Raw genomic sequence first — 72,089 nt, forward strand, 5'->3', positions numbered from 1 at the left:
CTTATTTTTATATCCTAACTCTGCTATTCTGTGACCTTGGGAAAATCATTTAACCTGTTTGGATCTCACTTTCCTCATTTGTGAAATAAAATTACAAATCCATTTGTCCCATATGTAGTTAAATATAGCAGTTTCCATCACTTAAAAATATCAGCATTATAAAATGGACATCCCCAAAAGTTGACAAAAGGCATCACCTTTCCCTAACTACTTGTGTTACTTTTTCCCTTAACTTTCTAGATAAAGAATAGACAGTTCCAACTGGAGGTAAGGGATAAACCAGTTGACCCACTTAGCATAAGTCAAGTAAGATATGAGTCTGAATAGAGAAAATCAAAGGATGTCTCATCCTGGCTAGCTAAATCCAGTAATGTGCTAACAGAGATTGGGAATCAGGGAATCAGTAAGGCTGGAATCATCAGGTAGGGGCAAGATCAGGAGTCCAAAGATTCAATAAGGGCTTGATGTTTCAGATAATGATAGATTTGGTCAGGAAACAAGAGAGAAGGAAGGAAAGAAACAATTATTTATTAAGTTCCCAATTTGTGCCAGGCACTGTGCTAAGTACTTAACAAATATCTCCTTTGATATTTAACAATAACCCTATTCCCATTATATAGTCAGGAAAACAATGCCAGACAGAAGTAAATATTTGAGATTACATTTGAATTGAGTTCATTGCTCCCCCTAGTCCTCTGAACCTCTATCTATCAGAAAAGACAATAGGTAGGAATCCAGGAAATCTAGTTGGTTTAGAAATTTCAATGAGCGATTACAACTTGAAGTGGGAAATAGATCAAATCCAGGAACTCAGAGGCAATGTATGATGAATTAAGCAAACCTTGATGATCAATCTAGGAGGGCCAACTAGGTTGCACAGTGGATAGAACACCAAATTTAGAAATGGAAGGTCTAGGGTTCAGATTTTAGTATTAATTCTAACATAGCAGCTAAGAACCTTTTTTAAATGTCAATTTAGACAAAGAAATGAACTCACAAATCTCAAAGAACAGGCTTAACAAACAGAGAGAAGTGAGTTTTTTTTAAACCCTCACCTCCCATCTTAGAATCAATACTGTGTATTGGTTCTAAGGCAGAAGAGTTGTAAGGGCTAGGCAATGGGGGCAAGTGACTTGCCCAGGGTCAAACATCTAGGTAGTGTCTGAGGCCAGACTTGAACCCAGGACCTCCCATCTCTGAGCCTGGCTCTCAATCCACTGAGCCACCCAGTTGTCCCCTGAAGTGAGTTTTAATCTTTTCTCTGCCCTCTCTTATACTAACAGGCAGGACTAGACTGGATTGGTTTCACTGGTGCTTAAGCATAGGTAAAGGATCAAAGGACTGTATTAGGTCACTATTGATTAAATTCACAGGTGATGGAGAGTTTCTTACAAAGAGAATCAAGGATATACATGCTGAGGATAAGAATTCTTAAGACTGACCTACAAAAAACATGACTTCCAACTTTCTAGTTTGTAAGTAGATATCAACAAAATTTGTGACCTTTTCCCCTTTGTGGAGCATCATTGTTGTAGCCATTGGGAAATCAGTCAGTTAGATTTGAGTCTTACAAGCTACAACTAGAAGAAAAGGGCTTATGTTTCTCTCTCTGTAGTCTCTCTCTCTCTCTGTCTCTCTCTCTGTCTCTCTCTCTGTCTCTCTCTCTGTCTCTGTCACTGTCTCTGTCTCTGTTTCTCTCTCTCTTTCTTTCTTTTTCTCTCTCTCCAAGAAGATAAAGAATAAAGCTTCTTTGGGTTAAAAAAGAAAAAAAAAATTTCCGAGACTGAACATAGGGTGGAGGTAGGATTATCATTTATAGGGTAGATAAGACAATTTAAATTACTTAAGAATACCATTCCTCACAGCCAGGTCTTTGTAAATCACCACTCATCAGTCAACTATTAGACCTTCTCTACTCATTCATAACCCATCTAATGATCCTTTAAATTCATTAAAAAATCAGAATGTCATGGAATGAAGAGTCACAAATCAGGAGATAGGATAATGAATAGAGAATTGACCTTGAGAGTCAAGAAGATCTGAGTTCAAGTTCCATCTTTAATCAGTTATGTAACTCTCAGCTAGTCACTTAACCCCTTATATAATGCTAATAATATATATTTCTGGTCAGTTTGTTGCTAGATAGAATGTTTTATACTAATGAAATTATAGTCTTGGGGCGGGCTCCTACTCCTCAAAAAAAAAGATAACCCAACACCCCTAAAACAAAACAATTACTCATAGTCAGGAAAGCTAGTGTCAATTAAGTATGATCATTTGTTAATCAGATGAATTGCATTATGACACTTGAATAAAACAGAAACACTTGAAAAAGGTCACAGATTAAATGCGTGCTGGGCTTGAAGATATACAGGCAGACCATAACTGCCACTACTGTCATACCTCTAATTTGTAATACTAGAAATGATTTTCCTACTCTTTGTCAAGCATTAGAGTAAGCGAGTCTATTCTTTCTATCAATCACACATAGCATGCATTATGTGTGCCTATTTCCTCTTGAAGTACTATTAAAAGAATATAACACTGGGCAGAAACTGTCAAAGATTTAATCTATCCATGTCCGCCCCTTTCTGCGTCCCAGATGAGTCATAGATGGATGAAAGATATTGGCATGTTGACAGTACTCAAGGCAAAGCGGTGGGAGTGGAAGGGAAAAAAAGGCAGAAAAAAGAAAACAGCAGACAGGTCTCATTCATGGACAGTATTTTCTTTCAATTTTGAAAGACTTCAATCACTTTGTTGAATTTCCTTATTTTGTCTTTGTACTGTATATGCAAATTAATTTAAGAAAGAGGATTTTAGAAGTCCATTGTATATAAATGATGCTTGGGTTGATGTGCTATTTAAAGGGAAAAAAAATGTCTGACTGATGTCATTCTTGCTCTATCTTGTTTCATTGGAAAATGTTAATTCTGTTGTTTATAATAGGAAGACAAAATGGCATGTGCTTAAACAGAAAGTGTCTCCAGTGTAGGTAGAATGAAAGCTTGATAGATCTTCAAAGAGTGGAATTCGTTTTGATGACAAGGAAAAATGGCGAATCAAGACTCACAGGTCAAATTGCCAATATGGTGGTTGTTTTTTTAAAAAAATTCTTCAGGGATTCAGCTGGCATTAGAATTAAGGTTTTCAACCCATCAGAGCTGAAGAGTAATATATAATAATATAGCACATAGCTTCAGGGAATCAGGGTTCATATTATGTAGAAACTCCAAATGTGAAACACTGACAACACAGAGGATCATTATTATTTGAATATTTTTAATCCTTTAACTTTTGAATTAATGAGATTTCTTTTTATAAGTCCACAACAAGATTGATAGGGAGTTTTTTATACATATTGGAAAACTTAAGTTAATGATTTTCAGAAATGTTACCAAATATTAAAGCAGGTCAACTGAAAAGGAATTTTGTCTTGATTGATGCATGGCCTATGTTCTTTCTATAATATTTAGTCATGTTCATTGTTGTTTCTTGGTTTCTCATGAAATTCTTAGTTTCCAGATGGTCAATTCTGATTTTTAAGACCTGATTTTCCTCAGTTTTTGGTTCTCCTTTTTTAAATTGGCCCATGTCTACTTGCATCATTTTCATTTCTCTTTACCACTTTTCCATTGCCTCTCTTAATTGTTTTTTGAGTTCTTCCAGAATCTGTGTTCAATCCATATTTTTCTTTTGGACTTTACATGTGTTTCCTTTGCTTTCACTGTCCCCTACTCTGTCTGTACCTTGCTCTTTAGTTTCATAAAATATTCTTTAGAAGTAGGAGCTTTTTCTGTTGTTTGCTCATTTTTCCTATCTAATTATAGGTAGGGTTGGGGGGGGAAAGGGTTTGAGGACTGAAAGCTCTGAGACACCCTTCTCTCTGCTGATTCAATTGACCCTTGAGATGCGGGTAGCTTAAAGAATTATCTCATACTTAGGTGTAAGCTTTTGATCTCACTCTGATCTAGATTAGGACAGGGGCTGATCAATTTCTAGCCCCAAACTTAGGCTCATATTTTTGGTCTCAGTGTGTACATGATCTAATCAGGCACATCCTTGCTTGTTATGTTTTAGAGCTCCTCCCTGAGCTTTAGGCAAAAAGATCAGTACTTAGTACTATCAGACACCTCAAAATGTGAACTATGTCCTTATGCAAAGTCCAGACTAGAATTCCCTGGGCTGAGACTCTGGACTTCTCCACAGGTTTGAAATTTCAAGGGGTTTGGGTTGCTTTGTACTACTATTTTCCCAGGTAGGATCTCAGGATGTAGATGTTTGGCTTGAGCTTAAGTTCTAAATCTAGGACAGCATAAGTGTGTGTGTTTGTGTGTTTGTGTGTGTGTGTGTGTGTGTGTGTGTGTGTGTGTGTGTGTGTGGCTTACTCTTGGCTTGCTCTTCCCTCCTTGTTACAGCTTCTTGCTGGCTCTGTTCTCCTCTCACCTCAGTTCCCCAGATGTTCTTTGTCTACCTTTTGGGATTTTCTTTCCTTTTTTTAAATTCATTTTTATTTTCTTTAATTTTTTTGGTTACAATACTCACTTTATTTCCCTCCCTCCCCTCTATCCACCCTTCCTGCAGCTGACATGCAAATTCATTGGGTATTACTTGTATCCTTGATCAGAACCTATTTCCATGTTGTTGTTTGCACTAGGATGTTCATTTAGAGTCTACATCCCCAATCATATGCCTTCGATCCATGTATTCAAGCAGTTGTTTTTTTTTCAGTGTTTTGACTCCCATGTTGTTCCCTCTGAATGTGGATAGTGGTTTTTCTCATAGATTCATCCAAGTTGTTCGGGATCACTGCATTGCCACTAATGATGAAGTCCATTACATTTGATTGTACCACAGGGTATCAGTCTCTGTGTACAATGTTTTCCTGGTTCTGCTCCTCTCACTCTGCATCAAGTCCTGGAGGTTGTTCCAGTCCCCATGGAATTCTTCCAGTTTATTATTCCTTTTAGCACAATAGTATTTCACCACCAACAGATACCACAACTTGTTCAGTCATTCCCCAATTGAAGGGCAGCCCCTCATTTTCCAATTTTTTGCCACCACAAAGAGCACAGCTATGAATATTCTTGTACAAGTCTTTTTCCTGATTATCTCTTTGGGGTACAAACCCAGCAGTGCTATGGCTGCATCAAAGGGCAGACAGTCTTTTATCACCCTTTGAGCATAGTTCCAAATTGCCCTCCAGAATGGTTGGATCATTTCACAACTCTACCAGCAATGCATTAATGTCCCAACTTTGCCACATCCTCTCCAGCATTCATTACTTTTCTTTGCTGTAATGTTAGCCAATTTGCTAGGTGTGAGGTGATACCTCAGAGTTGTTTTGATGTTCATTTCTCTGATTATTAGTGATTTAGAGCACTTTTTCATGTCCTTGTTAATAGTTTTGATTTATTTGAAAATTGTCTTTTCAAGTCCCCTGCCCATTTATCAATTGGAGAATGGCTTGATTTTTTGTACAATTGGTTCAGTTCTTTATAAATTTTAGTAATTAGACCTTTGTCAGAGGTTTTTTCCCAATTTGTTGCTTCCCTTCTAATTTTGGATGCATTAGCTTTGTTTGTACAAAAACTTTTTAATTTGATGTAATCAAAATTATTGATTTTACATTTTGTGATTTTTTCTAGCTCTTGCTTGGTTTTAAAGTCTTTCCTTTCCCAACGATCTGACAAGTATACTATTCTATATTCACCTAATTTGCTTATAGTCTCCTTCTTTATATTCAGGTCATTCACACATTCTGAGTTTATCTTGGTGTAGGGTATGAGATGTTGATCCAAAGCTAAAATCTCCCATACTGTCTTCCAATTTTCCCAGCAGTTTTTATCAAATAGTGGGTTTTGGTCCCAAAAGCTGGGATCTTTGGGCTTATCATAGACTGTCGTGCTGAGGTCATTTATCCTTAGTCTATTCCACTGATCCTCCTTTCTGTCTCTTAGCCAGTACCAAATTGTTTTGATGACCACTGCTTTATAGTATAGTTTGAAGTCTGGGACTGCAAGTGCACCTTCCTTTGCATTTTTTTCATGATTTCCCTGGATATCCTTGATCGTTTGTTCTTCCAAATGAACTTTGTTATGTTTTTTTCTCATTCAGTAAAAAAGTTTTTTGGTAGTTCAATGGGTATGTCACTAAATAAGTAAATTAATTTGGGCAGGATTGTCATTTTTATTATGTTAGCTCATGCTACCCATGAGCAATCAGTATTTCTCCTATTGTTTAGATCTAGTTTTAGTTGTGTGGAAAGTGTTTTGTAGTTGTTTTCATATAGTTCCTGTGTTTGTCTCGGGGGATTTTCTTTTTTTGAAAATTGTTTCACTCTGCCTTCTTATTGATTCTTTCACTCCTGTATTAGTTTTGTGGTGATATTTTAATCTTGGATTCTCATGGTGACACATAGCTGCTCTGGATTACTCCTCCAACTTGACTCCACCCACAAGGAGTCTCTCCATGATCATTATTATTTGGAAGTTCATCATGGGTTTTGAATTTGTCCACTCTGGAGTTTCCTCCAATTTCTCTTTTTTGGTAAATTATATCCATCCATTAATTCTTAGACTTTTCAATATTGCTAGTAAGAAGTATGTTTACAATTGGATCCTCACAGCATGTTAGGGATAGCTTCACATGCATATACACACACATATACACATATATAGGCATGTATATATATATATATATATATATATGTAAATGGATACAATAACCTACATTTATATACAAAACCAGAGGATTGGAGACAAGCAACAATTGTCTTAAATTTCAAATGGAAAAAAGGGGATATCTGCTAACTATTAATTAGTCAATTTGAGTATGATTCCTAGAAAAAAAGTAGATTTGCCTATAAAGTGAATGATTTTTAACTGCCCACAAAGGGAAACTATGATGATGCAATGGTTAAAGCACTGGTTTTGGAGTCAAGAAGATCTGAGTTCAAATCCAGCCTCAGACACTTACTATCTTTGTGACCCACTGCAAAAAATCATTTAACCTCTTTTTGGCTTAGTTTACTCATCTGTAAAATGGAAATAATAATAGCACATATATCCTATAGTTATTATGAGGATTAAATGACATGTTTCTAATGCATTTAGCATAGTGCCTGGCACATAGTAAGTGCTTTATAAATGTTAGCTATTATTACTATTGAATTAGCAAGAAGTCACTAAGAATAAACCAAAAGGAGGCTTACTTAATTTTATTTTCTGGCAATATTATTAGACCAATTTTTAAAACAAATACTAAAACATAACATACAAAAATTTCAACAAGGCATTTGACAAAGTATTTTATACTATTATTGCAGACAACATAAAACTGTTCATGGGATGATATCATAATTATGTGGAATGTGAACCAATTAAAGAATTGGACTCATGAAGTATCAAATTAATGAACTGATATATCTACCTAAAAGATATCTCTAGTGGAATGATTCAGAGTTCTGTCTTTGGCTACCATCTGTTCAACATGTTTGTCCATTATTTGGATGAAGGAAGATATGGTATGCATAGTAAATTTTTGAATTATCTTGATTTGGAAGAGATAATTGATATTTTGAATGCCAGAATCAAGATCCAGAATCATATCAGGCTTGAAAAATGTGCCAAATAAAATGAAATTGAATAAAAATAAAATAAAGTCCAAGCTGGTATATTTGGGTTCAAAAGTCAATTTTATGAGTATAGCCTAAAGTTAGTTGGCAATTTGTATAGTATAAGTTTTGTTGGAAAGCATGTCTACTATAAACAAAGCTTGTGGCATATTGTTAAGAAAAAAATTACTTCATCTTAGGAGGTATTAGTGGTTGTATATAGGCCAAGATTATGATAGTATCATTTTATTCTGCCCTGATCATACCATATTAATCGATTGTATTTTGTTTTGTTGCCATATTTAAGGAAAGATCAACTGTAGCACATGTAGAAGAGAATGTCCATTTCCTTTAAATGAAGGAAAAATTATAGCTTAAGAACTTTACTGGAGTTTGTGTGACAAGATCCTTCACTTCAAAAATTTGACATATCATTCTGTAAAAGAGGAACTGGACTTCTTGGTTCCAAAGAGTGAGCCTAAGAGTAATGAATGAAATATGAGAGAAAGAAGAAAAATGTCCTAATTATTGAAACAGTTAGAACATGAATTGTTTTCCCTTTGGAAGTTTGTAGTTCACAGAACATGAGGGTTTTCCAATTCTCCAGTTCTAAGATTCTAGGAACTAATGGGTAAGCTTTGGAGATGCAAGCCAAGCTCAACTTATTAACTGGATACTCCATTTCTATTAGCAGGACACTATGAAATAGGACTTACAAGTGCACCATGATCAATTTATAATACAAAATGCATTTAGAAGAATGCCATGGGAAGATCAGAAGCAAAACACTTGAGGATTGACAGAATGAAAAGAAAAATAATAGGATAAATAGGAAGGAAAAGATGGAGGATATTACACAGTAATATCATAATATAATTTTTTTATAAGTATCTCTAACAAATGTCTCATTTCTCAAATATATAAACAAGTCAAACATATATAAAAAGAGCATTCCACAATTGATAAATGGTCAAAGGATATGAACAAATATTTCTCAAAGTAATTAAAGCTATCTATAATTATGTGAAAAAAATGCTTTAAATCACTACTAGAAAAATGGAAATTAAAACAATCTTCAGATACCAACCACTTCACATCAATAAGATTGGTTATTCAGACAGAAAATGAAAGTGATAAAAATTGGAGATGAAGGGAATTTGAGATACTGATGCATTGTTAGGGGAATTTTGACCTGATTAAATTATATTGGAGAGAAGAGAGATTTGGTTCTATGCAAAAGGCTATAAAACAGTTGGCCCTTTGACCCAGCAATATAATTACTAGATTTTTATCCCAAAGAGATTTTATTAAAAAAAAAGGAAAAGGAACAATATGTATAAAAATATTTAAAGTCACTCTTTTTGTGTAGGCAAATACTTGGAAAGAGAGAGAGGATATCCATCAATTGGGGAATAGCTGAATAAGTTTTAGTTTATGATTGCTGTGGAATACTAGTGTGCTATATGAAATGAGAAGCAGAAGAATTTTAGAAAAACCTGGAAAGACTTAAGCGAACCAATGTAGAGTAAATTAAGTAGAACCAGGAGAACACTGGACACAGTGACAGCAATATAATTTCATGAACAGCTGTGAATAAATTAGGTATTCTTAGTATAACAATGGCCCAAAATAATCCAAAACAACTCATGGTGAAAATTTTTTAAAAATTTGTTTCTAGAGAAAGATCTGATGAAATCTGAAAGCACACTTTTTTCACTTTCTTAATTTTAGTTTGTTTCCTTCCACAAATGGATTAATATTGGGAAATATTTTACATAATTGCACATGTCAAATCCACATCAAAATGCTTAACATCTCTGTGAGGGAGTTGGGGAGAGAGAGAGAGAAAATTAGGGACTTAAAACTTTTGAAAAATATTAAAAATAGTTTTATAAGCAATTAGGAAAAATAAAATATTGTCAAATGTAAAAAGGAATAATAAATAAGAATGCCAGAATTAACTCATTTACATTGATTTAGCACCCCATAAAACTGCCAAATTCCCCTTTTTTCTTGTGTGCCCAAAACAGAACATTTGAATGCTGACAAATGCATTACTGAAAAGGAGGATTTCTAGACTAAAAGGATTTCATTCAGAAGCTTGAGAGGCATAGTCTTGGAGCAGATTCTGAAGTTGGACTTGAAGTCAGAAGAAATGGGTTAAAAAAGATTTAAATAACCATTAACCAAATCACAACATAGATATACATATATAGAGAGAAGGTCTGCAATTTTATTTTAATAGTGAATTCTTGGATAAGAAAAATCTCTACCAATTGTAGTCAGCATCTTCTCTGTAACTTAAAATTCTAGAATTGCTAAGAAGACTAAGTGGTTAAGTGTTTTGCCCAGAACCAAAAAGCAAATATCCAACAGAGATAGGATGTTAATCAGTCTTCTGAACCAAAATCCTAAATCTCAACATATCCCACTAGTTGTTTGATCATGGGCAAATCATTCAAGTTCTTTTATCCTCAATTTTACTAGTAAAATAGGGATAATGATATCTACAGCATTTAATAGTATGTATTTCAATGAATTGTTGTGAAGTTCAAATAAAATAGTGCATATTAATGACCAATATATGTTGAATTAGGATCATACCAACTGCTCATCTATAAATAAATTTTTTTACCAGTTTCATTATTCAACTAATTAAATCTATTAATACAGAGGTTGGCAAACTATGACCTGAAGGCTAAATTTCAGCTATTGCCTGTTTTTTTTTAGCTTTCAGCCTTAGCTCATTGGCCAAACAAAAGCAGGAAGTGTTACTTCAATGATCAATCATTTAATTTATTCAATTAATTTTGATTAAATTATAATTTCACTTAGGGACAAATTGCTTTCTGTCTTTCCTTACCAGTAATATAGAAATAAAAGCAACAGTGCTTGGTACCTTATAAGTTGTTTAATAAATGATTATTGAAGTAACACTAAGGCATAAATATCTTTTCCTTCCAGCACATGTAAGCCCTGTAAAAATATGATGCACTTGTGACTTCCCAAAGACCAAATATGATTTATTGAGGTTTGCCTTTAGTCACCTAACTGGAAACAGTTCTGCAGTAGGCAGTGGGGAATTCTTGCTATGATTAGCATCAACAAATACCTGGAACTAAACCCCTAAATTTGGAAAATGCAGTATGTTTACCTTTCTCTAAGTGAATCTGTTAATTACAATTTTTTTTCTTATTAACAGATGTGCTTATTTATAATCCAAACATCTTTCATATCTTCAATTTGTGGAAAGTCAATAAGCATATGACCATTTTAATTGAATTTCTCTCAACTTGGATGAAAATATATATTTCAATGATTTATCAGAATCCTTTTCAGAATTTATGTAGCTCTATTTTTCATTGTTAACAGTAACTGTCCTTTTGTGTAGATACCTAATATTTTTGGGAATATACTATATACAAAGGCATATATTCATTGGCCAAATCTCTCTGTTTCTAATTCTATTTGTACTTATATCTGTGTTTGTGTCTACGCATCTTTGTCTAGACCTATAAATGAGTAATTTTGTTATTCAGGCATTTCGGTTTTGCCCAACACTTCGTGACCCATTTGGGATTTTCTTGGCAAAGATGCTGGAGTGGTTTTCCATTTCCTTCTTCAGTTCATTTTACAGATGAGGAAACTGAGATAAACCGGATTAACTGACTTGCCTAGGGTCACAGAACTAGGAAGTGTCAGAGCTCAGATTTGAACTCAAGTAGATGACTCTTCCTGATTCCAAGCCCAGTACTCTACCCATTGAAACAACTACCTGCCCAATTAATGTTCTATAGGATGTAATTTAATATCCCACAAGAGGATAATTGACTTGACAAGTAGCTCTATGTGAAGCACCTAGGATAGTATCATGTCTAATCAATTGCTTAATAAAAATGCTCTTTTTGCTGTTTTCACCTGACATTTTTAATATAAATTTAAATGCTGACTACCATTGGACTTTCAGTGTTAGCATCAGAATAATGTTTGTTAAATGTGGAAAAATAAGAACCTGTATGTTCATTTTTTTTCCTTTCAAGGCTAATGTGATCTCAGTAGGTTCTGTGATGCTTGGTTCTGGAGTAGTTGATAGAAACAGGACCTACTTTAACAGTATGTTTTAAGGATTTCCAGGAGGATATCCCTACCTTAATATATCTCCTCCTCTGGGTTTCCTACCTATCCTGAATTTATTTCTATAAGAGTGACTAATAAGAAAATTAAGAACTATCATGGACCTGGTTCTGGAAAGTCAGCTTGTAACATACATGTAAACACTCATTATTAATCAATACACATTCATTAGTGATGCAGCATGAAAAAATAGCTACACAGACAGTCTCAGAATCAGAATGACTTAGGTTCAAATTCTGCCTTCAACACATACTATACATCGTGTGACCATAGGTAAGACACAGATCCCTATTTCAGCCAATAAAAACAGAGGTTACATATTATTGTGAGGTGCAGAGGTGAACCCTTGGGGTTCAGGAAGAATACCTTGTGCAAGAATGCAAGACTCCAAAACTTAGCTTAAAAATAAAAAGAGAAATTTATTAATTTGGAAGGTAATGTTGAATCTGGCCAGGAGGGTAGCATACGTGGAAGCCTGCCTCCTAGGTGGGCCAGCATGGGGGAAAGCTGCTCCTTGGGAGGACAGCATGGATGGCAAAGGTGTCCCCCAGAGGACATCAATTCTGGGGATTTTGTACTCTTTAGGACAGTGAAGACATGACCTAAGAGTGCTATGCATTGGAGCTAGGGGTTGGGGTGGAGGTTTTCCCAAAGGCATGGGGGTGGTTCTCTTGATTTGGAAGACAGATGGATAAGGTGTGTCTTTTTGACCATCTCAAATCAATGGGACAATAAAAGGAGGGTAATCCTCAGGGTCAGATGTTTTGGGTTGGGAGTCATGAGGGCCTAAGGGAGCAAAGGAATTTCCCTGATGATAGCTTGCCTGAGTTTCTGGGGTTACAATGCCCATGCTAATGAATGCTACCAGCCATTATGAGTTGATATGCAATATTCCAACACAGTGTTTGGGAACATATCTCTGGAACAAATGGAGAAAAAAATTAAATCAGAATACTGAATTGATATCTAGAAAGAGAGAGATACCCAATAAGCAGTTTTATTTTGGAGGAGATGAGAATGAGGGAATTGGAGACTTTAAGTGCACAGTGACACACTGGATGGCAGAAACAGCATAACAGCATGAAGCATTCAGGAAATGAAAGGCATGTATGGGATGATTGGGTGGCAACAGCAGGGAAGCAGCATTGATTTAAGAAGTCAACTTGCCAAAAAAATGATATGAGTGGGTTAAATTCTTTATCCTTCTCGATTTTTAATATATATATATATATATATATATATATATATTTATTTATTTTTATTTTTTTAATCCTTTCCTTCCATCTTGGAGTCACTACTGTGTATTGGCTCCAAGGCAGAAGAGTGGTAAGGGCTAGGCAATGGGGGTCAAGTGACTTGCCCATGGTCACACAGCTGGGAAGTGTCTGAGGTCAGATTTGAAACTAGGCCCTCCCATCTCTAGGCCTGGCTCTCAATCCACTGAGCTACCCAGCTGCCCCCTAGAGATATTTTTGACAACTATCAAGAGAGCAAAGTACTTTGGACTGTTGAACACATTTGGGAGAGTGGTGAGCCCAAGACCAATTGCCTAAATATCCAACTAAAACTTTAAAAAGAGAGAAAATCATAAATGTAAATGAAAACTTTCATTTAAATTGAAAATGAATTTGTCCTCACTGCCTTTCTCATAAGCATGGAGAATATATAGATAGAAGTTCCATAGTCCAGATTACTCATTGTAATATTAATATTATCATGCTCTCTTCTTTTCCTCTCTTTGCTTAAAAGCATTATTCTTTTAAGGAAAAAGGGATATAGAACAAGACCCATAAATACACCCATAAAGTATATAATTCTAACCCTACATTTTTAACTTATTAATTTTTTACTTAATAAATGCTCATTGACTGGTAAATTAAAAATAATAAACAGGATATGTATAATAATAGTTTTTCTACTAATATGATACAAATTTCATTTTTGGTGGAAAAATTGGTTGGAAATAATAGCCATGTTTTTCTTATACTTCATATACTTTTATATGAAGTATATATACTTCATATAAAATATACTTTATATATACATATACTTTAAATATAAAATATACTTTATATATATATATACATATATACTTTTATACTTTTTCTTTCATGTTTTTCTTATACTTCAAATTTATACTGAATGCCTTCTTATTTTTGGACATCAGTAAGAATACCTAGATATCCTTGGAAAAGTTTATATTTCTTTAGATCAATTTGTGACCAAGATCTTTAGATCAGTTTAGATCAAAATCAATCAAGATTTTGATGCAGTCATGAATGATACTCTTATTTTGCCCATGATCATACAAATCTATGAGAGATAGCTACAATAATACATAATAAAATTAAGACCAAAAAAAGAAATCTCAACATATTAGATAATGAATGGAAAAAATAAGATTAAATTTAATAAGAATAAATAATAAGTGCTATAAGGTACAAAATAAATGCTTCATAAGAACAGGAGGGTTATTGCTAATTTACATTGTGAAAAAAGAATTTGAATATTTGGCCATCCACAAACTCAATATGAGTCAACAATTGTCATGTGTTAGGCAAAAAATCTTAGACTGCATTTCTAGAAGCAGAGGACACAGAGCAAAAACAACTATAACTATGCTCTAGTTAAACCACAAATGGAGTTTAATTTTGAATTCTTGGAGCTACTTTTTTAGGATAGACTTAAAAAAACACACCCTACCTTCCACCTTAGAATCAATACTGTGTATTGGTTCCAAGGCAGAAAAGCAAAATGGGTCAGGCAATGTGCATTTAAGTGACTTGCCTAGGGTCACACAGCTAGAAAGTGTCTGAGGCCATATGTGAACCTAGAACCTACCATTTCTAGACCTCTCAATCCACTGAGCTACACAGCAACACCCAAGGAGAGACATTTATAAGCTAGATCATAACCAGATGAGGGCCACAGGGTCATAGAATTAGAATTGTTACAGGCCTCAAAATTCCTCTTGTCTTTCATTTTACTGATGAATAAATCAGGGTCCAGAAAGGTTAAGGAATTTGCTTGGTGTCACAAAGATTAGTTTTGCACCCAGATTTTCTGACTTTAAATTCAGTTTTCTTTCTTCTGTTCCATACTGCCTCCTTTAGGATGGTTAAGAGAATGACACTTAAGTATAATTTTGAGCAACTGAAGAGATTTAGCATGAAAAAATAAAATATAGTAACTATCTTAAGGATTTTAAATGGTATAACTATAATGGATATAATGATGGTGAATGCTACACATGTGGACCTCTCAAGGAAGATGATTATCTAAAAAATACTATCATCAGTGATGTCTATGATATTCATTGGCAAGCTTAATTAGAAAAGTCATCTTTTTCTCATTTTTGGATTACTTAATCTTATTTACAACATGACTGAGTGGGTAGAGTTGGTCTTGAAATTAGGGAGATGAATTCAAGCCCTGCATCTAAAATAAGCTGTGTGACCCTGGGGAAAGTCACTTAACTTATCATTATGGCTTTAGGTAGCTATCTGGCTAAAAGTTATAGAGTAGATGTCATATCGCATTACTAGAGGGAGTTTTCTCACTTGTCAGTTCCCTGGCCTAGTGAAATCACAGATCCAACAAGGCTCTATAATTACTGCCTACATGTTTGATATCTATGGTACTAAACATAAATCAGGAAATGTGGGGGAACCTGATCCTCATCTATAGTAGAAAGTCCCAACTTTCTCGGTGCTCTCTAGGAAAAAAGACCAGAGTATAAGTTTTATTTTTTATTTTCCCAGACCCAGACTCTCTTTGTATTAATTTTTGCTGGAATTTATTTGAGGGCTAAAGAAGAGGTTATAAAAAGTAAAGAACCAACCAGCAATGTGTTAACCAGTGAGACTGAACACTGTGGTAGCTGGGTGTTATGGATACTATTAAAGATCTTTTAATTTTTAGGAAGTAGTAAGTAATTGAGAAATCAGCCATTTCCATTCCTCTGAATTTCTCATAATAATAAGGTCAAGTGATCCTCACTTAATCATTACTCAACTTGTTGATGACCTGTGCTCCAACCTTCTACACAACAATTTGATGAAATCAAATAACTTATCATACTCCATTTAGAGGAAGGCATCATTTGCCTAAAAAACTAGGGTTTGGTAGGAACTAGCTTATGCTGAGCATGATGGTGAGGATGATGGTAAGAACCAACATTTGTATAGTGCTTTAAAGTTTGCAAGATACATAATAAGCATATTCTTGTTTGATCCTTATACCAACCTTGGGAAATAAATGCTATGATCTGTACCCTTTTACAGATGAAGACACTGAAACAGGTTTTGAATGACTTGCATTGGGTCAGTAAGCTAGTAAGTGTTTGAGGTAAGAATTGAACTGAGATTTTCTTGACTTCAAGTCCTGCACCCTATCCATTATGTCGTAAAGGTGGTTTACATCATTTTTGGCATCTACTCAAAACATGGTAGGTGAAGTAAAAACAGTGGTTTAATATTAACCATGAATGATCCTTACCATCAAGGACAAACCTTAATTAAATATTGATCAGTCATCCTCTTGGGTTCAAAAAGCCTGGACCAGCAGATTGCAAAAATCTTAGAGGTTCTGCCAAGCTGAAAAAAAATATTAAAATTATTGCTGAATTATTTGTTAGCTATCTGAGAATCAATCTAGCTCAGAATCAAAATGATTATCAGCAGGATGTAGAATATTATTATTATTATTTAGCAATAATAATAATTAATATTATTGTAAGTAATATTATTACTAACTACAACCATTCCACAACAGGTATTAAGCAGATTTCTTTAATATTTGAAAACCTCATTACTTCAATAGTATCTATACATTTTCTTCATGTCTTATTTCTTGGTTCCATGAGCTATTCCTTCACAAAATCATAATTTGCTAATAAAGATTGTTAAGAATGACACTATTTAGGGATCATCTCTCAACATTAATTTAATTGTTGATATTTGATTGTCATATCTGTCCAGTGATCAATGAAATAACTTACCATGGGACCTAAAATAAAACTAAGAGACCTAAAGAAATATCTGCTAAATGGATTCAGTTCAGAATTTCCTCTTAAAAAGGTGGATGGAGGAGATGGCAGAGGAGAATACCTCATGAATTCAAAATCTGAATTAAAATATCAGACAATATCAATAGAATTGTCATAAGTCATCTAGTCCAATCCATCTCACACAAGGATCACCTGTACAACACAACCAACAAGTGGTCATGTAGCATTTGTTTAAAGACATCTATTAAACTAGGGAAGATATCAGTACCTTCTAAGAATCCACTTCCATGAGTCCATGAGGTCATAGCCATGGTTAAAGTCATGTTCTTTTTTCCTTGATAATCTGGAAAGTGGAGATAAATTATTAATTCCATCCCTTTTCTTTTTTTTTTCTCCCCTGGGAGAGAGCTTTCAGTTTGCACAGAAATAATAATTATCTGTGGGAAAAGGAGAAATATCATCCACCATGTGTCACTGTCAAGTAACTGCAAAATTCTAAACTGACATTGTCAAGACATTATAATATTCTCTCACTTAATACTTTATGGAAATAAAATTCTTATTCTTTTTCTATTCTCCTTAATAGTAATTTTGTCAACTCCTCTGAAGACTTCCTCATGTTATTAGTACCTTGACATCTAACTTCTCTCCATTTTCTTGTCATATTCCTCTTTATATCTAGTGTGAAGATTGGATTTAGCTATTTCCTGATTGTAACAATGAAGATACTTAGTTTAACAAAACCAGGAATGTCTTGGGAACTCTAAATTACTCCACCCTACTTAGACCATACTTTAGGGGAAGATAAAGTTGTAATCTCCTGATTGAACAATGAAGGTACTTAACTCTTACCTTATAGTGAAGCTAGAACTTTAAGCTAAGTCTATTTTTAGATCTTAATACAAAAAGGTGTTAAGTAACTATAAAGGTTAAATTAATCACAAAAAGGTCAAGTAACTAACAAAAGGTAAACTTAACAAAGAAGTGTTAAGTAACCCTAAAGATATAATATAATAAAAAGAAGATGAGAACTAAAAGTATGGGCAGTCCTGGAGAAAAGCCTTTGATGTAATTGGTAGAAGTGAAAATGTAGAGGAGGAGAATCAAGGGTGAAAGATCTATATATTTGGGTCACTTGCTCTCTCCGGGTCCTTTGGTGATGGAGAGTTGGCTGATAGCAGTGTGCTGGGCCTTTCAGCATCTAAGTGTGGCTACAAGCTATTGTTTGGTTTGGTGGTGAGTTTCTGGTTCAGTTTTCCTCCTTTACTTTCCAACTTTATCCTCTTAGAAGTCTCTAATCTTCTTCAGAGACCTAGAGGTGGGAATTTTAAACTCTCCCTGGCACAGGCCAGGCAAGAGAAATCCTATATCCTCTTCCCTCCTTCTCCTTAAATTCCTTCCCTCTATATTAATTAAATTACCATAAATTTCCAAACTGACGGGTATTTTATTTGAGATTTCCCTTGGCGACCAATTAAATCTAGATTTAAGTCACAACCCTAAAATTATCTTTACACTTGAAGACCTCCTTTTCCTTCCATTTTACTATTTTTCTTTTTCCTCAGGTCCTTCTTCCTCTTTTTATTGAATTTTCCTTCAGATTCAGTGCTAACAATGTGAACTTTCACCTCTTTCATCTCATGTCTTTTGCCTCATTTTTTTTTTTACTTTTCCATAAAAACATTCACCACAAACTGAATATTCAGGCTTTCTCATAATTCAAAACTCTCTGATCCTTCACTTAACTATTTCTTCATTCTTCCTCATCTTTGATCCTTCTTCTTTTCCTTCTTTTGCCAAACCTTCCAAAAACAAATTTAATTTCAAAGGAAGTTTGGCAATGTTGCTTTTAAAACCTCAACATTAGATTAATGAAATATGTCATTATAAAGAAAATTGCAGCTTGGATGCTAATATTCATTACATAGGGTTAAGAAGTAGGGAAATCCTATGTTGAATTTGCGAAGATAAAATATTGGCACTGCAGGGTCAGGGTATGGGAGAAACATTGGCTCTAGAAGCAAAGAACCAGAATATAAATCTCTTCTGATTATTACTACCAATGTGACCTTTGGAAAATCAGTTAATCCCCTTTAGGGTTAAATGAAATAATATTGAAGTCTCTCTTAGCCCTATATCTATGAGCCTATACCATCAGAAGGCAGGATGAGGTCATTATCAACTTGAGGTTCATGAAAGAATTAGTGTTTTGAGTTGAATTTTAACAATATTTGAGAACTCAATTGATGAAGAAGGGGTCAGAGTGTTGGTATATAACAAAAAGAATTTCATTCACTTAATTCCTATCAGGTATCTCTGTCCTCTTTAAGGTTATAATTCTGCTTTTATCACTGATCAGAAAATTCTGAGGATAGGAAAACTGAGGCCTTTACAGAACAAGGCTTTTCCCTTCCTGTTTCTTTTTCCTATAAATTTCATAATGCACATTATTAGAAATATATAAGTACAAGCTTATAATTTATAAGAAAACACATATATGTATTAAAACATATGCTCAAAGTTTGTTTTTATAACTAACAGGGTCATATAATAAAAACTTGAAATTGATACCATTGCTATAGATTATCAAATAAATTAATCTAATCTAGTAATATTAGGATATCAGAAAGTAATTATGAATACTACTTGATTAAAGTACTTCCCCTGACATGAATAAAATTATAGTCATGCTATAGAATATAATGCATATATTCTTCTAGAGTAGTATATTGATAATGTAGCTCATTTTCATTGTTTACTAACATGATTGCAATAATAAAGTTTTGATTTGCATCAGTTTTAGATTAATTATACTTAATATTGTTGGGATCTGAAAATTTACACAGAATACAAATATCAGGATACATACTGAAATTGGAGTCAGTACTGTCATATGCTATTTTTTGGCAAAATAATAAAAAAAATTACTGAAGTGACTTATCTGAGCTTAATTTGGATATAAATAATTGTGAGACTGTAGGTTTGGGGGAATAAAAAGGTAATTGCTAGGTTTCTTTAATTACAGGTGAAAGTAACTATGTAATGGCCCATTTTAAGCCAAAGATATTTAAAAACCCGAGAATGACAATTTTAGAGGCAAACCAAAGCTTGGGGTTGTTTTGAACTTACAACTACAGGTTGAAAGATGTGAGCTTAAAATATAAGTCACCTATATTGGGAAAATTGGTATTTCTCATGTTCCTTTTTCTTTTTTAAAAAAGACAACTTGGGTCCTATCAATCTGGGGCAGATGAAGCTAGAGGTCTGTTCAAGGATCCATGTCATGCTTTTGGAGTTGTAGCATGGGAAAGATGAGTAATTCTCTAATGGTGTTTTTGAGATATAACAGTCTACATATTCTTTTGAGAATGTATTTTCTCCTTCACCACTAATACCCCAGTTCTCCAGACATAATGAATGAGCTTAGGGAATTGCAAGGGTTTCTGTACCATTTGTTTTTTATCCTAAAGGAAAATCTGAACCATTTTGACAGAGAGGACTATGCATAGAAATAAGGACTTCTTATAATGGAATGTTGAAGGTGACCTGTTGTCAGTAATTGATAGAAACTTATTTTTTGAAGACTGAAAACATTGCTCCCTAGGTATTTATTTGTTCTACCTTGTACTTTGTGATGGGGAGCTAGGTAAAGTTTTTTTTTTTTTTGAAAGGGAGACTTAACAGAGTAGATATTTGAATGAATTATCTATTTAATGTTTTATTCAATATAAGGACCTTTTCCCCAATGAAGAGAGATAAGCTATGACCCAACATATTCTGTAGATATGTGCAAATAGCATATCTATTGCTTAGTTTAGAAATCAAACCAAACCTCTTCATTTTAAATATACCTCTACTTTTATACAATGAAAGATTTTTAAAAAGTCATTATTTCTGGGTTCAACTCATTAGTTTTATAAGACTTAAAAATGGGAATAGATTATACCTTACTTACCTCTACACATTTCTCTTTTTTCTGTGAATACATTGCTTTATTTCTTTATTCCCTGTCCTACTCTCCAACAGACTCCGTCTTTAGGTGATAGATCTATATAACCTATTATTATATCTCTAATTCTCTGCTTGATTTTCACACTTTAGGATCATAGATTTAGAACTGGAAATGACCTTGTAAGACACATATCCTGACATTTTCATATAAGATAAACTGAGGGCCAGAGGACTTGTGTGACTTGTCCACATAATAATTGTGCTTTGGTTTCTTCCATCATATGGCATAATACAATCAAAGAAAGGCATGGGTTTCTGATGTATGTACTATTGATCTAATGCCAAATCTGTTATAGTGAATCACTAAATCTAGCATGATATGGACACAATATTCAATTCTTTTGAATTTTGGTTTAAGTTTGCTTCCATGGGAACTGCCTTAAATAATGTTTTTGCCTTTAAAATTAATAATGCAACTTATTTTTCCTCTTTTATATGCATTAACATTAAAAATCTTCATTAAGTTGGTCATTAGTCAAAGGTTTAGAAATGACATCTAAATATAAGCATTATAAATTCCCTTCAAGATAGAGGGAAAATACAGGGACTTCAAAGGAAAATTAGCCCCTTAGTTTCTCCATTTCCTGAAGCAGTATGGCATGATGGAGAATTGGGCACAACTAATGTTTTTTTTTTTTCCTAATGTAGATTCAAGTGACTGCTATCAGCTAAAAGAAAAGTTTTATTTATTTTCCTTTATTTAGTCACTTCATCTTAGTATTTTTAAACTAATTGCTTTCTCCAAAGTGCTTTGAGCTTATATTTACATTAAATCCAAGTTGTGCTTTATTTTAAAATGGAAATCATTCTAAAATTATTTTACACTTTTATCACCCTGACAGAAAATCATGAAAGTTAGTATGTTTTTAGGAGGTGAAATATTAAATGTGTATGCTTGTTCCAGATTAATTCATACAGATTGGTCTTCCAAATTGTTCTTGTTAGACAGAAGAGTAGACAAGGGTCCTGCCATCCACTATTGTGAATGGCTATGTAGAATCATGTCTGTCTGTCAGCTTGGTGTACAATTTGGCTGTCAACTTGAAATGGAGCGTGATCTATAGCAGAGTTAGACAAACTGGATATTTATATGTAATATGAACAGTATGCATTATAAGGGTCAAGTAATTTTGGATTTGGATAGGATCTTGTATACTGCTCAAACTCAGAGTAAGATTTCTCTCAGAAGGACTAGCTTGTCAAAAGAGGACTGTATTAAGCTAAGCTTTTTGTGGGATGTCTGTTAGCTTTATAAGTAGGGCCCTCCCAAACTGTTTCCCTAGAGATAAATATAAATATGCCCTTCTGCAATTCCCCATTCTCAAAATTGAATGTTTCATATGATCTCAAAGGTGTCAAGGTTATTTCGAAGGGATAGCATTTTCTAACTGATGAGAAATTCAGGATTATACACAGAGACAACTAAACTTTTCTGAGAATTAGGTAGGTGAAGCTTTAAATACCTATCACCCTCACTCCATCTATTGAATTCTTAACCATTGTTAAAATCCAACTCAAATGACCCCTCTTCCTTGAAATTTTTCTTGAGCCTCAAGTTGGTGATACCCTTACCTTTTGACTTTCTAAAGCATACAATCACAGGTCTAGGACAGGGAGAAATCTTAAATGCAATCCATTTAATCTAGCGCTCTAATCTGAAAAAAAGAAGAAGAGTGAGGCTCAAAGAGATTAAGTAACTCCCTTACAGTTATAGAGGTAGGAATCTTTAGAGGCAAAAATTAGGCCTAGATCCTCTGATGCTAGATACAATATTTTCCCCAATAGTAACACATGCCCTTCTAAATACATGTTTTAAATCTCTCACTAATTATGTATGATTGTGTATTTTATGAAGTGATTATAGGTTCTCTATTAGAAAACAAAGACTGTGCTTTATTCAAACTTTGTATCTTCCCCTCTAGTCTAGCACATTTTTCTGCATAAAGTAGGTGAACTTTCAGCAAGAAGCCTTTCTCACTCCACATTTAATGCTAATATCTTGATTCTGCAATTATTTCCAATTTATCCTGCATATATTTTATTTGCTCATACTTGTATATTTATACATACATTCTTATAAATATCCATACTAATTAAGGAGACCACTAAAGCAGATAATCCTAATAAAAATTCTAAAATGTACCTTATGATTTACTTACACTAAAATCAGGACTAGAATAAAGATATATTCTTTTCCTGATCTTTTCTGAAAGTATATATTTCATCCTACTAATCATTACAGAGCACAGATTTTCCTGTTTTGTTTCATTTTCATGGCAAAGTTTGCTCACTTTTTTATGATCTGGCTCCTTTATAAAGTCTTTCCTGATTATTTTAGCTTTCATTGACTTATTTCTACTCTTATTTGTCACAATATAATGCTCTGAGTTTAGGATTTTATCACCTTGAATATGACTTAAAATGATATCAATTATGTCATTTATTCTCATGTATTTTCCTTCTATAATATCACCACAGAGGTCCACCTCAAATGTTTAAGGTCTTCCTCATGGTCTGCTTTTATTTTAAACCCTTACCTTCCGTCTTGCATTGGCTCCAAGGCAGAAGAGTGGTAAGAGCTAGGCAATGGGAATCAAGTGACTTGCCCAGGGTCACACAGCTGGGAAGTGTCTGAGGCCAGATTTGAGCCTAGGACCTCCCATCTCTAGGCCTGGCTCTCAATCTACAACATAACCAGAAAATTGGTGGGGCAGATAGACTATTCATCCATTGGTTATTCTTCACTCTTTCAACATGAGAAACCCATTTTCTTTTTCAATCATACATTTCTTCAATTTCATTCAATTCTCTAAAGGATGTCATTTTTAATGTCATCATACATGGTAACTTTCCAAAAAGTATAGGTTACTAAGCAAGTGCCAATCTTCATTAGTAGAGGGAGTTTCTTCATCACAAATTCCATATACCAATGAATTTACAAGTTCAAACTCTCCAAAATCTTATCTACTTTTCTTCACTGAAAAAGTGCTTTATCCATAAAAGATGAACACTTCCAAATGCATTTTGCATAACAGTAAAGTCAAATTCAAACAGAAACAGGGTCACAAATCTGTAAGCAAGGATTCTTCCTGGTTAAATAATGACAGCTTTAAAATGTAATAATATCTACATTATATTGAATTGTAATTTATTTTGTTAAATACTTCCCAATTGCATTTTAATCTGGATTGCATGAGGCTCACCACTTCCTTGACACCTCTCTTGTTCAGTGTTAAATTTGAACTCAAACAGCATTTATTAGAAGCCTACTAAGGGAAAGACTTATAGGGTTGAGTTGTGGGACTTAACCTTCTCTTTATAATTCTAAATGAAAGTAAATGTCCATTTAAGGAGTATGTTCATTTCTTATTTCATTGTACTTTTCCTGATTTACCTGTGGAATTCAACAGTCTACATAAACAATGTTGTTTGTATAAGGGATGAGTGTAGAGAGAGTTTGAGGTTCACATCTATTTTTAATGAATACCTTTTGTTGAAAATTTGTGGTTACATTGAACATTGCATCTGTTTTTCTATGAACAATTATTGGGACATCAAGTTTTTGGTCATTATTGAATGTGGGCTTGTTTTTCAAGGTTCAATGAAAGATAGTATGGCTGACCTTGGTGGCACACAATTATAATTTCTGTTATTAAGGAGGTGAAGGATTGCTAAACAGATCTTTTGAGTTTAGGGATTATGAGTTACAGAGTGGTTAAACCAAATGTATGTCTGCACTAAGTTCAGCATTAACATACTTGTCCTTTGTTAGGGGGTAGGGAGGATTGGACATGTACCAAGTTGCCTAAGCTCCCCTACTGATCACAGTGAGAAAAAACCTGGGAATAATTTGTATACATTTATCCTAGAAGAGATATGAGGATCCATTCTAAAAAAAATCAGTATCTTGTTGTGAAAAGAATGTAATGTATTAAGAGACCAAGTTTCAAATCATGGCATTAAGATTTTCTGTAAGTTGTGATCACAAATAAGCCTCATTTATTTCATTGCAAAAATGGGGAGAACACATGTAGTGCCTTCTGGGTAGGATTTTTGTGAGCCAATAATAATGTTAAATTCTATAAAATATTAGTACCTAATAATGAATGCTCTGAAGTGGGCAACTAACTCTATGACAAAATAGAGATTCTGGAAGACAAAACAAAACAATTCTAAATGACCGAAAGCCATTTAAATTTGTCTTCTGGATATTTGATGTCATAAAGAATTGAATTATGTTAAAATTCATAAGATTTAGTTGAAGTGAATTTGAGCATGAGAAGTCTATGTATATATTTTTTAAATTAATGAATATTCTGATCCTTATTCTTTAAATCAGTTACATGTGAATGTATCAGTCATTTTAGAAACGATAACATTCATAAAACATAGTAGAGAATCTCTAAGGAAGGTTTAAAGAATCAAAAAAAAAAAACCTGATTCTGGACTTGATACAAGGCCCATCATATCCCTGAACAACAGTAGATCGGTTTAGATAGTTTTAAGATTGCCTTTCCCTAACTCCTTAATTCATGCTTTCCATGGTGCTGAAGCTCTTACCTGCTTTGTTCTACCCACAAATCTACAGCCTCCTGAAATAATATTTGTTCAAATAGCATCAGTCTATTCTCAATAAAAGTACCCTGGCCTTCCTCACAAGAAATAGTGTTATTGCAAGTTTGAACTATGGAAAAAGTAATATTGCCTCCAAGGGGGTATGCCATCTTAATAAGACTTATCTTCAAGACAAGGAAAAATGTACTTTTCAAATCCTACATGCGTTATAAACCACCACTTACAAAACCTTTGTTCTAAAGTGTTGCCAATTCAACCTGAGGCAGGAGTTTTACTATGTTTAAAAGGTCTCCAAGGATGCTCAGAAATCGGAGGTGAACCTGAAAGCCTGGTGGATGTAATGAAAACTAAAGTTTTTGTTTTGTGAAGTTTTCTCAAGGCTTTTCTCCTGGGCATTGAAATGCAACTTCCATTTTCTTAGTCTTAACTTCTCCATGTACCGCTGGCAGAAATTTCACAAAGAGAAATGGTTTGTAGGTAATAATAAACTGGAAGGAGAGCTCTTTCTCCTTATTCAGCTTGTGTGATCTTAAAAAGGGAGTGTAACTGGCATACTTGGTTAGACAAATTAAAAATGGATCCCTGAAGTCTAGAAATAAGAGATTGACAATATTAAAACAAACAAAACAAAACAAAAATCCCTTCTTTTTCTATCTGGTCTTGATGATTTGGCCCTGGAAAGAATTATAATATTAATATTAGTTTCTATTCACATTCATAGACTACTTTATAATTTGAAAAATGCTTTTCATCTTATTTTATTCTCTGAGACAGATGTTATTACCTTTATTTTATAGATGAGGAAATCAATACAGAGAAGAACTTAGTGACATGACCAAGTTCACAGACTAGTAAGCATCCCAGGAAGGATCCATTACTTCCTGACCACAGGTCCAATCCTCTCTCAACTCTACCTACCTTTATATTTATTTTCCTACTTATTTCTTGCCTCTTCTGTCAACAAGCTAGGCAGGCAGAAGCCACTTAACTGAATGGATTTATCCATTCAGGGTATAATGGAAAGGACACTGGATTCAGAAGATCTGTTTCAAGTTGTTACTCTGATATTTCCTAACCATGTAAATATGTTCAAGTAATTGCAACTTTTCTGAGTCTCAGTTTCCAATAAAACAACTTTTCATAAAATGAGATAATACTTGTACTACCTTCATCAAAAGGTTATTCTAGAGGAATCACTTTATAAACCATAATGTGCTATAGTATTCTGAGTTATTATGCTCCTTGATGATGTGAGAGGGGAAGAAAAAAAAAAGGATTGATCAAATCAAAGGAAGATATTTGTTAATGCATAAAATTTCAGTTCCTTGGGCCCTAGGATAGTGGAAATATTTGGGATTTGGTCTTCAAATCACACTGTGTAAAGATTTTGTAACATTATATATATATCCTCTACACTTCTTGAGGCAGTGAGTAAAGTACAGAAGGAATAAGCATTTAATAAGCACCCATTTTTTGTCAGTAACTGTGCTATTAAAAAAAAAGATACATATATCTCATTTAATCCTCAGAACAATTCTGGCATATGTGCTATTATTATTCCCATTTTAGAGTTGAGGAAACTAAGGCTGACAGGTTAAAAATCTTACCAATCATAGCTAATACGGGTCTGAGATAAGATTTGAGCCCAGAACTTCTTAACTCCAGACCCAGTGGTCTATCTACTATTCTAGAAGTGTCAAATGACAGTCTTAACCCTAAGTGTGATGAACCAGATAAAAATATAATTGGGAAATATTTAACAAAATAAATAAAATGATAATAGAACAGAGATTATGTTAAGATATAATTATCTAAGTCAATATATAGTGGCCACCTATCTGTCAGAGTTTGACACCACTGCAGGAGGCCACCTAGTTGTCTAAAGGGTGTGCAATTTTTTTCTCTTTTTTATATCAAAGTTTCTTGCCCATTTCTGTCATAGACTCCTTCAGTAGTCTGATGAAGCCTATGGGCACCTTCTCATTGTAGTATTTTAAATACATAAAACAGACTTATAAAAGGAATAAAAAGTTTAGTAAAAATATATATTTTTCCAATCCAAGTTCATGAATCCCCCCTTAAATTTTATCCATGGACCCACTGAACTGCTGTTTAGGAATGTCTTTTCTACAAATCATACATAATGTCCAATAAATTAAGACACTTTAGAAGATTTTGTTAAAAAGCATTGTCACTGCAGTGATTTGAGTTTATATTTCAGCAAGTATAGCCACATTTGACAGAAGACAGTATCATCTTCCAGTCCATGTATGCGCTGCACACAGGCATTTTCCTTGCATTTTGTCTTTTAGAATATTTTATTTAATGGATACCAAATGATAAATAAATGCCATTAGTGACTTGTTTCAAATTGATGTTATCTCTATCTAGGCATTTGCATTCCTTGTCTTAAATTGTATCAGAGTCCTATTTTACCTTAAGAGCTAAAACCTGGGGGCCCACAATTGCTGCACAGGGCTTTCAATATGAAGAATATATATTACCTCCAATTGTATCCACAATAGCATACTGTGCCTTTTGTTTCTGATGCTTCGTGCTTCCCTCTCAACTTCTGGCATGGATTATTCTTTCCTTGGACTTTGAGTTTTAGAATCCATGATTTGGATCACTTCCTTTTCATGGTTTAATCTGAGGTTCCCTGAATAGCCTTGGTTTTGATTTTGATCCTACCTGTTCTGTCATGTCGGCATTTAGCAAACTGAAAAATTCTCCAGAGCTGAAAGAACTTAATCTTTCAACAAGAATCACTCATTGCTCCCCAGTGCCCCAGTTCTTGAATTCTGGTTAACAAAGCCTTCCTCTGTATGGTCATACCATTGTAGTTAAACCATAATTGGTTATTTGAGTACAACCATTCACTCAGATCTGAATTCATGTATGACTTAACCTAACCTTTTTTTTCCCCACAAGAATAACAACAGGTACTTTATTGGATGCATTCTAAAAACCTAGGTTATCAGTATATAGTTTCATAACCCTAGTCTAATTAGTAAACAAGTTTAGTCTTGTATAACCTATTGTTGAAGACATATTATCTATGTGACTATAGCTTCATTTTTCAGAAGTTTGCATACCATCTCTTCCAGAATTTTGAAAGAGAACTAACATTAGCCTTACTCTTCTGTAATTGGAAGATTGCCTTCTTGCATTCTTTCATTTTCACAAAATCAGGATAACACATTCCCTTTTCTAATCTCATGGTATCTGACCACTCGCCACATCTCATGTTTTTTTCTAATTAATTCATTCAGCTTCAATAACAAGTACTAATTGATCTGAGTTTTCTAGAAGGGCACTGAATGGTTGTCAGTTTCACAATGGCCTCTGTGGGTATGTAATTAGGACTTTCTGATCTAATATTCCATGTATGCAAGCTAATTATACAAAATGTCCAAAAACTCTTTTTAAAGAAATATCAATCTCAGGTGTATTTTATCCCCATATCAGTTTGGGACATTTTGTATTCTAAATGCAGGATGTATGTATAACCTAGTAGGGAATCACAGAAAAGGAAGCACTGGAGGCAGTTAGGTAGGAGAGAGGAATTACAATTGAGTCAGAAAGATCTAAATTTGATTTTTGCCTCTGGAACTCAATGGCTATGTGACTTCAGGACAGTCAATTTCTGTCAGTGTCAATTTCCTCATCTGTAAAATGTGGATAATCAATCAATGCTTTCCCAGAAATTTGTGGGGATCAAGTTAAGAGAAGGGAATAAACATTTATACTGCACGTATTATGTGCTATATACTAAATGCTAAACACTTAAAAAAATAAATATAATCTGATTTGAGATGCTTTCAAACCATGTGAGGTAGATGTTATTATTGTTTCCATTTTATACTTGAGATAATTGGGGTAAACATAGGCTTAAGTTACTCATTCAGGGTCTCACATAGCTCAGTGTCTGATATTGGACTTGAACTCGGATTTTCTTTATTCTAAGCCCAGTGTTTTATTCCTTGTACCACCACCTGCCTCAGTGAGATAAGTAATGTAAATTTCAATGTAGATGTCATTGCTATTAGAACATGGTACATAATCAAATTAGATGATACCAAGTGACTTCTCTGTAAGAGATAAAAGATTCATATGATTTCTTAGTTGTGAGAAATATCAGGATGTAAGCATTCTTGCTTTTTATATCTTTTCAATGCTTTATTTCCCCATTCTTAGTGTCTGTCAATATGAATTTTTTCGAGCTCCTTTTATCTGAGAATTATTTCTGATATGTGTTTTGAGACATTTAGATATAAGTTCTTGTCTAGAAATATGAAACCCAGGAATTTTTTTTATTGAAGGAATAATAGTAATCTATATTTATTTTTATATTTTGGCCTAGGTCCAAAACTTTTAATTATGTGAGGAATTATTCCTTACTTAAAGCCTAGGAGAGTCCTGGTCAGTGAGAAATTAAGTTACTTTTCCATTGCCATCATCACCATATGTCCAAGGCATGAATTGTACCAAGATATCTACCCACTACAGCACACTGCCTATGAAGACTCTGAAAAAATATACATTTATATCTGTACAAATTTCTGTCTAAAATGTTTATTAAATTTACAGTTAATTTTCCCAATTCCATTTTTCTTGAAAATCAAATATAATCCTAAAAGAGTTTGCAAAAGAGAATACAGACTCATTGGGCTCATGGATATGAAAAATATATTTATAAAGTATTATGTTTTCTCATTGTACCAATAATGATTTAGAAGAGAAAGAATCAATGCAAATTCTCACAGTGCCACATAGTTTTCTTACAAATGAGATATGCTGATTTACCACAGAGATACCATTATATTGCAAAATTCTGAAAGCTATTCCTAGGGTAACAAACCAAAATAATAAAGAATCACCACTGGAATCTTTTATTTTCTCTGTCACGAGACAACAAACATCCATTATAAATAGCTGTTTGTGGGATCCACTGTGGGTTTCCTAAGTAAGTTTTTTAAAAACAGTTATTTTCAAAACTCTTCCAGAACATTTAACTTTGAAAAATTAGTTTTAGAGAAGGTTGCATAGTTCAGTCCTATTGTTCTAAGGCATTCACCCACACATTAACAACTCACATTTAATGAAATGAAATTAAAATAAAAAGAAGAAAATAGGATTTCTGTTCCTTTCAATCATTCTGATTATAACATTTAAAATGAAAAGTTTTAACTCTTAAACTTCCTGATTTTGCTGACAGCACTTTTAAGAAATGCCTCAAATGTCTCCTTCAAAAGACATCAATGGTTAACCTCTTGTCTAGGAAAAAGGGCTACTTAGAGCTAGAAGAGAAGTCAAACCCTATAATTTGAAAGTAAAGTTTAAAAGACTCTTCTTTAGATAGATACCTAGGATCTTTTTTTTTTTAATTTCATGGATAAATGAATAGGCAAGTGAAACTCTAGAAAAATGTGTTTTTAGTTCTAAGTTCTAAGGCATCAGAAATTGGTCTGACATTTACATTATCAATATTCCTTTTTATGCTAAGTAATTGGTAACTATTTTGTGCCCCCCCCTAGAAACATCTATCCTTTCTCCAACCCTCCCTCTGTTTCTACTGCCTTACCTTCTATTTACATATTTACATTTTATGCGTCTTGTATATATATATACATATATATATATATAATTATATCTCCTTTAGAATATCAGTTCTTTGAAGAAATGGATGGTGCTTTCTTGTTTTAGCCTTTCTTTTGAATATTTGAGAGTTGGTCACCAGGGATTTAATTACTAAATCCCAATGAATTACTCAAGTCAGAATGGCTTTTATGGTAGTTTATTTATAAATAGAGAGAAGAAATTAATGAAGAGAGAGAGAGAGAGAGAGAGGAGAGAGAGAAACATACATATCTATACATCTATATCTAAATCTATCTATATCTATATCTATATCTATATCTATATCTATATCTATATCTATATCTATATCTATATCTATATCTATATCTATATCTATATCTATATCTATATCTATAGAGAGAGATCTGCTCCGGCCTGGTCTGAGCCAGCCTGGAATTCAGAGGCTCCAGCAAGTGGGGACCCAAGGGATTAAATATAACAAGGCTTCCAGTCACCAAGGCCTCCTCCATGATGAGGGACCTCTCCAGAGGCTAGTATCTCCAGCAAGTCAAGGAAAAGCCACGGAAAGGGAGTCAGCCTTTTCACTCACCATGTGACAGTCCAAAGGGAAGCAGTCTCAGATCTCAAGCCTCAGTTCCTCAATGGACAATTTCCAAGGTGAAGAAGCCCTCACAGGGAGAGACCACAAAATTTAAAGGCAATTTCTTGTGTCATTTCTTGTGCCTCCCTTCCACCTTAACTTGTACCAACAGTGGCTTAAACTTAGCTCTGGACTGCCCAGGAGGCAGTTAGCTTTTTCCAATTTGTCACTTGCTAACATAGACCTTCCTCCCCCCACACTAAATCCTTAAGTGGGGGGTGTCTACATTCCTGGTGGCTAAAATTGTAAAGAATATTTAGGGTGGAGTTAATCTCAATTTCACACTTTTTAATCTTAGGATTTTAGGATTTTAGCAAGGTACATGAGTCCATAATAAGTATTTAATGAATGCTTAATGATTGATTTTGTTACCTTGTTCATTCATTTATTTATTTCAATATGCCAGGTACTGTGCCCGTTAGTTATCAATGATAAAAACAAAAAAAAAAAAGAGAGTCCCTGTTCTCAAGGATGGTATTTTATTTTTTAGGAATAGAAGAAGAATGGGGACTCAAAAACATGAATAATTTCTTTTGGGGGAGGGCATCATCAATTAGGATTGAACAGGAGAATCAGGGCCTATTGATCTAGGATATGACCTTTGAACTGAGCCTTTGAGGAAGCTTGAGATTTTACAAGGCAGAGGAAATAAGTACTTTCAGGTCTAGTTCATAGTTACTTATCTACTAAGTAGGAGTTGAGGAATATTGGACTTGTATACCTGAGCATTATTCTCTTCATATTAAAATGACCAAGGATATCAGATAATGAGAGACCTATCTGATAATCCATCTCTGGATTTATATTAAAAAAATTAAAATGAGCTTTATAACATTAAAAAAGCTTCTACTTTTAAAAAGGTAAAGTTTCATCAGAAGGTTCTTGTGAATAAGATCACATTTGTAGAACTGTTGAAAGGAGCTTTCATTTAGCTCACTTCCCTGATATTCAAGATAAGTAAGGAGCTGATAAAGAGAACTCCTTACAGTCCTTGATGAATTCAAGTCACCATCCCAGATGTGCCATATGCTCCAGTCTAGAAAGAACTTGCTGATGTGATTGATGACCTTCTGTCAGTGATATTTAAAAAATCATGGAAAACAGAAGCAGCACCATAAGATTGAAGGAAAAAAGAAGAGAACAAACCTATACAGCTATAAATCAATGAGATTAAATTCAATTCAGGGTTAAATTCTAGAATGGATCATGAGAAAGTGCCTTTCACACAAAGCAGCTAAAAGCCTAGAGAAATGAAGTGACTTGTCCAATCATTTGGCTAGTCAGTGACTTACCTGAGACTAAAACCTTGGGTTATTAATGTCTGTGTCAGAGATGTTCCCACTATACCATTGACAACTAGTCTTTGAATTTGGCCATGTATACACGTATGAATCCATTGAACAGTATTATTGTCAAAACTGTATTTCTCTTTCCTCTCCAAAGGAACAGTTTGAGATACTTTATCAAAAGCTTTGCTTAAATCTAGGTAAATTGTATTCACTAGATTCTCCTCATTTTTTTTCAGTTCAGTAATTCTACAAAGGAAATTAAGTTAGTTTGGCAAGATCTGTTCTTGATTAAGCCACACTAGTTTGTAATTAGCACTTCTGTTTCTATGTGATTATTTTAAAAAATATTGAAGTCAGCTTCACTAGTCTATGGTTGACTGACTTGGTTTTCCTCCTCCTTTCTTTCCTCCTCATTTTCTTACTCTATAAAATGAATAGTAGATGATCTCAAAAAAATCTTCCCAATTCTACTGACTTAATAATGTTGATGTATATATGACTGCTTCCCAGAAGTACTGAAACTAACAGTCTTGCTCTAAAGGAAGGAATTTTAACATTTTTGGAGTGTTATGGATCCATTTAGCAGCTTAGTAAAGCCTAAAGATCCTTTTTTGGAAGTATGTTTTACATACATAAAGGAGACAATTATGTTGAAATATAGCTTCAAAATCTATTTTTAAAAAGTCAATAGACCACAGGTTAAGAACTATTGTTTTAATGATACATATGAAATCCAGTGGAATTTCTCATTGGCTCTGGAAGGGAGGAGGAAAGAGGGGAGGGAAAGAAAATGAATCATGTAACCATGGAGAAATATTCTAAATTAATTAATTGGATTAAAAAAAAACATTGTTTTAAAGTGAGCAGTTTGAAAGGGAAAGCGATGCTACATAATCAAAGAATAAAGGTCTTTTTGGCTCCTGTAGTTCTTTTTAAAAAAAGTACTGTTCATATTGTAGCTTAAAATGAAATCCATCAGTAAAACAGTTATTAGCCATTAAAATGACTTTTGAGTTCAACTTGTTTGTATGCTCCCCCCTCTTCATCCTTTCACATGATTGCCATTGAGTGGTTATACCTCTGTTTCCAAGCTGAATAATATATCTCACTTAAGCTGACATTTCACCAGAGACAGTGCCTCAGAGAGACTGAGCAATTGAAAATAGATGGATATTAAAGTGAAATATTAGGCCACATAGTGGTACATAGCTTGTTGCATGAGAATGCTGAAATGATGTTATTGGTAAGTTAGAGAGTAAAATGAGGAGAAAATGAACATAACAGCCAGAGGGAGAGAAAATGACATCTTATGAAAAATTCATTTATTACCTTAAAGGGCTTGTTCATAATTGTTGCTATTTTCCCATTGTGCCTAAGAAAACATAAACCCTCTCCCCTTTGTGCATAAGTCAATAATCATAGTTACATTCCTTAGAAATTTAAATTTATTTGTATTTATTCTAATTGATGATAGGAATACATTTTGTACAATTCTTTAGAATCCATCCATAATAAAATCCAACATATGGTTATTTCTGACAGGAGTAACTTTCAGTTCTGGTTTGACTAGATAGGTTCCCAAGCACATACTGACAGCAGATAAGTCTATTACCAGGAGCACCTTCTCCAGTCAAACCTTAAAGTTGTTCAGAATAATAATTTCATGTATGAAGTTTTAATAACTATTTTCTCTGTGCCAAGGCTTTGAAATGATGCCCTTGAAACAAGGACTTTGAGAATCAGACTGACAATTAGGCGACATGTCATATACTCTGCTCTCCTCAAAGGAATGTGAATAAGCTTTAAATTATTTGTAAATTTCTATGCTATGTACTTCACTTGACCACACTTTTGCTGTGCTTCTTAAAATGAGTTTAATGTGTGTGAGGAAAAGGCAATGGAGTTGGAGGGAATAAGAGTTTTACTGTGTCTTTCTATCCTTGTTCATCCAGGACACTATTTTTATTTTTTATTTGATAAATAGATTGTTAATGAGTTTAATGAACTTTGTAAAAGTTGATCAACATGATACCGATGGAGCAAATCAAAATCAGGAGAGAAAGCTCACTAGAGAGAGGTAGGAAAGAAGGCCTTTTATACAGAGATTAAATCTATCTTCTATCTACTCAATATAATTTGAAGGCCTGAGAAGACACCCAATACTAAAATGTTTCCTCTGGAAGCATGTAAATCAAATACTCATTATTCTAATGCTCAAGTAGATTTGTCATATAATTGATATAAGTATTTCTATCAGTAAGTCAGATTACAGCTCATATATGTGAACTTCTTGTATGTTTCTTCCCAGAAGTTCACAATAGGTTGTCCACTAAACATGCTGGGAGACTTTCTCCATTTCTCTTGGCATGGTGAAGACACCAACTGAAGAAATAATGAAGCAAGCAGGATTTCCAATAATTGTCCTTTACTCGACATATAATTAGGATATTTCCTCTTTCTCTAATTCATTACATTAATAATCTACTTTATATTATTTGTTCATAATTCTTTGTAATGTTACATGATCTACTTAAATCCATTATTTATTTTTTCATTGACTTTTGAGTAATATTTATTCACTTTCTTTCCAGTGTCATTTTTCATTTAGTTAAATTGTGTGTGTGTGTGTGTGTGTGTGTGTGTGTGTGTGTGTATTCTTTCATTGCCCAGATGTGTAATTTATTGGTCTTCAATGAGATAATGAGTCATTTGGTACTTTTATTTCCCCTGAAGTCTTCTCTGAGTCACTCAGGTGAAAGTGCTTTCTCTCTTCACAAATGTATCTGAGGATGCCTTAGAAATATGTTCAGTGATAAAGTGTTTACTATAATATATTCTACTAGGTGATATATGAGGTTTAGCTATAGTAATCTGCCAAATATGCTAACTTTTTAAACCAACATACTGTAATTTTACACATACAAAGATATGTTTTAAATAGTTATCTTGGAGGTTGTGCACTTAACCTAATAAATCTCTTTGCATAATACACTTTTAAAATCCTGTTTCTGGAAAAGATTAATTTGAAGTCTGTATGGTCTATGTCCTTCCGCTTATGTACATTTCCTTATTCTTCCAGAGTAATGAAGTCAACTTACTGAGGTCGTTATGACAGTTGTCCTTTTTTAGATCATTCAAGCATGAAGTATAATTCAATGAATCCTATCAAGAATTCTCTATTGATTTCATATTTTAAAAATTGAGGAATAAAGAAGAAATGGGAATGATTTTGTTTTTTGTTTTATAAGCTATTAAAAGTGATCATTACTTGAGGACAATTACAAAAATTTTTGATCAATGAGTTTGTAACAGTATATATTCTATACAGGAAGTTTTGAAGGAAATGGACTATTATATGAAAATTTCTAGTATGATTTAAAAAAATCAGGTATATGGTCTTGTAGTCATTTCTTATATGATTAAATTAAGACTTTTTAATGAAATCATTAAGTATATATTTGTTTCATGCTTACTGTCCATTAGATTTTGTCCAAGGTACTAGGAGAACCTTTGTTTTCCATTCACCTCAATAGTATTTGTCAAACACCTTTGTAAGACAGATTTTCCCAAGATTGTTAAGGGTAAATTTAAGGTTGCGACTGAATATAAATTTAGTTGGTCACCAAAGATTTAATTTCTAAATCCCAATAAAGTGCTCAAATCAGAATGGAATTTTATGGTGTTTTATTTACAATAGAAGGAAGAAATTAAGAATGAGAGAGAGGAAAGAGAATTTAAATTGCGCCAGTGTGGGCTGAGCCAGGCAGGAGTTCAGAGGCCTTGGCCAAGGGGGCCTCCCCAGAAAGCCAAGGGAAAGTGGAGTCAGTCTTATCACTCACCATGTGATCATCTAAAAGGAAGCAGTCTGAGGAGCTCCTCCAGGCTCAATTTCCAGGGTCAACTCCCCTTTGGGGGTCAGTCAGTTGTTTCTGATTTGTCACTTGTTAACACATGCCAGTCATAGGTCTTCCTCCCTGACACTTAATCCTTAAGTGGGGGTTTATACATTCCTGGCTGCTAGAATTCTAAAGACTAAGCAGGGTTAAGTAAAACTAAAATTGACATCTACTACTCATGAAGTACTATGTTGTGCAAAGTAATGCACAGATACATGCATATATATGTATATATGTTGCATATGTATATATATAAATACAAATTATCTCAAAGGACATCATCTAAAACTAAGGAAAATATTTACGTGTTTATAATTAATGAAAGTGTTAGATAACTGCATAATTGCAAATGAAATACACAGACAACATACTCTGAGAAAACTCCATGAAGCCTTTTCATCATTTCCCTTGCTTCAGCAAAATGTAATATAGTGCTTGGGAAATAGTAGGCAGTTAATGTATTATGGTTAATTCATGGGTTGATAAATAATTAATTAACAGGAAGAAATCACTTTCACCTGAGGATGTCAGGGAAGGCTTTGCAGAAAAAGTGCTACCTGAATTATATTTTGAATGAGGGAATGGACTTCAGTTTGGAAAATTTTATTTAATTAATCAATTCATAATTTTTTAGAATTAATATTAGAATATTTAATTAATTAGTTTAGAATAAATAATAAAGAGCAATTTAGAATTCATATTCTTTCTTTCTCCCCCCTCCAACATCCCCCCATAGCCGATGTGCAATTCCACTGGGTTTTACATGTGTCATTGATCAAGACATATTTTCCTATTATTGATATTTGCACTAGGGTGATCATTTAGAGTCTACCTCCCCAATCATATCCCCATCAAATCATGTGGTCAAGCAGTTGTTTTTCTTCTGCGTTTCCAAGGGAATAGACTTCAAAAGAAGACAGAAGTAGGATTAGATTGTAGTCTATTACAAGTTCTTAAAACCAACAATAACAAAAGAATTGACTATACTCATTTATTACACAGGAGAGCTTTGAGAAAAAGATTATGGGGGAGTTAATTCTTAAGGGGGGTTAAAAGTGTTTAAAAAAGACTCCTAAGGTTACTACTTTTAAAAAGTTTTATATATGCATATGGAAAATATTTCTATATTGGTTAAATAATTTGTTTTGCAAAATACACCTTGTTTTTCATATGAACACATTGAGGTAGTCACTTTGCCCAGACACATCTGAAAATGGAAAAAATAAATTTTTTAGTTGGGGAAGTGGGAAAGGAGATGATTATTGTGATGATGATGGTGGTGGTGGTGGTAACAGTGGTGGTAGAAGAAAGAAAGAGAAAAATAAGGAAAAAAGAGAAAGAAAAAAGAAAGAAAGAAAATGAAAGAAAGAAAAAGTAGCAGGAGCATTAGAGGATAAGTATTAATTAAATATTTTTAAAATGTGTTAAAAAGAGCAGAAGGAAATTCATAAGGTGAAAACTGCATAAGGCAGTAGTATTGAACATAAAAATGGAAAATATACAATAAAAATAGTTTTTAATAAAGATTCATAGTATCTTCATATAATCTTCTTTATTTCCTCAAGGTGCATGTTGGTTGATGTTTGGACAATTTAATAATAACAAAAATTTTTTTAAAAAGCTAAGATATATACTGTCTTCTATGTCTTCATTCAGTTTTAAGCTCCAGAAAAATAAGAAGCACAAACTTACAGAAATTGTCTTTAACACTAATGGAGAATTCCATTACGTTCGATTGTACCTCAGTGTATCAGTCTCTGTGTACAATGTTTACCTGGTTCTGCTCCTTTCGCTCTGCATCACTTCCTGGAGGTTGTTCCAGTCTCCATGGAATTCCTCCACTTTATTATTCCTTTGAGCACAATAGTATTCCATCACCAACATATACCACAGTTTGTTCAGCCATTCCCCAATTGAAGAGCATCCCCTCATTTTCCAATTTTTGGCCACCACAAAGAGTGCAGCTATGAATATTCTTGTACAAGTCTTTTTCCTTATTATCTCTTTGGGGTACAAGCCCAGTAGTGCTATGGCTGGATCAAAGGGCAGACAGTCTTTTATTGCCCTTTGGGCATAGTTCCAAATTGCCCTCCACAATGGTTGGATCAACTCACAACCCCACCAGCAATGAATTAATGTCCCAACTTTGCCACATCCCCTCCAGCATTCATTACTTTCCTTTGCTGTTATGTTAGCCAATCTGCTAGGTGTGAGGTGATACCTCAGAGTTGTTTTGATTTGCATCTCTCTGATTATAAGAGATGTAGAACACTTCTTCATGTGCTTATTAATAGTTTTGATTTCTTTATCTGAAAACTGCCTATTCATGTCTCTTGCCTATTTGTCAATTGGAGAATGGCTTGATTTTTTGTACAATTGATTTAGCTCATTATAAATATGAGTAATTAAACCTTTGTCAGAGGTTTCTATGAAGATTTTTTCCCAATTTGTTGTTTCCCTTCTGATTTTAGTTACATTGGTTTTGTTTGTACAAAAACGTTTTAATTTGATGTAGTCAAAATTATTCATTTTACATTTTGTGACTCTTTCTAAGTCTTACTTGGTTTTAAAGTCTTTTCCTTCCCAAAGGTCTGACATGTATATTATTCTGTGTTCACCTAATTTACTTATAGTTTCCTTCTTTATGCTCAAGTCATTCACTCATTTTGAATTTATCCTGGTGTAAGGTGTGAGGTGTTGATCCAAACCTAATCTCTCCCACACTGTCTTCCAATTTTCTCAGCAGTTTTTATCAAATAGTGGATTTTTGTCCCAAAAGCTGGGATCTTTGGGCTTGTCATATACTGTCTTGCTGAGGTCGCTTTCCCCCAGTCTATTCCACTGATCCTCCTTTCTGTCTCTTTGCAAGTACCAAATTGTTTTGATTGTCCTTGAACAATCTGCAGGGGTCTAGGAGAAAAAACACTATCCACAAGCAGAGGACAAACTGTGGGAGTAAAAACACCAAGGAAAAGCAAATGCTTGACTACAGTGGTTGAGGGGACTTTTCTGAGGAGAGACTAAATGAACACTCTAATGCAAATACTAACAATGTGGAAATGGGTTCGAATCAAGAACACATATGATATGCAGTGGAATCGCATGTCGGCTAAGGGAGAGGTGGTGGGAGGGGGGGGAGGAAAAGGAAATGATCTTTGTCTCCAATGTTTGGAAATGATCAAATAAAATAATGCTTTTTAAATTTTAAACATTATTTTATTTGGTCATTTCCAAACTAAAATAATGTGTTAAAAGAAAAGAAATTGTCTTTAAGAGTTTAATTCCTTCTAAAAATATTGATACATATACATCATAATAACTGTCTTGTGCTTTAATAATATTCTTTATGTAATTTGTTTAGAATTCTTTCTAATGTTGTATCTAGATGATATAGTTCTTTCCTAACTTTGAGCAAATTTTTATCAGGTCATGCTCAGTGACTAAAAGGTAGCACTTGTAATCCTAGCTTTATTACCATCCAAACAAGATTTTAATGTATTCATGACAGTTTTTAATGGAAATCTACCAAAAAAGTCTAATGGTGATAGATTAGGTTAATGAGATAGCCATCCAAAAGATCTGCTTCATTGACCCATCCAAGAAAGGGTTACCCAGCCACATTTTTTTCTCAGAAGTTATAATGATAAAGTGCCCAGTTTTGTTAAAATTAAAGTAAAAGTGTATTCAAAATACCCAGACTTAGTAAATGTGGAAGAAACTTCAAGAATTTAATTTAAAAGTGATATTCTTATAGTTTGTAACATTTATTCTTTAGAAGTTATCAAAGCTCAAGTTTTTACTGACACATTGGATATGATGTGTGTGTGTATATGTGTGTATCAAATTTTCAGCCCATTAAAAACACAAAACAAAGAGCATTGAACTTAAAATCAGGAATGCTGGATTTCTGCCTTGGTTCAGATTTTTACAAGTTTTATGACCATGGCAAGTAATTTATCATCTGTAGGTTTTAGATTCCGCATCTCTCAAATGATACAGTTTAACCAAATAATTTCTATAGTTTCATACATTTCTAGCTATGTGATTCTATGATCCCAAGTTACTAGCATACTGCTGCTATAGGAGTATTGTGGGGAACCAGAGGACTTGGGTTCATCTCCCATTTCTGATCTTCAATGTGTGTGTGATCTTAGCGAAGTCACTTAATCTTCATTCTACACAGCAACAGAAATATTGTTTGAAGAATAACTTGTGTAGGTCCACCTCTAGAGATAGAATCAATAAATAAAAATAATGAAGATATTGTTTTTATATATATATGTATACATATCTTTTTTGTCAGATGATGACTTCTCTTGGGTGTGGAGTGGAGGGAGGAAAGGAAATATCTGGGAACGTTAATGTAACAAAGAAGTAAATATTGAAAAGATTTTCTTGGGCCTCATATGTAAAATAAGGGGGAAGTAGATTAAAGAGCCTGAGGTTCCTTCTGGCTCTATAGCTAAAATCCCTATAATATTTTTGAGACTCAGATTTTTCACTTGCCAAATGAGAACAATACTTCTGTATTCATATTATTTATTTTAAGGGTGATTGTGGAGAAAGTGCTTTGTAAGCCTGGAAGTCCTATAGAAAATGTGAATTGCCATTCATTTAGTTGGGGAAAGAATGTATCTGTCCATGTGATTCCATATAAATCATAGTTATACAAATGTATGAGACAAGTATAATACAAATTGTATTGACATTAAGAACTAAAGGAAGGAGTTGAGAGGAAATAGATAAATTATGATTGGGAGAAACAGGAATCCTAACCCTTCCCTTTACCTAAAAACTAACATGCCCTTTCCTGAATGAACTGGAATTTTGCCTGGATCTTGAAATGTGGGGAAGATTTAGTAAAAATATAATAAAATATAGATAATGCTAATTGTGGTTTTCTAAAGCAGCTTATAGCCTGCAATGATCTGTATGTATAGTACAGTGTTTGCGTTTGATTCCACAGCTTTAAATCACTGCAAAAATGTACAAATAATAAACCAACATGAAAAGGTTTGTTTACAGTTCTTAAGGAATATGATGGAGAACATTGGCACTGGAATCAGAACTAGACAATACTTCTTAGCTGTGTAAACCTGAGCAAATCAATTTTATTGCTATGAAATTCAGTTTTATCGTCTTCAAATAAGTGAAAAAGTTGAACTACTTCCCTGTAGAGTTGTATGGAAAGAATTTTGTAAACCATAAGCATTTTCATTTTGAGAATAATTAAATTTGACCAGGGTCATTGTGCATGGGGTACTAATAATAGAAATGATGGGGGAAAGTGTAAAAATGTTAGAAACATTAAAACCTTTATAAACACCATTGAGAAATCTGTGATTTTCTTGGAACTTATCTTCATCCATGAAAATCATTAACTTCTCTAAAGTTAGTAGTTATCAACAGACACTAAGAGGCTAAATGACTCCTCAAAGTTCTCTGGGTCTCTGTGTCAGAGGCAGAACTTGAAACCAGATGTTCCAGAAATGGGAGAGACTGGCCACCTCTCCACTATATATTACTCTCTCTTAATAAACAATCTTACATAAATGGATACTGTCATTAAAATGAGGAACTTTTTAAAACCCTTACCTTCTGTCTTAGTGTCAATTCTAAGACAGAAGGGTGGCACTGGCTAGGCAATCAGGATTTAGTGACTTGCCCCAGGTCACATAGCTAGGAAGTATCTGGGATCATATGTGAACCCAGGTCCTCCTGACTCTAGGCCTGGTGCTTTATCCACTGTGCTTACATAACTGTCTCCACCGAGTGATTCTTATGTATAGAAAATAATTCCTGCCTAAATATATCTGTCTTACATCATTTAGTCTTCATGTGCTCACCTATTAGCAAGGTACTATTCATAGATTCTGAAATAATTTAGAATGATTGATTTTTTCCACTAAGCATTTTCAAGTTGATTACAGGTTCTCAAGCAAACCTATTAGAAATATTTACTTTTTGTATTTTGGGGGAGAATGTTGCCTCTATTTCATTAGTAAAAGGCATCTTCTAAGAGTAAGTGGACTGGCGATTCTCTGTATGGGCTGTCCAATTAGAGGGAGTTCTAACATTTCTAGGGTTTACAAACTCTATAAAATTCTCAACTCATACAGATTCTCCTTGCCCCTAGCAATTGTTTGTGGCAGTTATAAAATGGATTTTTTAGGGGTGGGGGAATTGAATGCCATCCAGTATCCTAGCTAATTGGAAAACTATGCTTGTGATATACCCATACTTCTAAAGTGGTCAAGTTAGCAGATGGCCTCTAAAGCAAATTAAAAGCTAACAAGCTCATTTTGGTGATATTTGACAGCAGCACTTAAAATGCAAAGGGAAAATGGATAAAGTTCTATTACTTTGACAATGGCAGTATATTATGTCTCTCTATTTCCATTTTGAAGAGAAACCTGAAGGCATTTCTGTTTCTGCTAATAGTCTTCCATTACAGTGAAGGCGCCTTTCCCTATCATCTTTCTTAAACCTCTAACCCCTGCAACTGGGGTTGGCATAACACAGTCTTTTTATTCTAAATTATTTTTGCCATCTGAGCCAGAAGACATAACGATCACCCTTTGTCCTCCCCAAACAATACTGTAATTTCTTGGTATCGTTGCTCTTCAGGTTATCCCCGAAGTTCACCCTAGTATCTAATGAAGGAGGACAAAAAAAAGCAACTGAGAAAAGACCACCTTTGCCTCTGACATTGTAACACAGCCTTCCTTGGACAAATCTAATCAATTAGCCACAGTACAAGGAATTTGAGTTCTGATGACAGTGATGGAGACTTAGTTACTTCTTTCCATTTGTTAAATCAACATCACTAGGGTAAATGATGGGCAGCTTGTGAATCAGAATTATTGCTGCTCCCAAACAGATGTGATGGCTATGTTTACAGTGTAGAATTATACCTACAATTTAAGAAAGTCTGGGTGAATTCACACAGCTCCAGGTTGCACAGCAGGAGAATTAGAACCTGTTTTAATTTAAGTATGTGTATATAAAACAAAGTTTATACAAAAAAATACAAATTAAATATGGAAGCATCTCTACTGTCTTGGGAGGGATTAGACAAAACTTAATATAGGAAGTGACATTTCAGGTGAGATTTAAAGAAGCTAAGGATTTCAGAAGGCAAGGGACATTAGCTCTTTTTTCCAAGCCATAATTTTCTTATCTCTAAAATTAGAGGGTTGAATTAGATGATATCTAAAGTCTCTTCCAGCTCTAAATATTATGACACTTTGATCTTTCCTGTGCTTTGAACTGGAGTTATAATACCTGCATTTAGCACCTCTACCATCTTGGAACTTTAGGGTCACTTCTTTTATTTCTAGGATCATTCACCTGAGATAAAGTTTGAGAAGGGGACTATAATCTTCACCAGAACACGAGAAGTGTCTCCCCAAAAGGTAATATCTACTGTTCTAGGTGACTGAAACTTTTGGGGGAAATCTCTTCATTAGTAATAGAAAATTACTAATAATAAACATGTAAAATTACCACTAATAAAAATACATACAATTTAAAAATAACAAATAAATAAAATCCTTATTTTCTTGAGTGGAAATCTATAGTCTTCTCATGGAAGTTATACCCTGACAGATTTGTGGCAGAAAGGGATGGCCTATTAATGGGGTTGTGAGTAAATGTAGAACATCAGTGAAATATCATACTGATGTGTGAGCAGTAGTAAGGACTGTACAGAAAGTGGAAGTTGGATCTGAGATGACCAAATTACTAATTACTTGACTGGGCATTGAGGATGGATTATAATTCTAGGTAACATTACATTTTTACTTAAGAATCAGCATTTTTGAGAAATATTATGACACTGATCTTTCATAAGATAGACAACATTATTCATATTATTTCTTAATAAGATAGATAAACTTGGGATTTGCTTCAATTTGGTTATCTTTTGTCTTAGATATATAGGATGATTTGAGGAATGACTTATCACATCATGAAAAAGTATCTATCTCTTTAGCACCACAAAAAAATAGTTTTGGATAATAATAATGTTAGTAGAAGGGAAAGAAAATACATATTTGATATTGGAAAAATGATTTAAAAATTTAATTAAAAGTTCTTTTGTTGCCATTAAGAGCATCAATTTTCTTTAAAATCTTTAAAATTTTGTATCTTTTTTTATATCACTGACAGTGCCCAAGGCAATACTGTATGCAAGAGACAATGTTGTATGCAACTCATCTCTTGAGGAGTAATGGGTTAATTTATGCCCTTGAGGAATCCATCAGTACTTAGTTATTCACCTACTGCTAATATCATTTAATACTAAACACCTGTGATTTGGAATCTTTTTGAATGTGTACACAAAGTTTCTTTCCATGATGATTGTGCAACTAATCTTCCTACCTCAGATATGTTCTTGCTTTAGATACATAGATTTATTCCTAAAATTGAAGTGAGTAAAAAATTTGAAAATCACTTGTTTCTGTATCTTTGTCATTGTCTTCTCTGTGCCTCTACTACCTCTCCACTCCCCTCTTCTCTTTCTCTCTCTGTCTCCTCTGTCTCTCTCTGTCTCTCTCTGTCTCTGTCTCTCTGTCTCCGTCTGTCTCTTTGTCTCTGTCTCTCTCTGTCTCTGTCTCTGTCTGTCTCCCTCTCTGTCTGTCTGTCTGTCTGTCTGTCTGTCTGTCTCTCCTTATGACTACCCTTTACCTTAAACCTTAGTGTGATTAGAGGTACTACTTTGTGATGCCATCAAGACTGGTTGTCACTTCTGTGTGCTTCCCACTCAAAGCAAGGTAATAACTATTTGAAAGAGATGGTTCCTTGAAAACTAGAAGGGAAAATTACAAATGATCTCATCCCCACTTTATGCACTTTTATCAACTTTTCTCAGACTACATATAGTTTAATGAAGAGGAAATCTGACTAGTTATTTGATAAAGAATATGCATAAATACCTTAATTATTAATTATTATTATACATTATATTAAATTAGTTATTAATTAAATATTAAGTTCAACAGATTCTGCAAGCTATGGCAGATAGACTATTGGACTTAAAGACACTTGGAATTTTAATCCTGTTTCTGGAACTTTCAGGATGTTCCATCATATATGTCATTCATCAATGTAAGTATTCCCTCCAATTATGAAGGTTACAATCCATTCATGACCCCACATTTTGCACAATTTTTCTGTCATTCCAGAGATTTACCATAAGGAGGTATACTCAACATACTATAATTCCCCTGAGCAGGCAAAGATGCTAGTGAGGGAAGCAACTACCCATTCTCTACCTTCTACTCTAGACATTTGATTGATTGACTAACACATTTTTGATACATTTTTAACACATTTGTTTATGAAATGTTTCTTTGATGACATCCTATACATTATCCTCTCTAATAATTTCTTATTTTTAGGATGTTACAAACTGCTTATAGCTACCATATACTTCTCCATTGCTCTTTCAATGATCCTCTACTTCAGTTCTTTGTAGAATGTAATGTTCCATGACATATAAGTTCAAAATCATGAGAATTATTTTAGAATTTTGAAAGACAGACTTTATTTCAAGGAGAAAAACTGAGATTGTCAAAGGAACTTTCCAATTTCCCAAATGTAATGCAGTTCATTTTGTTCCATTTCTTTAACTCTGGGACCAACCAATCATTCATTTAAAAAGTAAGTTTTATTGAAGTCTTTTAAAAATATAATTATAGTTTTACCCTTATCCCTTCCCTGCTCTTTAAAGAGAGCCATATGATATAACATAGTTTTTTAAAGAAGGGAGGAAAAAATCAACACAATCAATCCACTGAAAAAAATTAAAACTTTGCAGTGCTCAACACCAATGATATGCTTGATCATTCTTATTTTGATGCATTCACTCTTTGTGTTTTGGTATGCCATTCTTCCCATTTGGCATAGCTATTAAAGTGATCTCATTCTGCATTAGTTTATGCAGATCTTTTCATACTTTTAACATTGATTGCATTCATTTCTTATATCAGATAATATCTCTTTACATTCAAGTACTACAATTTATTCAACTGTTTCCTAATCAATGGTCATCTACTTTGTTTCTAATTCTTATCACAAAAAGTGTTGCTATAAATATTTTGGTGTATGTAGTGACTTTCTGCTTCTCAATGATTTCCTAGGGGTATAATCCTAGTAATACTAGTAATACAATACAATGGTTCAAAAAAGGTATTGACCCATGTCATTTTATTTGCATAATTCCAAATGGCTTTTCAAATTATTTCTATCAAATTCACAGAACCAACAGCAATATCTTAGTGTGTTGTTCAGATAAAAATTATCTGGAGATTGTATCTTAATTAAAATTATTTATTAAATAAAAAAGCAGGCCAGAGAAAGAGAAGCCATCAGTCAGAGGCATGACCAGTTGCTTTCACTTTGGAGAGCCAGCTCAATGCACACATCCTCACTAAGATTCCCATTTTCCCATTTACAAATTGGAGGATGGCTCTTACTTCCATAAGTTTGACAATTTTCTAGATATATTTTTTATATGCGATCTCTTGATTGTCTACAATTTTTCTGTACATTTTCTGTTTTTGCTTCTAATCTTGGCAGTATTTTTTTTACAATAATTTTCAGTTGATTATTTACTATTTACATTACTATATTAACAATTGATATTAATATAATATTTAATATCTATTTTATATCTCACAATGCTTTCCATCTCTTGTTTACTCACAAACTCCTCTCCTATCCATATATCTAATAGGTAATATTTTCCCTATTCTAATATGATTATATCTCCCTTTGTGTCTAGATCATGAATCCATTTTGATCTTATGTTAGCAAATGGTGAAAGATCTTAATCTATACCTAGTTTTTGCCAAATTATTTTCTAGTTGTCTCAGCAATTTTTAACAAATAGTGATTTCTAATCCCTATACCCTGGATCTATAGTTTTGTCAAACACAAGATTACTAAAATGTTTTATTACTGTTCTTTATATTTTTGTTCTGTTCCAATTATTTACCTTTCTATTTCTTAGCCTACATCAGATAATTTTGATAATTACTGCTTTATAAGGAATTTTAAAATCTGGCATTGTTAGTTACTTCTTTTATAATCATTTTCATTAATTTTCTTATTCTTGAGCTTTTGTTTTTCCAAATGAATTTTGGTACTACTTTTTATAGACCAATAACATAATTTTTTTGATAATTTGATCAGGATGGCATTAAATAAGTAGATTAATTTAATTATGATTGCCTCTGTCCTATATTGGCTCTGTCCTAATACATCTTTAAGTCAACAAATAATAAACTCAGTAGTGTATTGTCTATGGTAACAATTTTTTTTTTACTATGGAATATTACTTGGGAAAGTCAACCTATTTCCTTCTAATGTCCTCATCAAAGATGCCTTGGCTTTATACCATTTATATAATATATATATATATATATATATATACATATAATTAAAAAAATCTTCCTAGATGATGGATTACTTCACCACCCAAGAAAGTTCTTATTTACAGATAAACAAGGAAAGATCTCCATCCTGCAAGTTTTTTACACATAAACAAAAGAAGGTGGGACCCAAGATAGCCTCCTCAGGAAAGAGCTTGACTATCAGCCCTGAAGTCAAACTGTTAGAGTTTTAAAATCAAAGGACTATGGGGAGGGGCAAAAAGGGGGTACATGTTAATATTAACTTTGCAGAAGAGTGGACTTTTATGCAGACTACACATTGTTAGCCTCTCATGCTCCTGAATCATAATTTCCAACATATTTTTCAATGTCCTTATATATGACCATTTTGCATTAAATCTACCAACTATCTCAGTATACTTTCATTTAATTTAGAAGCTTTTGTCAAGTTCTTCATATACTTTTTCTATCTCTTAAGGCTCTATAACAGATGTTGGTGAATTAGCTTCAATTATTTTCAGGGCAATTCTCTTGCAAATTTTTATCATTAGCACTGAGATGACCAAATTTTCCATGGAATGATGTTTTCTTCTGCCTTCAAATGAATGCTATAACCAACTCGGCCCACTCCTTTATTTGTCTTTCTGAGGAGTAATTGTGAGCCATTTTCCCATTTAACTGTGTCTTCATCTTTTTAAAAATTCTATGAATGTTAATATTAATTTGATTTTATACATGCAGTCCTAAATTGACTCATTAGTCATCAGGTAATGAATTAAAAAGCACTTATCAAGCACAATCTGTGTGATATGTGCAGCTCTATGAGATACTCTTCATCCAAATAAAGATTGGAAAAAGTAGCCCTTTCAGAACATTAGGCTGTTATGCTGTTTCATTCATAAAGCTTTTGAAAAATACTAGCTAACAGGGAAGGAGATGGAATGCATACATTCCAAGTTAAAAATGCAGAAAGTATGCCTGCTCATTCTCCATCTGCTGAATAATATTCCCCCATCTTCTTTGTAGTGCTAGAGCTCTTTCAGAAATATTTATATCCATGGAGAGAGAAAAAGAAGTGAGATATCCAAAATGTCTCTCTTGTTCAGAATAACTTTCTCATTTCCTTTCATATTTTTCCTTATGCAGACTAGAGATAATTAGAATCCTAAAATTAAAGAAGGGGCATTGTAGATCATTTAGTTCTATTCCTTTATCTTACCAACTAATAAGTAATTAATTTGAGAAAGCACAAAAAAAAAATAAAGCATTCATTAGATTTGGAGTCAAAAGCCTAGAGTCATATCCTACCTTTGTCATTTACTATCTGTGTGGCCTTGGAGAAGTTACTTCACATATCTGAACATCACTTTCCACATTTATAAAATGAAACTGTTGAATTACATGAATTCTAAAGTCCCTTCCAACTCTAAATATATTATGTCATGATCCACAATGGAGGAGAAGAAAAAAAAAACAGACTTCCCTTATAATAGTCTTAGAGGTAACATTGATGTCTCAAAGATTGTAGAATGTGGACATCATTAGCAAATAATGAATCTCATGAAGTGGTTACACATATTCAAATTCTCACTATTTGATGTGATAATTATGTAAAATATGAAATATGGTTTTAGCCCAATGGAAATATGTACTGAGGATTTAAGTAATGCAACCATTTTCAAGGATTTTTTATTTTCACTAATTGAGACCTGGATATACCAGTAGAACATGAATTCTGAGAGGTCTCATTGAAATAAAAATGCCTCAAAAACAGCCTAATGATAACATGTGTGTCATTTGAGGAATAAACAAGATAAGTCTGGAGAAACTCATACCAGAAGATTAACCACCATCTGGTGAACAGTTTTGGTAAATAAACTTCAAGAATTTCTATGTCAAAATAAAACTTACTACTTGGTGACCCATACAGTGGGAATATCTGATAGGTTTTTTATTGTGATTTTGTTATTGTTATTTATTTTAATTACAGTTGAATTAGTAGAACCATGCATGCAAATAAGGCATTATCATCCTGTTTCTATTATTTCTGGGTTGGTGTCTTGGGATTCCCTTAATTTCAGGGCCCCTAAGCTTTATATAAACTGATTCGACTACACTCACACTAATAACTCACGTTTTAAATAGGAAAAGGTTGTAACTAAGAAATTCTTTGTATGCACTTATATATTTACTCATGGATTAAACTATAAATCAAATGCTACCACTTCTAGAAGGACATTCCCTTTTTTCTCAGCTATAAAAATCTTCCATTTCAGACCACACTAAGTCCCTTGTGTTATAGGATTCTTCCTAATAGGGAAGGAATGTATGTATTTTGTTGATTTCTTATTTTACTTTGTCTTATTGCCTCCCACATTGATGAAACCTGGTAACCTCAGTCTATCTAACAACTCCAAAGTGGCTATTAACCATCCAAACAATTCTGAGTAATTACAAAAGATTAAGTATAGGATATATTTTATTTCTATATCCTCTTATAACTTAGTGTATCAGATATCATAATTTTATAGTTTTAAGGAACCCAGAGGCAATCTTGTCTAATTCAACTAATTTTACAGTTGAGGAAACTGAGATCGTACACCTGAGCCCAAGGAAAGTAAAGAGATCACCCCTACCCATACTGGTATTCTCCTATCTCTAGAGACCATGCCTTCTCATGACTCATAGTACTTCCCTGAGGGGGAGCACCTGCAAAAGGAAAAATGACTTATATTTGAGCCTGTGCAGTCAGGAATTCCAATGCTTCCCTTCTCCCTAGTTATTATCAATAAAATGATATAGCAATACTATCTAGGGTGAATACTCAATAAGAGAAAATTATTCAAGGTTGATATCTCTATTATATCATTCTATACCTCTTGTACCTGCTTGAACTCTACATTGACTCCCTGTTATTACTTAGCATTTGTGTTTTCTATTTTCCATTCTACCTTCTGTCTATCTCTAAGGCAACTAAGCTCAGTCATGAAAATTAGGAGAAGCCATAGTTTTGGAAGGAGTGGAGGTAGAAGGGGTGGTCTAGTCAGTGATGTGTGCTTGTATTCCAGAAGAGGAAAGACAGCCCTGCCACAAATGGTGAAGATTCATGTCTCTGTGCCAGATATAATGTTGTATATTACATAATTTTCTGTGGCTATCTGAGTCCTTTCCTAGACGTATAAGGATATAAGGATAAGATGCTTAGGTTTAAGAAGCTCTTTTCTCAACAGGCATTTAATAGATATTTGTTGTATTGTACTCAAATGTATCATTTCATATTTACTTCTCACTACAACTCCCAGAGAGATGCCATACAAGGTCCACAGTTCAGAATTAAATATGAGTTTGACTCAACACTTCATGGGAGCTTGACAATTTGATTTTTTTATTTTTTTGTTTTCACTATAGGACTTAAAGGGTGAGAAGCAAACTAGAGCTTGTATTGAAAACTACAGACTTTTTTTATTAAACTGTTTTATGATCATGACCCCTCTTTTGTTCTTTTCTGAGTTTCTATGTGGTAATGATTTGAACCAGCAAGGACTAGGGCCCCCCAGAGATGTTCTGATTGATTGATTTTAATAATCTGTTTCTTTGTTGTAGAGAGCTTGTTTCAGATGTTCCTCTCTGGAAACAAATCATCTAGGTGTTAATTTTTGTGTCTCTACTTTATATCTTGTTTGGGGAAAAATATCATTGAGTAGTTGGTGAATATACACAGTATGAAAATTGAATAGCTCTGTGGGGGTAGAGGAAGGATATCTAGTCTTTAAGAGCAATGTAGATCCCTTTTACTTCCCATCCCTCCCTCACAAACCATTGATTTTTCCTAATCCCACTCAGCAAATGCTCGTTGTTCTGAAAGTCAAGGTTAGCTTCACTGTCTCTAACAAGACACATCTGTACCCCTGAAGACACTGTCAATATGCACTGTATTGCCAGACCTTTAACCTCTTATTCTTTATATGTAAAGGATAAATTGGGTCACAGGCATGAAGCTGTCGAATTCTTCATTAAAAACTTATAGGAACTTGGCTTTATTTTTAGATGTGAACATTTTTGTGGCGTTTGGGGGTTTTAAAGGAAACACCAAACAGTCAGAAATGGAATCTTTCCAGTTTTAAGTATAGATCATCAGGTTCCTTTTTTTAGTTAAGCACATAATCTGAAAATATCTAAGATTCTCTTTTAATATATAGGCATTAGGTTGGTTATGTTTCATTCTTTAGATCTTACAGGAGAACTTTGCAGGTACATGCTGGGGAGTCAGGTGTGAGAGGGAATATGCTGGAAAGGTGGGATGGCACTGCATAAGAAAGCCTTCAAATGCTAAGTAGAACATTGCATTTTTGATCCTGGCACTAGTAGGAACCCCTTGGAGTTTGTTGAATAAAGGGGTGATATAGTTGGGCATGCAGTTTAGGAAAACCACTTTGGTGATTGAATGTAGAAGGGATTGAAACATGGAGAGACTTGAGGAAGGCAGACTAAGCAGAAGACTATTGCAATGGCCTTGGCTTGATGTGGAGAGTCTGCACTACATTTGTGTCAGTGCTATGGGTGAGAGGAGGGAATATTCAGGTGGGGCAAAAAAGGTGGCAATATCAACAGGTCTTGGCAACATATTGGATGTGAAGGGTGAAATATAGCAAGGAATCCAGGATAACTCCTATGGGAGGAGGATGTTGCCCTATTCTGTAGTTAATGAGTTTCATTTTGGACAGACTGACTTTAGGATATATATTGTTCATCTAGTTAGAGATGTCTGAAAGGAAGTTAGAGATGCAAGATTGGAGGTCAACAGAGACATGGTGCACTATAAATAGATTTGAGAATCAGCATAAAGATAGTAAAAAATTCTGGGGAGCTAATGTGACTGCCCATTGAAATAGGATAGAAGAGAAGAGAACCCAGGACAGAACTTCAGATCTATCATGGAATTATCCAATTCTTTGATTTCCTGAGGTCCACTTCAGGAGAGGTTGTAGCTTTAAATTCAGCTCTTTCCTTAGGTCTTCAAGTGAGGGCTGGACAGTCACTTGGAGTTGTTGTGGAGGTCATTTTTGGTCAGAAATGAATAGATTAAGTGACCTCTTTGGTTCCTTTCAATTCTGAGATTCTACAATCTTTGTGAAAGTCTTCTTTTAAGTAATATTGGTTGTCCCTTATAATAAGAATGTTTGTGGTCATGTTCTCCATACATACTTCATGTTTATTTAGATCGATCAAATTACAATTCATCACAGATTTTTTAAATTGCAGGAAGTACATCTTCATGGACTTTAATTTATAAATGGTTCCTTGTTTAGATGATATAATAAGGTCTTCGCCAGAATGATATACCCAAACAACTCTGTTATTCTTCCTCCTCCATTATATCATTATGGGCAATACACAATAATAGGACAATTTAATTAAAAAAACAAGTCAACAAGTATTTATTAAGCACATATTCAGTGCAAGTTATTGCACTTATTTTTTTTTAAACCCTTAACTTCTGTCTTTGAATTGATACAAAGTGTTGATTCCAAGGCAGGAGAATTCCAAGGACTAGGCATTTGGGGTTAAGTGACTTGCTCAGGGTCACACAGTGAGGAAGTCACTGAGGCTAACTTTGAATCCAGGTCCTCCTGACTCAAGCTCTCATTCTCTGTCCACTGAAGCCACTTAGCTACTCCTGCTGTTCTTATTTATAAAGATAAGAACTGATACGGGAAACTTCCCCTATGAGAAAGCTCTTTCTGCCAAAGCCAATTAGCACCTATTCTCTAGCCTTCTTAGAGAGCTGCTTGGAGGGCTGAGACTCACATGAGGCAACACAGCCAGCACATAGTAGAGGCAAAACAGTAACGTAGGTCTTTCTGGCTCTGAGGCCACTTCTCTAATAACTGTACAATGACTACCTTTTTAATACAAATATGAACAAGGCTCTTACAGAGTTGCCTGCGTACCCTAAGAGATGTTTTCATTAAGAAGTGACTTATTCATGCTCAGACAGCCAGTATTTGTGAGAGGTGAGACACAAACCCAGATCATCCTGACACCAAGGCCATGTCTATAACCTATTCCATGTGGCAATGCTTAAAGTCTATAACAGGGATGAGCTGCCAATCTCAGCTGCTGGAGTTTAGTTTCTGCACTGTCAGTTTTTCACACTAATGAAATCACAGGTCCAGATTTATTTTTAAATTATTTATTCACTGCTTGAGTGTAGTTTATAAACTAATATAGATTATTATATGTGCTATAATGTAAATATGGTACCAATTGGATAATTATAAGGACATATGGCAATGAAAAGTGATAGATCACGTGTGGGTAGAAATTACTATCAGCTAGAGTGGGATTGGAGAGAGAGAGAGGGGAATTGGGAAGTCAGGGAAGATCTGAACTGGGCCTTGAAGGATGAACTGATAGATGGAAGTGGGGGAAGAGAGCATAGACATGAATATGAGTAAAAATATGCTTGCATTTGAAATAATATTGGATGTATTTATGAAAAGGGAGAAAGACATTAGAAACTTTATATGCTTCATTTTATTTCTTTCATGAATTTTTTGCTAATGGAAACAACATATGTCTCGTTTCAAAACAAGACAAACAGGGAAATATGCATTCTATGATAATGTATGTACAAGTTAAATCAAATTACCTGACCTCTTGGGAAAAGAGATGGATTTTTGTACATAGTTAATGTGAGAATTTGTTTATATTGGATAAGCATATTTAATAAAATTTATTACATGTTTATAACAAATCATATGTATTATATTATTGTTATATATTATGCTATATTTTTAAAAGGAAAAAAAAGATCATTTATACAAAATATAGAATCCCAGATTTAGAGTGCAAAGAGAATCAAGAGACCATCTGGTCCAACTTTCTAATTTTCAAAAAAATAAAGTTAAAGGCTTGTGAATTGCCATTGGAATCCTTTTCCTTTATAGCCAGTGCTTTTTTCTGTAGGAGCACAAGATTGGAAAGCATGATATCAAGGAAATCAAGCTGGACCTGACCTACCTGCTTAAGCTCATTTTCCACTAATCCTATGTGAAATTCTATTGCTTCAGTCATTCTGCTCTACTCACTACCCCAAAACCTGCTGAGTTCAGCTTCAAAGTGCATGATGTTAAGTTATGATGGCATCAAATGACAGTCTAAGGAAGTCCAGACTTTTTTGGTAGACCACAATAGAGATAGGGGGCTATGGACAGAGGAGATGTTTAATGATTTTGAGCAGGGGAGAGACAGGATCAGGGCTAAAAATTAGGATCAGATATGGCCATCCCAAATCAAAATAATTGTAAGATCTCAGAGTAGGAAGGAACCCTAGAGGCCATCTAATTTAATCTATAATTTTATATTTGATGAATCCGACACCTAGAGAGAGATCTTATATTTAAACTAGAGTCTTCTCACATGAAGCTTATTGCTATTTCCATCAAAAGCAGTCTTCCTAACTAAACTTTGGCTCAGCTTTATAACTACTTTCTTTTATAAACCATACTTTCTTTTCCAAAATTCAGACTTTTATGAGGTAACCAAAAAAAAAGGTACTCAATAAAAATAACATTTTAAACATATTCTCTTAATGAAGTATGTACATAAATATCAACTTAATTTCCTTCTACTAAAAAAACACAAGTAAGAACTTTTCCTTTTGGATCTACTTTACTCTCTCTAAATCCTATCTGAAATATCATGGATATGGTTATTTCTGGGTCCTAAAATGGTAGGCACAGGTCCCAAATGTTTATGTGAGTGTTTTATTTGAATTTATCTATTGATTGAATCTGTACGGAATTCACTTCGCTTTCTATATGTCTCTCTTAAATTATCAGAATATAAAATCAACTTGGGGTGAAACTGAATCTCATGTTTTAAAATTAGTGATAGAGTTGCTGATGAGATTAACAAGTAAAAATAGAAAGATATTCTTTTAAAATTATGTTAAATTAATAAGAATATAAGAAATGCAATTTCTGTCAGATCCAGGGTCTCTCAAATCTACTCTGACAGTGACACCAATGTGCTGAGAGGGAAACTGATGGTTGTAGACAAATAATGACATATGAGGAGTACCAAGTTTGTGCAGATTAAACCTTTAATAGCTCGAAGGGAAACTGAGAACCTGGAAAAATGTATATTTTCTATTCCATGTGAAATGTATTTATAGAGAAATATTCACATTTCTATGTATGTACATGGAACAAAGTAATTTCAGCATTGGGTTTGGAGAGATAACTCTAATAAGGGACTTTAGGAAAGGTCCTTTTTGGGTGGCCCCCAAACTCTGTTTTGAATCATAGTACCTATTGTATGAGGTGGTCATGAGAAGAGAAAATATTTTAGCCATAGGAGAGAATCTAGGCAAAGACACAGATGTATGAGAGTAGATGTGAACAAGGAACAAAGCCCACTTTGGACACAAAAGAAAAATGAAATAAAACAAAACATCTCTTTCGCAAGGATGGTATGAGACTAAAGTGTAGAAGAAGCAGTTAAAAAAACCAGTAAGCACTATAACGGATGTCTAAGAAAGTCATGAAAGGTTCTATGATGCACATGAGACATGAACTGGGTCCCAAATGATAGATTTTAATGAGGAGAAGAGGCAAGATCTTGTAAAAGAAATCAGTAACATTAAGAATAAGAATTTGCATTTAAAATTTTCCTTTAAAAGCTCACCAAGTTTTTTTTTTTTTCTATATAACCAGTCTGCTAGGCAATGGTTGCAGGTATCGTTATTCTACATTTTATGAATTAAAAACAAAAACAAAAACAAATAAACCTGAGTATGAGAGAGGTTAAATCTAAGGTTATAATACTGGTATAAGAGGCAGGATCAGAAACCTGGGTTTATGATTCACCAAATCTGGTGTTATTTCCCCTGTGTTATACTACCTCATTCAGATACAGAGGGAAAAGGTACAGAATAAAGAAGAAAGCAGTTGGAACCATAGAATTATCTATAAGAGTAGTAGTAATTGAGAAGTCTGGATAAAGCGAGGCCTGGATTTTCTCTTTAATTTTATTATTAGAGATTAGCATTGGATACTATATCTAGAAATCATCATATTTGTACATAGTTATTTTGCCCTTGTCTCTCTTATTAGGTTATGTCTTTGAGAGAAAAGATTGTCTTTTCTCTTACTTTTTATCCTCTGTGCTTACTAAAGTATTTGGCACATAGCATCTCTTTAATAAATGTTTATTCACTCTCTAATTGCCAGATTAGTTCTCCTTAATAATTCATTGAAACTTGTCATCATGCACAATTTTTCTTTATGCCTGTGCCATAGAATAACAGAATAACAGACTTTTTGAATCAACAGACATACTGGAGTCAACATCTACCACCAGGCAATTTTTTCCTTAGGGAATAATCTCAGTTTCTGAAAATTAGATAACTCTCTCAAAGTTGCATCTAAGATGCAGAGATTTATTATCTCTTCCATAATCAATCAATCTATAAGCATTTAAGTGCTTGTAATGGGTCAAATATAAAAGTAAAATAATATCTTCCCTTGAACATATCACATTTTATCAGGGATAACAAAATATATATGAAATGTAGGAATTGCATCCAAAATGATACAGGATAATTATGGGAGGGAGACTATTAGGTGAGGGAAGGGGCGGTAAAAACTTCATGTGGTATGTGATCTGAATCCTGAAGGTAAGTAAGAAGAGGTCCTAAGAAGTGAAAGTGAGGAATGAGTGTACTACAGAAAAGAGGGACAATGAATGGTGCAAAGTCATGCTAATGAGAGATAATCATGTGAGGAACATCAAAAAGGAGAGTTTGATCTGTAGAGTGTAGGGAAAGGAATAATTTTTAATAAATAACACACAGAAAAGTTTATATTTTTTCCTAGAAGAATAGAAAGGGAATCAATGTGTTGATTGAGTAGATCTATGCTTCAGGAAAACTACTGTGATAGCTTGATGGAGGATGCATTGAAATGAGAATGATGAGATAGTGAGTTCAGTAAGGAAACAAATTCAATGGTATAACATATAGAGGTGATGAATACCTGAAGGGAGGCTGGAAGCAGTATTAGAAGAGAGTAAGGGTTTGATGGGAGAGATGCTGTGGAAGTAGAAATGAAAAGGAATTAGCAGCAGCATAGATATGTGGAAGTGAAGAGTCAAGAATCAGGAATGACATCAAAGCAGAGAACTTGGAAAATAGGAATGATGTTGGTACACATGACAGAAATAGGAAACTTCAGAAGAGTGATTTTTGGAGAAAAGTATCCAGTTATGTCTTGGATATATTGTTTCCTTAAGACATCTATTTGAACTTATTTGAAATATCCAAATAAGCAGTTGATGATGCAGTCTTAAAGTTTCAGAGAAACATATGGCTTAGATATAAAGATCTTTAAGTCATCTGCATAGAATGATAGCTAAATCCATAGGATCTAATGAGATTACCAAGTGAGCAAGAGCAGAGAAAGAAAAGGGTACTTGTCAACTTGTCAGTTTTTTAATCCAACTGAAATGGAGAGTGATATGAATGATGAATTACAAAAAAAAAAAGAAGACAGTAGGAGTGGTCAGAATGTAGGACAATAAGAGAACAATCTTATGAAATGCACGATATGAAAATATATTCAGAAGGAGAACAATATCAAATCCTGTCAAGATGGCAAGAAAAATTCAGGTTGATAAAGGCCATTATTTTGGGCAGTTAAGAGATTTCTGATTAATTTTGAAAGAATAATTTCATTTGAATAATGGGGTCAGAAACTCACTGCAAAAGGTTATAGATATATTATTTTTTAAAAGAGTCAAATTGTAAGTTATGCATTTTAACAATATCACTAACAATACCATGGAGGATAATTTGGAGAGAAGAATGAAAGCAAGTGACCAAAGAGGAGCTATTGGAATAATCTAGATAAAAGTATGAACTAGAGGAAGTAGTTGTGTATTCAGAGAAAAGGGATAAGTGCAAGAGGTATAGTGGAAATAGAAACAATAAATTTAGCAACTGATTGGATATGAGGATGAGTGAGGTAAGTAAAGAACCAGGGGGAGAATTCTAGATACTGACCCTGAGTGATTGGAAAAATGGTATTTCCCTCAAAAGTTGAAGGGAAATTTGGAGAAGGAATAAATAGGAGGAGAAAAAATGAGTTCTCTATTCTACATATTGAATTTGAGAGACTTATGGGACATAAAAGTGGAAATGAATTGAAGTCAGTTGGTGATTCAAGACTAGATGTAGATAGATTTAGGGATCGTCTACAGAGATGATCTTCAAACCTGTGTCTCATTTCTTGCTCTCATTTTGCATCTCTTTTCAACCAAAAGAAGAAAATGGAGCATTTTTTCTAATTCTCTCATTTTACCAGTGAATAAAAATGATAGCCCAAGAGGGAGAGGAGAGTAGGTGGGGAGGGAGAGAAATAGAATCCAGGCCTTTTCTAGTGTTTTTCTGCCTTCTACACTATTGTAACTTTTCTGCCTCTTGGAGTAACTAAATTGAATACTATGAAGAACTTCCCATGATCTGTTTCATTTATTGTATCAGATATTTCAGGTCATGAGGGGAATCTACAGCATGAACAGTGTGATTATTCTGAGAATTCTACTAGTGACAATTTTCAATCAAATTAATCACAGCTATCCATACAGAAGAGTGATAATCATAAAATCAAAGAATGGCAGAGCTGAGATATTATTAGTTCAAGCCCCTCATTTTCCACATGAAAATATCAAAGACCAGGAAAATGAAGAGATGTACCCAAGCTCAAACAGAGATTGTTAGAGCCAAGACTTGAACCTCCCTCTGACTTCCTGTTTCAAATCCTCTTATCTGTATTCACCTGCCAAGTGTGAAACTGTGATCTCAGTGAAGGAAAAGGAAAATAATCTATGTGTTCTAAAATATTTGTGGTAGCAGGTTAATTTTAAATATGGAAAGAACTACCTGAAATTATAAAGAATAAAACAAACATAGCCAAGAGAAATATTTGGAGGATGACTTGTGTCTGTCCATCTCCAGAATAAAAACTTTATTACCAAGAAAATTACTAAGACACAGTTTTGTATATATAGTCATTCCTTCCATGTTGCAACTTTCCCCATCTCAGTTTTGATATATCAATGGTTGGAGTAAGAAATTAAATGGAAAATTGGGGGGAGTTTTGTGTAATTTGCAGACATGTGAAGGCCAGCAGACAATAGAAAATGTTTAAAAACTCAGAAATGCATACTTAATCCAATATTTACAATAAGGTACTATAAAGACTCCATAAAAAGAACAAAAAAAATCAGACTTTCTCTCATACAAAGGGGAGGTCATAAAATTTTATCCGATTTATCAGATCACTGAGAACATAGTTCAGGTGGCTGGTGATTACAGATAAGAGTATTTGAAATAGGAAGACAGAAGAAGGTTCAAATCTTGGCTCTGACAGTCACTATTTGAGCTTGGGCAGATTTTTCTACTATCTACATATATCTATGTACATATCTGTATATGCACATACACACACACACACGCACAAAATGATACCTCATCTAATATGGGGAGGGAAGAGAAAGTAGAGTAGGGGGGAATTACCTGGGAATTTTAATGCAACAAATAAATAGATAAAAATTTAAAATTACTTTAACACTCATGAGACCAGCTTGCAGGAATTGATCAGTCAACTGGTTACCAATGAGAGACAGTAACTGGTTCAATTTTCTGGCTGAACTGACTGATCAATTCATTTAGTTCAGTCAAATAACTGTTACAGTCAGTCAGAATGACTGAACTATCTTGCTGTTATTTGAACTACTCTTCCAGTATAGATTTACCTTAAGGCATTCCATGAGGCAGCCTGAAGTCGTAGCTAGAGAGCTAAGAATCAGGAGACCTGGATAAAAGTCCTGACTCTGATACTGGTTGAATGTGTGACCTCTGACTATTCAGTTAACCTCTTGGTTCCTCAAGGCACTCTTTAAAACAGTAGGGATGGAGGCTGGACCTGTGATTTCACTGATAGAAAACTGTTTAGAAAATTATAAAGGTCAATGCAAGTTATCACCTTCTCTACCTCTTATGATATTAGGGAGTTTTCTAGAACACTGTGAAGTTGTTAATAATAACAACAATGGTAACAAAGGCAAATAATTAAAATTATACAGGGGTTTTTCAAAACACTTTATACTTTACTAATGGTATCCTCACAAAAGCAAAACAAAATGACACAGAAAACTGTGAGTTATGTGCTGCTCTTATCTCTCTCATTTATCAGGTTGGAAAACTGAAGATGAATTATTTGGCCAGAGTCCTAGAACTATTGTGTCTAAGGCAGGATCCAAACTCATTTTCCTTATTCCTAGTTCAGTGAAATATGAACTATGGAATACATCTAAAATTATGAAATGCAGATTATTTGTCTGAATTGATACAGAAAATGTCTTCTCCAGGAGATCTTTTTGTCAGAATTATCCATTCCTTCATTTTGCCATCCATTATCTATCTATCTATCTATCTATCTATCTATCTATCTATCTATCTATCTATCTATCTATCTATCTATCGATTTATCTATCTATCTATCTATCTATCTATCTATCTATCTATCTATCTATCTATCTATCTACATATCTATATACCTATCCACCCATTCATCTATCCTTCTCTCTCTCTCTCTGTCTCTCTCTCTCTCTGTCTCTCTCTGTCTCTCTCTCTTTTAATATCCCATACATGCCAGTGCTATTCTTCAACATTTCTGGCCTGGTTGTAACTCCATGCCTGGGGTGGCCCCAAACATAGATTTGTTTTAACTATGAATATTCTTCAATATCTCACACAATTATTAATTTTCCTACAGGCATGTACTTTCACTGAAAACGTTTCCATGGAAAATAATTCCCTGAATTCAAATTAACTTACAGTGAAATGCTCTAATGAAGTTGTATTATTAAGCAATGTTCGTTAATTTGGTTAGCCTTATATTTAGAAGCAGTGAGGAGGAGAAATGTAAATAAATACATGCAAATGAAAGAGTTGAATATTCTAGAAGCTCCCATCTTAGTTCTGAAGGTCATGTCTATCAAAAGTGAAGTTATATTGGCATCCAGAAAACTGGCCCTCACTCAGGGAAATAATTCTGTTTAGAACTCTTAAATTCACAGACAGAAGTCAGGGAGAACCAAAGGACTAAGCAGTCATAGACAAGAAGTTAAAAGAATAAATTATGGAGTTAGTTGGACTGCTGACCATATGGCTCAAAGGTTAAATGAGCACTGTGATGGGTTGCTGAGCTGGTCTAATGACTATAAAAGTCAATTCCAATGGAGATCAAAGCACAGAAATACAAGAAAGGTTAGAGGGACAGAGGAGGCAAGATAGTAGCTCGCGTGGAAGACTTGAAAAGGGAAAAGAACAGGAGGGAGGGAGAACAACACAGAAATCAGGAGAAGCTAGAAAAAAGTGGTGAGTCAAAAAGATTTAGAAAAAATTGCAACTTTAGATTTTCCAAAATGTCATTTTTCTGGTCAACTGATCTTGTATGTAGATATATTGTCTAAGGTTATATGATGCTAAGCATCCTGGTACACAGTAAAATAAAAGGAGGAATTATCTGGACTTTTTCAATTATCTGGATATTTGACAATAGCTGGGTTAAATTTTTATTTGATTAAATTTGTCACTCTTAAGATGCTTGGCATTTTATAGGCATAGGCATCATTCCAACTTTTTCTTTTTTCATTTATAAAAAGAAGTAATTCAGAGCTGAGTGGTAGAGAATGCATTGTTCTGACATCTGTGGATATAATCTATAAGCAAGAATCTATAACCTACCTTCATTCCATCAGTACCATTTAGAGATCTTAGAAGATAATGCAGTATTTTGGCATGATACATATATATGTATATATATATAATACATACATACAAGTATTCTCTCTATATATTACTATATGTTGTACATATATACACTGTATCATATCTATGGTACAATATATATATGCAATATATATTTACAACCGGCAAATGCTACACATATACAAATGCAATACACACTTACATATATATGCACACATATTATATATCCATGTATTGCATTTGCTGGATATGTATATATGCGTGTGTTCCAAGAGTAATATTTGCAAATAGAAAAAGTATAACATACAAGCATATATTCAGTACAAAATATATTATATAAATTCAATACAATAGCCATATATATATGTATATATATTTGTCTGCTGCAAATACTACTCTGAAAACACAAGATGAATTTACTCTTCAGTAAAGGTGCTCCCTATTTTCAAAAAGGGACTCTTGTTTTTAGTGGTCCATGACTGAACTTGAATAACTCTATTGAGAAGCTTGAATTTAAGCCTCACAGAAAAAAACAAGAGCAACCACCAAATCACATGAAAACAAAACAACCTGAGGATTTTACTTTACTGTCTCAGGAAATATTAACTTAGGGTAACTGGTCCAGAAGTCACTAAGTTCAACTTGCACAAATCCACAAATAATTGAAAGTTGACTTTAGCTACATGAAGTTTAGGCATGAATTTAAAGCATGTGAACTAGCTGTCTTGTACCAGATTCAAAACCCATGATGGGATACATCTGCTCATATTACTATTCATTAATTTTCAAGTCACCTTCCAAATTTGCCCAGAATATGTCCTACTTTCTATTTCCTAGTAAAGAGGTTCTCTTTCAATTGAAATTGCTTTCATTTTGATCCTTATTTTTGGCTTGCCCCTTTCATGCCCTTCTTTATCTCTCTGTAAGCCTCACATTTTTCTTTTTAAACCTCACAGCTGTTTTCAGGTCATCCCTTGTATTACTTGCTGCATCTTTAAAAATGACATAGGCTTATAACACCATTTTTGGGACTAGAATTTTATATGCTAGACTAGATTTCTCCCCTTTTTTATGGCTGTTCTTTGAAATGTGTTTGTTTCAAGAAAGATTTTAAAGTAATTATTGATTTCAGTTAATTTTAATCTAATTCTGTAAAACCTCACATTGCCTATTAGTTCTGGGAATCTAGGGTATAATTTTCATAGACCATGGCCCTCACTGAACTTGTTTAATTTAGGCTATTTGAGAGCATTTACTCAAACCTGGTGAATAATATTTAATGACTTTATTTCTTTCTCTTGCCTAGTTCAAATTTCAGAATGAAGCTTTAAATAAAATCTTATTCCCTTACTTACTAATCATTGAAAATCATTCCATGTATTACTTACAGTTAACATTTAAATATGTGAGATTCCCTCAAAATCAATTTTGCAAACTTTTGATAGCCATATTTCTCATGCATGCTTTTAAGAAAAGACCTTTTATTTTATTGTGAAGGTAGTGCTTTCCTTTTGTCTCTGTCAACTATATTTTCCTTTTCTCTTTAATACTAGTTCCTTTAACTATCATATATTTTTTTCCATGAAGGATGATCGAATATCTGAATTACATTGTTAGCATTCAAGGAAAACCATCTCTGTTCCTTCAAAGATATTTATCAGAGTTTCTTAAGATTGGTAAAGGAGTCAAATAATTTATTATTTAATGTACATTTTCCTTTTTTCTGTTCTTACTATTTCTCATTAATAAAAAAATTCTCATTTTCTCCAATTTTAATTTATTTTGAAGAAATTAATTTTAATTAGTTTTTCATGAGGTTTGTGATCTCTTTTGTTGAAATCAATACTGTATATTGCTGCTAAGGCAGAAGAATGGTAAAGGCTAGGCAATGGGTGTTAAGTGAATTGCCCAGGATCACACAGTTAGGAAATGTGTGAGGTAACATTTGAATCAAGCACCTCCCATCTCTAGGCCTGGCTCTCAATTCACTAAACCACCCAGCTACCACCAGAAAGTTGTTTTTGATTGTGATCCATCTTTTGAACTTTCTCTCATGGGCCCATTTCACCTCTAGATACACTTCTTTTATTATTGTATAACAGTCTGTACAAAACCCATACCATACACAATGTTCCATTTTACTACTTAATCATTTTTACCATAAGTTTTGTTCAACAACTTGCAGTCACCATCTTCAAAGCATCTAATCTTTTTTTTCCCCCATCATGTCACTGATATAATGTCACTGGTACAATAGCTACTGTCTCTTCTTTTCTGTTGAAAAGCAAACTATCTACTTTTCCTTTGATCTCTTTAACTTTACAAATAATTTACTCTACCTTTGAATAAATTTTCTATAGCAATTCAATGTATCAGAATTTTTATTTATCAAAATTTCATTGTTTAATACATGTGTATTCAAAGAAGAAAATTATTTAGTTTTGCCTTTCAAAGAGAAAAAAAGAAATACTGTACAAACAACCCTTATTAGTAAGCATATAATATATGGAAACTATTTCTCTTTACTTTTTGACATACTTAATAAAGGTTATAAATTCATTTGTACTTTCCATTATCCCTTACTTATTTATTACACCATGGGTGTAAACTTAAACACTTAATTACCTCTCAGAAAGCAGAGGAAATCTGATTTACAAATGTATTGATGACTTTTGAACTAACCCTTTGAAACAGCCTGAAAATTAATGCTGTTGATTCTAAGTGGAAAAAGGAAAAGACAGAAATAAGAAGAAATGATGATGATGAAACTAGCCAAATTTCTACTTCCTTTTGAATCTTTTTTTTTTAATAAAATGGCTTCATGATTATCCTTTCTTCATTCCCTCTGTTGGTACTTTATGCCTTTAAGATACCTCTATCACAATTTAGTATTCAATCCAAATCAGTGGCAGTTCACTACCATGCCATAAGTCATTTCCTCTCTTTCCTTAAGATAAATTTGATAAATTATCTTTCTCTCCCTGTCTTCTTATACTTTTTCTTGAGGATATCAATGTACATATTATCCCCTCAATATCCTAAACTTCAAATTCCTTAATCCAATCAACTTTCATGACCTAGCCATCCATTCTATTTTACTTAGAAAAAGGGATGTCTTATCTTCATCCACAAGTTTTTTCTTTTTCATAATCAAAACTTCCAGAATTCTATAACATATTATAAATTCTAGTTATTCAATCTCTCACTTAAACTTATTTCTTCTCACTTAAATGTATCACTTTAAACTATATTTTTACCATTAACTCCAATCTCAACATCTATTTCTCCATTATCTAACTTCATTTTCCTCTATAGTATTATTACTCTTATTCTGACTTTATTTTTTCTCTTCCCAATCTCTACTCTAGAGCTAATCAGGTTGACTCTGTAATAGTTAGTTAAATTAGTTTCTAGTAATAAAAGTATTATATTTTATGAGGTTTATTAAAGATTATTAGAAATCAAGGATACAAAATAATAAAACATGTGCCTAGGGCTGATTAGCCCATTCACAGCCTACTTACTACATGTTGTAATCTCCGAGTACAGGAAGAGAGAGCCCGAAGTAGGCATTACAGCCAGTTTAAATACAAATTGTGATCTCACCCAGGTGGGGACTCAGCTGAGATTATAGGGAATTCTGGGAAGTAGGAAGGACTTCTGGGGATTGAAGTCTGGGGTTCAAAACTCCATTTTACATCACCGCCCTGAAGCCTGAGGAAGACTTGTCTCTCCGCTGGGGCTTGTAAACATACCAACTTTGAAATTACAATAATTTGAGCATGAGGAAAAGAGAACAAAACCAATGATTGCTAGGCACATTGACAAAAAGCCTGTTAGGGGGCAGTCTCATTTGGCATAAGAGTATACATACAAAACAAATGTTCAATCAACCACACCCAAAGTTCATTCTTGATCTTCTCATGCACACCTTGTGGTCTGTGGAGGAATCTCCATGGTGTCTTCACCAAACAGTTCAGTTTCTGGATTTGGAGAGGTAGCATGTTTCTTAACCTAAAATTACTCTCAAAAGGAATTTACACTTTGCAATTTAGAATAATAATAATTTTATATTACCCCCCTGAAGAGGGTGATTGAAAAACACAGGGATCATTTAGGGATGCATGGCTGAGTTATGAGGTATATGAATCAATTGACAATAGAAATTAAAAACACTAAAATAATCCAAATTAAAAAAGATAATTTCTGGATGAAATATAGACGATCAAAGTCTTATGTGTAAAAATTCTAAGTAAAGGAAAAATAAATCTATAACAGGTCCTTGAATCAGGGACCAGGGAAAATGTTATAAGCAATTAAGCATTTACCCAGTCAATAGCAGGACTACAGAAAATTGCCACATTATGAAAGACAGAAAAGAGACTAGATTATAGGAGCCAGGTAGGACCCAAATTTGAGATACTCATCTGTAAGTATTTTCACAAAGAGTGTGGATACAAGGAAGGCCTATGTCTTAACATATGCTAAGTGTTGCAACCCCTATTCTTCATACTAGCTTCAAGTCCTTTGTATTGGCTTAGAAGTGCATCAATCCTACCTGGATTGGTTTCTTCTTCTTTTTTTTTTTTGACCTGTGTGCTCTTTTGGCACAATCCAGGTTTAGTTTTGTGCTTCTTTGGCCCTGTGCAATTGCTCTTTTGTATATCTTGTCCTGGAATCAGACAGAATCATTAAGCAAAGTCCCATAATTTTTTTTAAACAATTAGTGGAATCATTTTTACAGTCTCAAGCTTTTGGGGCATACATTGACATTATAGCAAATGTATTTTAAACTTATATTACTGCTAAATCAAAAAAAATTAAAGAAAACCTTAATACTAGTGACATGTGCTTCAAATATAAAAAAGGAGAGAAAAAATTAAAAAAAACTAAAATAGTATATTGCACATGCAAGAAAAATATGATAAAAGAGTTTTAAAAATAAAATATAGCTTATAATCTTTGACATACTGTGTCAGCTAAGAAAAATATAGAATATAAGGTTTCTCACCAAAATGAGATCCATTTCCTCTTCATACCTGGCCATGATCCACTGTGAGTATGAGCAAATGAATTTCACAAAGAAACATTTTTTTAATATAAAGAACAATAGTACAAATATGTAGGTATCAATATCCCCAAAATTCTCAATAGCCCAATTAATTACAATAGCAAACAAAAAACCACTATCATTTTTTTACATAAGTTGTTGTATGACATTTAAAGAACCTATGAACTGATGGATATTTGTCACAATTTTTACAAACTTAGCAAATCTTTCAACCTTGGTAAACATATTTTTAAACAAAGTAGAATTTATTATGGGTTTAGAACATCATCAAGAAATCTAGATATCATTAAAAATGTGGCAGAGTAGTCTAGTAAAAACCCAACCTCTGTACTGTTGATGTTGGGCAAAGTGAGCTGAAGAGTTATAAATGAGAGATGCTCCTCATTGGGGAGTCATCCAGAGGGGTACAATGCCCTGGGATTAACTTCCCAGATCCTTTGCTATGAGATTGTGATGTCCCATCTGTTCACATTTTTATAAATGTGGGAGGTGGAGATTAAAATTTTATTTCACTTCAGCTACTAAAATGGACCTTACCTCCTGTTAGGGGAAGACAAAATGATCAGACTTGTTGGAAAAAATATATAAAAACCATGTCTAAGAGACCCCTTAAAATCAATTTGAGATATTAGCTCATTAAATTCACCAAAGGTTTTTATACAATTATAACCAGTTCTGATGAAGTCCATCTATACTATATGTGACAATTTACAAATTCAAAACAGAAAAAGGCTGTTTTTAAATAGGCTTATTCAATAATATTTGTTCAGTATAGTTATAGGGGAAAAGCAACAGAAATAACAGTAGTTAAAACCCAGTACTTTTTATAAAGAACAGTGTAACCAAATAGTATTGAATGCATTAGTATATGAACTTAAAACCAACAAAATTAAATCTTAAACAAAACAATCAGCAAAATGCAACAGAATATAGATTTTTATAAAACATTGGGGTCTGAAAAGTCTTAAAAATATAACCTCTAATCTCTTTAAAGTTCCTTGGTTTTTATCCATTTATATGCCTATTGTAAGAAGGCAGAAGACTGGTAAGGGGTAGGCAATGGGCTTCAAGTGACTTTCCCAGGGTCACACAACTAGGAAATATCTGGGGCCAGATTTTAACCCAGGACCTCCCCTCTCTAGGCCTGACTCTCAATGCACTGAGCTACCGAGCTGCTCCCCCATAGTGAAGGTGGGTTTTTGGAATCTCAAATTGGGCCAAAGAGTTCCAGGGAGCTGAATTTTTCCCCTGAATCCCAGGTGAGACAAGTAACAGAATCAGTGCACTCAGAAGATTTCCTGTGAAATATGTAATGCTTGTAATCAACTTTCTGTTTGGAAAAGTCTTTTCCTTCCCCGCGTTGTTCCCCCCTCTGTGGTCCCTGTAGCCTAAGGAAGAACACCCCCATTTTTACCATCTAGTGTTTGTGAGTCCTGAAGAAACTGGGACAGCTACCAGCAGGCTGGGTCCTGGGGCTGGGGCTGGTGCGATGAGCGATCTGGGTCTGGGTCTGGGGCTGGAGCCAGGTGGGTCGAGACCAGGAAAGCGATCAAGCAGGTCCAGAGCAGATGAATGCAGGCAGGAGCAGATAGCAGGCAAGCAGGCAAGCAGGCAAGCAGGCAAGCAGGCAAGTAGGCAAGCAGGCAAGCAGGCAAGCAGGCAAGCAGGCAAGCAGGCAAGTAGGCAAGCAGGCAAGCAGGCAAGCAGGCAAGCAGGCAAGCAGGCAAGCAGGCAACAGGAGCAAGCTGAGTCAAGAGGCTTTTGAGAAACGTGGCTTAGAAGAATTATCTAGGCTATCTTTCTAAAAAAAATTGAGAAGTTCTCATCCAATCTAGTGGTTTCCATTAACTGTAAAAATTAAATTTAGTTTCTAGTAATAAAAGCATTATATTTTATGAGGTTTATTAAAGATTATTAGAAATCAAGGATACAAAATAATAAAATATGTGCCTAGGGCTGATTAGCCCATTCACAACCTACTTACTACATGTTGCAATCCCCGAATAGAGGAAGAGAGAGCCTGAAGTAGATGTTACAGACAGTTTAAATACAAATGGTGATCTTGCCCAGGTGGGGACTTAGGTGAGATTATAGGGAATTCTGGGAAGTACCAAGTACTTCTGGGGATTGAAGTCTGGGGTTCAAATCTCCATTTTACAACTCTACATTGCTTTCTCATTCTGTTCACATTTGTGCTTTAATAAATTCTTCACCTTAATTCCTCCTATCATTTGTATCTTTTGTTCACATAACTTTTATGACTGGTCCCAGTAGAAAATATGTTATATAATCTTAACTGGGCTGTTTAAGGAGAAATCCTTTTACTCTTCCATAATTTTTACTTTTTCTTCATCTTTATATAAATAGTTTAAAACCTGATTCCCCTCAAACCTTCCATACATTTCCTTATTCCTAACCCTCACAGTTAAGAAATAAATTTAATTCATACTTTGTTGCAAAATAGAGACCATTCACTGGTGACTTTTTTTTCTCCCCTTCACTTTCTCCCCTTATCTTGCATCCTTTCTTCATCCACTTTCCTCCAATATCCTCCAATAGAGAATTATCCTACAATCATGCACTTCCTTCCATCTCTAAAACTTCTAATTTAACCCAATTATTGCTTTTCTTTTTTGAGATGATTTCCTCTGTCTTCTCCTCTTACTTCTCTGTTTATTGATCTTTTTGGTGGTTCATCATCATCCATCATCTCTCCCTTAATGGTAATATACCTCGACTCATTTGGTGTTTTCTTGGCAAAGATAGGGGAGTGGTTTATTATTTCCTTCTCTGGATCATTTTACAGAAGTTTAAACTGAAGCAGCATTAAGTGACTTACCCAGATTTACATAGCTATTTATTATCTGACGTCAGATTTGAACTCAGAAAGAGGAGTCTCCCTGAATTCATACCCCACACTCTAATAACTTCTCCCTTACTTTCCCACAATTGTTCCTAAGCTCAAAGAATTTACCTTTTAATTGTTGAAAACAACACATCAAAGGAAGATGAATAATAGATGAGTGAAGAATGGGGAATTATCTGCCTAGGCAGAATAGTGTAGAAAGAGGTCCAAAGAGTCAAGAATGGAGGCTAGAGAGGAATGAAAAAGCTTGTTTTGCCTGCAACTTTCTTTAAAATGGAATTTTAGTAAGATACTGTAATAGGAAGAGGACATTTGCAAAAAGACTTTGCAATGCAAACTTTCAAGTGATTGACAGTAGCATGTGACAGAGAGTCACATGGGATCCCAAGAGTCAAGATCTGGATAAAGATCCTAAGGTCCCAACAGACTACTCACTTCTCTCCTGAAGGACCTTAAATTGGAAGTTTTATATCGGGTTTTTGGCTTTTTGTGATACCAGCTGAAGAGAGAGAGAGGAATCCCATTTGAACTGACTGTTGGCAGCCAGAACAGAGAACTAAAGACTCACTTCTCCACTGGACCTGCTTTGGACAGTTTTCATATGAAGATTCTGGCCCATTGATTGGACTCCATTTGTGAGATTTTGTGTTGGGGAGCTTAATGTTTTTAGCTTAGATATATTAGGTTAAGATAGGTTTATAGAAATTAGGGCTTAAGATTAATTGTAATAATTTTCCTTACCCATTACCCTCTTCCCTTTCCCAAAAATAAACCTGATTTTTATATGTTTCCTTCTGGTCCTTACCCTAACAAAATCTCACTATTACAGTACTAACAAGTCAGAAGAAAGGGTAGAGAGATCTTTCAGTGCAGGTAAGCTATAGGCAAAGGCAGATTTTCTAGAGTGAGAAGATTATTGAGCAGGACTGGAGATAGACATCCAGATAATCCTTCATTTCATGGTCACGACTAGGAAATTATGATGACTAGAGATATAAATAAACCCATCTCAAGTAGTATTTTCAGCATTGGTTGGCACATTTAAGATAGGGCACTGACAAGTTGGAAAATAAAATTGAGTTAAAAAATAATGACCTTGAGAATATCAGTCTTGGAGAACTAGTATTTGAAGGGTCTTCAAATCCTGA

Source organism: Monodelphis domestica, chromosome 4 (genome assembly GCF_027887165.1).
Source record: "Monodelphis domestica isolate mMonDom1 chromosome 4, mMonDom1.pri, whole genome shotgun sequence".
Lineage (NCBI taxonomy): Eukaryota > Metazoa > Chordata > Mammalia > Didelphimorphia > Didelphidae > Monodelphis > Monodelphis domestica.